The sequence below is a fragment of the Narcine bancroftii genome, chromosome 3 (genome assembly GCF_036971445.1).
Source record: "Narcine bancroftii isolate sNarBan1 chromosome 3, sNarBan1.hap1, whole genome shotgun sequence".
In the NCBI taxonomy this organism is placed as follows: Eukaryota; Metazoa; Chordata; class Chondrichthyes; order Torpediniformes; family Narcinidae; genus Narcine; species Narcine bancroftii.
The window spans coordinates 374,052,943-374,122,983 of record NC_091471.1 but is presented as its reverse complement, the minus strand read 5'-3'; positions in this window follow the sequence as shown (position 1 = coordinate 374,122,983).

The following is a 70,041-nucleotide window of genomic DNA, read 5'->3' as shown; positions in this document are numbered from 1 at the left end:
AGAGGCTGGGAATCTGAGGCAGGGAATCTGAGGCAGGGAATCAGAGGCGGGGAATCAGAGCCGGGGAATCTGAGGCGAGGAATCAGAGGCGGGGAATCAGAGGCAGGGAAACAGAGGCAGGGAATCAGATGTGGGGAATCAGAGGCGGGGAATCAGAGGCCGGGAACAAGCGGCGGGGTATCAGAGGCGGGGAATCAGAGGCGGGGAATCAGAGGCGGGGAATCAGAGGCATGGAATCAGAGGCGGGTTATCAGAGGGGGCAAATGCGATGTGGGAAACTAGATGCAGAGAATGAGGCACCGAAATAGAGGCAGGCAAAGAGAGGCAGGGTATCAGAGGCAGGGAATCAGAGGCGGGGAATCAGAGGCAGGGAATCAGAGGCGGGGAATCAGAGGCGGGGAATCAGAGGCGGGGAATAAGAGGCGGGGAATCAGAGGCGGGGAATCAGAGGCAGGGAATCTGAGGCAGGGAATCTGAGGCAGGGAATCAGAGGCGGGGAATCAGAGGCGGGGAATCAGAGGCGGGGAATCAGGGGCATGGAATCAGAGGCGGGTTATCAGAGGGGGCAAATGAGATGTGGGAAACTAGATGCAGAGAAAGAAGCACGGAAATAGAGGCAGGCAAAGAGAGGCAGTGTATCAGAGGCAGGGAATCAGAGGCGGGGAATCAGAGACACGGAAATAGAGGCGTGGAATCAGAGGTGCGGAATCAGAGGCAGGGAATCAGAGGCAGGGAATCTGAGGCGGAGAATCTGAGGCGGCGAATCTGAGGCGGGGAATCTGAGACGGGGAATCTGAGGCGGGGAATCTGAGGCGGGGAATCTTAGGCGGGGAATATGAGGCGGGGAATCTGAGGCAGGGAATCTGAGGCGGGGAATCTCAGGCAGGGAATCTCAGGTAGGGAATCAGAGCCAGGAAATATGAGGCGGGGAATCAGAGGCGGGGAATCAGAGGCGGGGAAACAGAGGCAGGGAATCAGAGGCGGGGAATCAGAGGCAGGAAATCTGAGGCAGGGAATCTGAGGCAGGGAATCAGAGGCGGGGAATCAGAGGCGGGGAATCAGAGGCGGGGAATCAGGGGCAGGGAATCTGAGGCAGGGAATCTGAGGCGGGGAATCAGAATTGGGGAATCAGAGGCGGGGAATCAGAGGCGGGGAATCAGAGGCGGAGAATCAGAGGCGGGGAATCAGAGGAGGGGAATCTGAGGCAGTGAATCAGAGGCGGGGAATCAGAGACACGGAAAGAGAGGCGTGGTATCAGATGCGCGGAATCAGAGGCAGGGAATCAGAGGCAGGGAATCAGAGGCAGGAATTTAGAGGCAGGGAATCAGAGGCAGGGAATCAGAGGCAGGCAATCAGAGGCAGGGAATCTGAGGCGGGGAATCTGAGGCAGGGAATCTGAGGCGGGGAATCTGAGGCGGGGAATCTGAGGCAGGGAATCTGAGGCGGGGAATCTGAGGCGGGGAATCTGAGGCGGGGAATCTGAGGCGGGGAATCTGAGGCAGGGAATCACAGGCAGGGAATCAGAGCCGGGGAATCTGAGGCGGGGACTCAGAGGCTGGGAATCTGAGGCAGGGAATCTCAGGCAGGGAATCTCAGGCAGGGAATCAGAGCCGGGGAATCTGATGCGGGGAATCAGAGGCGGGGAATCAGAGGCAGGGAAACAGAGGCAGGGAATCAGAGGCGGGGAATCAGAGGCGGGGAATCAGAGGCCGGGAACAAGCGGTGGGGAATCAGAGGCAGGGAATCAGAGGCAGGGAATCTGAGGCAGGGAATCTGAGGCAGGGAATCTGAGGCAGGGAATCAGAGGCGGGGAATCAGAGGCGGGGAATCAGAGGTGGGGAATCAGAGGCGGGGAATCAGAGGCATGGAATCAGAGGCGGGTTATCAGAGGGGGCAAATGCGATGTGGGAAACTAGATGCAGAGAAAGAGGCACCGAAATAGAGGCAGGCAAAGAGAGGCAGGGTATCGGAGGCAGGGAATCAGAGGCGGGGAATCAGAGGCCGGGAACAAGCGGCGGGGAATCAGAGGTGGGGAATCTGAGGCAGGGAATCTGAGGCAGGGAATCTGAGGCAGGGAATCTGAGGCAGGGAATCAGAGGCGGGAAATCAGAGGCGGGGAATCAGAGGCGGGGAATCAGAGGCAGGGAATCTGAGGCAGGGAATCTGAGGCAGGGAATCTGAGGCAGGGAATCAGAGGCGGGGAATCAGAGGTGGGGAATCAGAGGCGGGGAATCAGAGGCAGGGAATCAGAGGCATGGAATCAGAGGCGGGTTATCAGAGGGGGCAAATGCGATGTGGGAAACTAGATGCGGAGAAAGAGGCACCGAAATAGAGGCAGGCAAAGAGAGGCAGGGTATCAGAGGCAGGGAATCAGAGGCGGGGAATCAGAGGCGGGGAATCAGAGGCGGGGAATCAGAGGCGGGGAATCAGAGGCATGGAATCAGAGGCGGGTTATCAGAGGGGGCAAATGCGATGTGGGAAACTATATGCAGAGAAAGAGGCACCGAAATAGAGGCAGGCAAAGAGAGGCAGGGTATCAGAGGCAGGGAATCAGAGGCGGGGAATCAGAGATACGGAAAGAGAGGCGTGGAATCAGAGGCGCGGAATCAGAGGCAGGGAATCAGAGGCAGGGAATCAGAGGCAGGGAATCAGAGGCAGGGAATCAGAGTCAGGGAATCAGAGGCATGGATTCAGAGGCAGGGAATCTGAGGCAGGGAATCTGAGGCAGGGAATCTGAGGCAGGGAATCAGAGGCGGGGAATCAGAGGCGGGGAATCAGAGGCGGGGAATCAGAGGCATGGAATCAGAGGCGGGTTATCAGAGGGGAAAATGCGATGTGGGAAACTAGATGCAGAGAAAGAGGCACCGAAATAGAGGCAGGCAAAGAGAGGCAGGGTATCAGAGGCAGGGAATCAGAGGCGGGGAAACAGAGGCCGGGAACAAGCGGCGGGGAATCAGAGGCGGGGAATCAGAGGCAGGGAATCTGAGGCAGGGAATCTGAGGCAGGGAATCTGAGGCATGGAATCAGAGGCGGGTTATCAGAGGGGGAAAATGCGATGTGGGAAACTAGATGCAGAGAAAGAGGTACCGAAATAGAGGCAGGCAAAGAGAGGCAGGGTATCAGAGGCAGGGAATCAGAGGCGGGGAATCAGAGGCGGGGAATCAGAGGCGGGGAATCAGAGGCGGGGAATCAGAGGTGGGGAATCAGAGGCATGGAATCAGAGGCGGGTTATCAGAGGGGGCAAATGCGATGTGGGAAACTAGATGCAGAGAAAGAGGCACCGAAATAGAGGCAGGCAAAGAGAGGCAGGGTATCAGATTCAGGGAATCAGAGGCGGGGAATCAGAGATACGGAAAGAGAGGCGTGGAATCAGAGGCGGGGAATCAGAGGCAGGGAAACAGAGGCAGGGAATCAGAGGTGGGGAATCAGAGGCGGGGAATCAGAGGCCGGGAACAAGCGGCGGGGAATCAGAGGCGGGGAATCAGAGGCGGGGAATCAGAGGCGGGGAATCAGAGGCGGGGAATCAGAGGCCGGGAACAAGCGGCGGGGAATCAGAGGCGGGGAATCAGAGGCGGGGAATCAGAGGCGGGGAATCAGAGGCATGGAATCAGAGGCGGGTTATCAGAGGCGGGGAATCAGAGGCGGGGAATCAGAGGCGGGGAATCAGAGGCGGGGAATCTGAGGCGGGGACTCAGAGGCTGGGAATCTGAGGCAGGGAATCTGAGGCAGGGAATCTCAGGCAGGGAATCAGAGCCGGGGAATCTGAGGCGAGGAATCAGAGGCGGGGAATCAGAGGCAGGGAAACAGAGGCAGGGAATCAGAGGTGGGGAATCAGAGGCGGGGAATCAGAGGCCAGGAACAAGCGGCGGGGAATCAGAGGCGGGGAATCAGAGGCGGGGAATCAGAGGCGGGGAATCAGAGGCATGGAATCAGAGGCGGGTTATCAGAGGGGGCAAATGCGATGTGGGAAACTAGATGCAGAGAAAGAGGCACCGAAATAGAGGCAGGCAAAGAGAGGCAGGGTATCAGAGGCAGGGAATCAGAGGCGGGGAATCAGAGGCGGGGAATCAGAGGCGGGGAATCAGAGGCGGGGAATCAGAGGCATGGAATCAGAGGCGGGTTATCAGAGGGGGCAAATGCGATGTGGGAAACTATATGCAGAGAAAGAGGCACCGAAATAGAGGCAGGCAAAGAGAGGCAGGGTATCAGAGGCAGGGAATCAGAGGCGGGGAATCAGAGATACGGAAAGAGAGGCGTGGAATCAGAGGCGCGGAATCAGAGGCAGGGAATCAGAGGCAGGGAATCAGAGGCAGGGAATCAGAGGCAGGGAATCAGAGTCAGGGAATCAGAGGCAGGGATTCAGAGGCAGGGAATCTGAGGCAGGGAATCTGAGGCAGGGAATCTGAGGCAGGGAATCAGAGGCGGGGAATCAGAGGCGGGGAATCAGAGGCGGGGAATCAGAGGCATGGAATCAGAGGCGGGTTATCAGAGGGGAAAATGCGATGTGGGAAACTAGATGCAGAGAAAGAGGCACCGAAATAGAGGCAGGCAAAGAGAGGCAGGGTATCAGAGGCAGGGAATCAGAGGCGGGGAATCAGAGGCCGGGAACAAGCGGCGGGGAATCAGAGGCGGGGAATCAGAGGCAGGGAATCTGAGGCAGGGAATCTGAGGCAGGGAATCTGAGGCATGGAATCAGAGGCGGGTTATCAGAGGGGGCAAATGCGATGTGGGAAACTAGATGCAGAGAAAGAGGTACCGAAATAGAGGCAGGCAAAGAGAGGCAGGGTATCAGAGGCAGGGAATCAGAGGCGGGGAATCAGAGGCGGGGAATCAAAGGCGGGGAATCAGAGGCGGGGAATCAGAGGCATGGAATCAGAGGCGGGTTATCAGAGGGGGCAAATGCGATGTGGGAAACTAGATGCAGAGAAAGAGGCACCGAAATAGAGGCAGGCAAAGAGAGGCAGGGTATCAGAGGCAGGGAATCAGAGGCGGGGAATCAGAGATACGGAAAGAGAGGCGTGGAATCAGAGGCGGGGAATCAGAGGCAGGGAAACAGAGGCAGGGAATCAGAGGTGGGGAATCAGAGGCGGGGAATCAGAGGCCGGGAACAAGCGGCGGGGAATCAGAGGCGGGGAATCAGAGGCGGGGAATCAGAGGCGGGGAATCAGAGGCGGGGAATCAGAGGCCGGGAACAAGCGGCGGGGAATCAGAGGCGGGGAATCAGAGGCGGGGAATCAGAGGCGGGGAATCAGAGGCGGGGAATCAGAGGCGGGGAATCTGAGGCGGGGACTCAGAGGCTGGGAATCTGAGGCAGGGAATCTGAGGCAGGGAATCTCAGGCAGGGAATCAGAGCCGGGGAATCTGAGGCGAGGAATCAGAGGCGGGGAATCAGAGGCAGGGAAACAGAGGCAGGGAATCAGATGTGGGGAATCAGAGGCGGGGAATCAGAGGCCGGGAACAAGCGGCGGGGTATCAGAGGCGGGGAATCAGAGGCGGGGAATCAGAGGCGGGGAATCAGAGGCATGGAATCAGAGGCGGGTTATCAGAGGGGGCAAATGCGATGTGGGAAACTAGATGCAGAGAATGAGGCACCGAAATAGAGGCAGGCAAAGAGAGGCAGGGTATCAGAGGCAGGGAATCAGAGGCGGGGAATCAGAGGCAGGGAATCAGAGGCGGGGAATCAGAGGCGGGGAATCAGAGGCGGGGAATAAGAGGCGGGGAATCAGAGGCGGGGAATCAGAGGCAGGGAATCTGAGGCAGGGAATCTGAGGCAGGGAATCAGAGGCGGGGAATCAGAGGCGGGGAATCAGAGGCGGGGAATCAGGGGCATGGAATCAGAGGCGGGTTATCAGAGGGGGCAAATGAGATGTGGGAAACTAGATGCAGAGAAAGAAGCACGGAAATAGAGGCAGGCAAAGAGAGGCAGTGTATCAGAGGCAGGGAATCAGAGGCGGGGAATCAGAGACACGGAAATAGAGGCGTGGAATCAGAGGTGCGGAATCAGAGGCAGGGAATCAGAGGCAGGGAATCTGAGGCGGAGAATCTGAGGCGGCGAATCTGAGGCGGGGAATCTGAGACGGGGAATCTGAGGCGGGGAATCTGAGGCGGGGAATCTTAGGCGGGGAATATGAGGCGGGGAATCTGAGGCAGGGAATCTGAGGCGGGGTATCTCAGGCAGGGAATCTCAGGTAGGGAATCAGAGCCAGGAAATATGAGGCGGGGAATCAGAGGCGGGGAATCAGAGGCGGGGAAACAGAGGCAGGGAATCAGAGGCGGGGAATCAGAGGCAGGAAATCTGAGGCAGGGAATCTGAGGCAGGGAATCAGAGGCGGGGAATCAGAGGCGGGGAATCAGAGGCGGGGAATCAGGGGCAGGGAATCTGAGGCAGGGAATCTGAGGCGGGGAATCAGAATTGGGGAATCAGAGGCGGGGAATCAGAGGCGGGGAATCAGAGGCGGAGAATCAGAGGCGGGGAATCAGAGGCGGGGAATCTGAGGCAGTGAATCAGAGGCGGGGAATCAGAGACACGGAAAGAGAGGCGTGGTATCAGATGCGCGGAATCAGAGGCAGGGAATCAGAGGCAGGGAATCAGAGGCAGGAATTTAGAGGCAGGGAATCAGAGGCAGGGAATCTGAGGCAGGCAATCAGAGGCAGGGAATCTGAGGCGGGGAATCTGAGGCAGGGAATCTGAGGCGGGGAATCTGAGGCGGGGAATCTGAGGCAGGGAATCTGAGGCGGGGAATCTGAGGCGGGGAATCTGAGGCGGGGAATCTGAGGCGGGGAATCTGAGGCAGGGAATCACAGGCAGGGAATCAGAGCCGGGGAATCTGAGGCGGGGACTCAGAGGCTGGGAATCTGAGGCAGGGAATCTCAGGCAGGGAATCTCAGGCAGGGAATCAGAGCCGGGGAATCTGAGGCGGGGAATCAGAGGCGGGGAATCAGAGGCAGGGAAACAGAGGCAGGGAATCAGAGGCGGGGAATCAGAGGCGGGGAATCAGAGGCCGGGAACAAGCGGTGGGGAATCAGAGGCAGGGAATCAGAGGCAGGGAATCTGAGGCAGGGAATCTGAGGCAGGGAATCTGAGGCAGGGAATCAGAGGCGGGGAATCAGAGGCGGGGAATCAGAGGTGGGGAATCAGAGGTGGGGAATCAGAGGCATGGAATCAGAGGCGGGTTATCAGAGGGGGCAAATGCGATGTGGGAAACTAGATGCAGAGAAAGAGGCACCGAAATAGAGGCAGGCAAAGAGAGGCAGGGTATCGGAGGCAGGGAATCAGAGGCGGGGAATCAGAGGCCGGGAACAAGCGGCGGGGAATCAGAGGTGGGGAATCTGAGGCAGGGAATCTGAGGCAGGGAATCTGAGGCAGGGAATCTGAGGCAGGGAATCAGAGGCGGGAAATCAGAGGCGGGGAATCAGAGGCGGGGAATCAGAGGCAGGGAATCTGAGGCAGGGAATCTGAGGCAGGGAATCTGAGGCAGGGAATCAGAGGCGGGGAATCAGAGGTGGGGAATCAGAGGCGGGGAATCAGAGGCAGGGAATCAGAGGCATGGAATCAGAGGCGGGTTATCAGAGGGGGCAAATGCGATGTGGGAAACTAGATGCAGAGAAAGAGGCACCGAAATAGAGGCAGGCAAAGAGAGGCAGGGTATCAGAGGCAGGGAATCAGAGGCGGGGAATCAGAGGCGGGGAATCAGAGGCGGGGAATCAGAGGCGGGGAATCAGAGGCATGGAATCAGAGGCGGGTTATCAGAGGGGGCAAATGCGATGTGGGAAACTATATGCAGAGAAAGAGGCACCGAAATAGAGGCAGGCAAAGAGAGGCAGGGTATCAGAGGCAGGGAATCAGAGGCGGGGAATCAGAGATACGGAAAGAGAGGCGTGGAATCAGAGGCGCGGAATCAGAGGCAGGGAATCAGAGGCAGGGAATCAGAGGCAGGGAATCAGAGTCAGGGAATCAGAGGCATGGATTCAGAGGCAGGGAATCTGAGGCAGGGAATCTGAGGCAGGGAATCTGAGGCAGGGAATCAGAGGCGGGGAATCAGAGGCGGGGAATCAGAGGCGGGGAATCAGAGGCATGGAATCAGAGGCGGGTTATCAGAGGGGAAAATGCGATGTGGGAAACTAGATGCAGAGAAAGAGGCACCGAAATAGAGGCAGGCAAAGAGAGGCAGGGTATCAGAGGCAGGGAATCAGAGGCGGGGAAACAGAGGCCGGGAACAAGCGGCGGGGAATCAGAGGCGGGGAATCAGAGGCAGGGAATCTGAGGCAGGGAATCTGAGGCAGGGAATCTGAGGCATGGAATCAGAGGCGGGTTATCAGAGGGGGAAAATGCGATGTGGGAAACTAGATGCAGAGAAAGAGGTACCGAAATAGAGGCAGGCAAAGAGAGGCAGGGTATCAGAGGCAGGGAATCAGAGGCGGGGAATCAGAGGCGGGGAATCAGAGGCGGGGAATCAGAGGCGGGGAATCAGAGGCGGGGAATCAGAGGCATGGAATCAGAGGCGGGTTATCAGAGGGGGCAAATGCGATGTGGGAAACTAGATGCAGAGAAAGAGGCACCGAAATAGAGGCAGGCAAAGAGAGGCAGGGTATCAGATTCAGGGAATCAGAGGCGGGGAATCAGAGATACGGAAAGAGAGGCGTAGAATCAGAGGCGGGGAATCAGAGGCAGGGAAACAGAGGCAGGGAATCAGAGGTGGGGAATCAGAGGCGGGGAATCAGAGGCCGGGAACAAGCGGCGGGGAATCAGAGGCGGGGAATCAGAGGCGGGGAATCAGAGGCGGGGAATCAGAGGCGGGGAATCAGAGGCCGGGAACAAGCGGCGGGGAATCAGAGGCGGGGAATCAGAGGCGGGGAATCAGAGGCGGGGAATCAGAGGCATGGAATCAGAGGCGGGTTATCAGAGGCGGGGAATCAGAGGCGGGGAATCAGAGGCGGGGAATCAGAGGCGGGGAATCTGAGGCGGGGACTCAGAGGCTGGGAATCTGAGGCAGGGAATCTGAGGCAGGGAATCTCAGGCAGGGAATCAGAGCCGGGGAATCTGAGGCGAGGAATCAGAGGCGGGGAATCAGAGGCAGGGAAACAGAGGCAGGGAATCAGAGGTGGGGAATCAGAGGCGGGGAATCAGAGGCCGGGAACAAGCGGCGGGGAATCAGAGGCGGGGAATCAGAGGCGGGGAATCAGAGGCGGGGAATCAGAGGCATGGAATCAGAGGCGGGTTATCAGAGGGGGCAAATGCGATGTGGGAATCTAGATGCAGAGAATGAGGCACCGAAATAGAGGCAGGCAAAGAGAGGCAGGGTATCAGAGGCAGGGAATCAGAGGCGGGGAATCAGAGGCAGGGAATCAGAGGCGGGGAATCAGAGGCGGGGAATCAGAGGCGGGGAATAAGAGGCGGGGAATCAGAGGCGGGGAATCAGAGGCAGGGAATCTGAGGCAGGGAATCTGAGGCAGGGAATCAGAGGCGGGGAATCAGAGGCGGGGAATCAGAGGCGGGGAATCAGGGGCATGGAATCAGAGGCGGGTTATCAGAGGGGGCAAATGAGATGTGGGAAACTAGATGCAGAGAAAGAAGCACGGAAATAGAGGCAGGCAAAGAGAGGCAGTGTATCAGAGGCAGGGAATCAGAGGCGGGGAATCAGAGACACGGAAATAGAGGCGTGGAATCAGAGGTGCGGAATCAGAGGCAGGGAATCAGAGGCAGGGAATCTGAGGCGGGGAATCTGAGGCGGCGAATCTGAGGCGGGGAATCTGAGACGGGGAATCTGAGGCGGGGAATCTGAGGCGGGGAATCTGAGGCGGGGAATATGAGGCGGGGTATCTGAGGCAGGGAATCTGAGGCGGGGAATCTCAGGCAGGGAATCTCAGGTAGGGAATCAGAGCCAGGAAATATGAGGCGGGGAATCAGAGGCGGGGAATCAGAGGCGGGGAAACAGAGGCAGGGAATCAGAGGCGGGGAAACAGAGGCGAGAATAAGAGGCCGGGAATCAGAGGCGGGGAATCAGAGGCAGGGAATCTGAGGCAGGGAATCTGAGGCAGGGAATCAGAGGCGGGGAATCAGAGGCGGGGAATCAGAGGCGGGGAATCAGGGGCAGGGAATCTGAGGCAGGGAATCTGAGGCGGGGAATCAGAATTGGGGAATCAGAGGCGGGGAATCAGAGGCGGGGAATCAGAGGCGGAGAATCAGAGGCGGGGAATCAGAGGCGGGGAATCTGAGGCAGTGAATCAGAGGCGGGGAATCAGAGACACGGAAAGAGAGGCGTGGAATGAGATGCGCGGAATCAGAGGCAGGGAATCAGAGGCAGGGAATCAGAGGCAGGAATTTAGAGGCAGGGAATCAGAGGCAGGCAATCAGAGGCAGGCAATCAGAGGCAGGGAATCTGAGGCGGGGAATCTGAGGCAGGGAATCTGAGGCGGGGAATCTGAGGCGGGGAATCTGAGGCAGGGAATCTGAGGCGGGGAATCTGAGGCGGGGAATCTGAGGCGGGGAATCTGAGGCGGGGAATCTGAGGCAGGGAATCACAGGCAGGGAATCAGAGCCGGGGAATCTGAGGCGGGGACTCAGAGGCTGGGAATCTGAGGCAGGGAATCTCAGGCAGGGAATCGCAGGCAGGGAATCAGAGCCGGGGAATCTGAGGCGGGGAATCAGAGGCGGGGAATCAGAGGCAGGGAAACAGAGGCAGGGAATCAGAGGCGGGGAATCAGAGGCGGGGAATCAGAGGCTGGGAACAAGCGGTGGGGAATCAGAGGCAGGGAATCAGAGGCAGGGAATCTGAGGCAGGGAATCTGAGGCAGGGAATCTGAGGCAGGCAATCAGAGGCGGGGAATCAGAGGCGGGGAATCAGAGGTGGGGAATCAGAGGCGGGGAATCAGAGGCATGGAATCAGAGGCGGGTTATCAGAGGGGGCAAATGCGATGTGGGAAACTAGATGCAGAGAAAGAGGCACCGAAATAGAGGCAGGCAAAGAGAGGCAGGGTATCGGAGGCAGGGAATCAGAGGCGGGGAATCAGAGGCCGGGAACAAGCGGCGGGGAATCAGAGGTGGGGAATCTGAGGCAGGGAATCTGAGGCAGGGAATCTGAGGCAGGGAATCTGAGGCAGGGAATCAGAGGCGGGGAATCAGAGGCGGGGAATCAGAGGCGGGGAATCAGAGGCGGGGAATCAGAGGCATGGAATCAGAGGCGGGTTATCAGAGGGGGCAAATGCGATGTGGGAAACTAGATGCAGAGAAAGAGGCACCGAAATAGAGGCAGGCAAAGAGAGGCAGGGTATCAGAGGCAGGGAATCAGAGGCGGGGAATCAGAGGCCGGGAACAAGCGGCGGGGAATCAGAGGCGGGGAATCAGAGGCAGGGAATCTGAGGCAGGGAATCTGAGGCAGGGAATCTGAGGCAGGGAATCAGAGGCGGGGAATCAGAGGCGGGGAATCAGAGGCGGGGAATCAGAGGCAGGGAATCAGAGGCATGGAATCAGAGGCGGGTTATCAGAGGGGGCAAATGCGATGTGGGAAACTAGATGCAGAGAAAGAGGCACCGAAATAGAGGCAGGCAAAGAGAGGCAGGGTATCAGAGGCAGGGAATCAGAGGCGGGGAATCAGAGGCAGGGAATCAGAGGCGGGGAATCAGAGGCGGGGAATCAGAGGCATGGAATCAGAGGCGGGTTATCAGAGGGGGCAAATGCGATGTGGGAAACTATTTGCAGAGAAAGAGGCACCGAAATAGAGGCAGGCAAAGAGAGGCAGGGTATCAGAGGCAGGGAATCAGAGGCGGGGAATCAGAGATACGGAAAGAGAGGCGTGGAATCAGAGGCGCGGAATCAGAGGCAGGGAATCAGAGGCAGGGAATCAGAGGCAGGGAATCAGAGGCAGGGAATCAGAGTCAGGGAATCAGAGGCAGGGATTCAGAGGCAGGGAATCTGAGGCAGGGAATCTGAGGCAGGGAATCTGAGGCAGGGAATCAGAGGCGGGGAATCAGAGGCGGGGAATCAGAGGCGGGGAATCAGAGGCATGGAATCAGAGGCGGGTTATCAGAGGGGAAAATGCGATGTGGGAAACTAGATGCAGAGAAAGAGGCACCGAAATAGAGGCAGGCAAAGAGAGGCAGGGTATCAGAGGCAGGGAATCAGAGGCGGGGAATCAGAGGCCGGGAACAAGCGGTGGGGAATCAGAGGCGGGGAATCAGAGGCAGGAAATCTGAGGCAGGGAATCTGAGGCAGGGAATCTGAGACATGGAATCAGAGGCGGGTTATCAGAGGGGGCAAATGCGATGTGGGAAACTAGATGCAGAGAAAGAGATACCGAAATAGAGGCAGGCAAAGAGAGGCAGGGTATCAGAGGCAGGGAATCAGAGGCGGGGAATCAGAGGCGAGGAATCAGAGGCGGGGAATCAGAGGCGGGGAATCAGAGGCATGGAATCAGAGGCGGGTTATCAGAGGGGGCAAATGCGATGTGGGAAACTAGATGCAGAGAAAGAGGCACCGAAATAGAGGCAGGCAAAGAGAGGCAGGGTATCAGAGGCAGGGAATCAGAGGCGGGGAATCAGATATACGGAAAGAGAGGCGTGGAATCAGAGGCGCGGAATCAGAGGCAGGGAATCAGAGGCAGGGAATCAGAGGCAGGGAATCAGAGGCAGGGAATCAGAGGCAGGGATTCAGAGGCAGGCATTCAGAGGCAGGGAATCTGAGGCAGGGAATCTGAGGCAGGGAATCTGAGGCAGGGAATCAGAGGCGGGGAATCAGAGGCGGGGAATCAGAGGCGGGGAATCAGAGGCGGGGAATCAGAGGCATGGAATCAGAGGCGGGTTATCAGAGGGGGCAAATGCGATGTGGGAAACTAGATGCAGAGAAAGAGGCACCGAAATAGAGGCAGGCAAAGAGAGGCAGGGTATCAGAGGCAGGGAATCAGAGGCGGGAATCAGAGGCCGGGAACAAGCGGCGGGGAATCAGAGGCGGGGAATCAGAGGCAGGCAATCTGAGGCAGGGAATCTGAGGCAGGGAATCTGAGGCAGGGAATCAGAAGCGGGGAATCAGAGGCGGGGAATCAGAGGCGGGGAATCAGCGGCGGGGAATCAGAGGTATGGAATCAGAGGCGGGTTATCAGAGGGGGCAAATGCGATGTGGGAAACTAGATGCAGAGAAAGAGGCACCGAAATAGAGACAGGCAAAGAGAGGCAGGGTATCAGAGGCAGGGAATCAGAGGCGGGCAATCAGAGACACGGAAATAGAGGCGTGGAATCAGAGGTGCAGAATCAGAGGCAGGGAATCAGAGGCAGGGAATCAGAGGCAGGGAATCAGAGGCAGGGAATCTGAGGCGGGGAATCTGATGCGGCGAATCTGAGGCGGGGAATCTGAGACGGGGAATCTGAGGCGGGGAATCTGAGGCGGGGAATCTGAGGCGGGGAATCTGAGGCGGGGAATCTGAGGCGGGGAATCTGAGGCAGGGAATCTGAGGCGGAGAATCTCAGGCAGGGAATCTCAGGTAGGGAATCAGAGCCAGGAAATATGAGGTGGGGAATCAGAGGCGGGGAATCAGAGGCGGGGAATCTGAGGCAGGGAATCTGAGGCGGAGAATCTCAGGCAGGGAATCTCAGGTAGGGAATCAGAGCCAGGAAATATGAGGTGGGGAATCAGAGGCGGGGAATCAGAGGCGGGGAAACAGAGGCAGGGAATCAGAGGCGGGGAATCAGAGGCGGGGAATCAGAGGCGGGGAATAAGAGGCGGGGAATCAGAGGTAGGGAATCTGAGGCAGGGAATCTGAGGCAGGGAATCTGAGGCAGGGAATCTGAGGCGGGGAATCAGAGTTGGGGAATCAGAGGCGGGGAATCAGAGGCGGGGAATCAGAGGCGGAGAATCAGAGGCGGGGAATCAGAGGCGGCGAATGAGAGGCGGGGAATCAGAGGCGGGGTATCTGAGGCAGTGAATCAGAGGCGGGCAATCAGAGACACGGAAAGAGAGGCGTGGAATCAGATGCGCGGAATCAGAGGCAGGGAATCAGAGGCAGGGAATCAGAGGCAGGAATTTAGAGGCAGGGAATCAGAGGCAGGGAATCAGAGGCAGGCAATCAGAGGCAGGGAATCTGAGGCGGGGAATCTGAGGCGGGGAATCTGAGGCGGGGAATCTGAGGCGGGGAATCTGAGGCGGGAAATCTGAGGCGGGGAATCTGAGGCGGGGAATCTGAGGCGGGGAATCTGAGGCGGGGAATCTGAGGCAGGGAATCACAGGCAGGGAATCAGAGCCGGGGAATCTGAGGCGGGGACTCAGAGGCTGGGAATCTGAGGCAGGGAATCTCAGGCAGGGAATCTCAGGCAGGGAATCAGAGCCGGGGAATCTGAGGCGGGGAATCAGAGGCGGGGAATCAGAGGCAGGGAAACAGAGGCAGGGAATCAGAGGCGGGGAATCAGAGGCGGGGAATCAGAGATACGGAAAGAGAGGCGTGGAATCAGAGGCGCGGAATCAGAGGCATGGATTCAGAGGCAGGGAATCTGAGGCAGGGAATCTGAGGCAGGGAATCTGAGGCAGGGAATCAGAGGCGGGGAATCAGAGGCGGGGAATCAGAGGCGGGGAATCAGAGGCATGGAATCAGAGGCGGGTTATCAGAGGGGAAAATGCGATGTGGGAAACTAGATGCAGAGAAAGAGGCACCGAAATAGAGGCAGGCAAAGAGAGGCAGGGTATCAGAGGCAGGGAATCAGAGGCGGGGAATCAGAGGCCGGGAACAAGCGGCGGGGAATCAGAGGCGGGGAATCTGAGGCAGGGAATCTGAGGCAGGGAATCTGAGGCAGGGAATCTGAGGCATGGAATCAGAGGCGGGGAATCAGAGGTGGGGAATCAGAGGCGGGGAATCAGAGGCCGGGAACAAGCGGCGGGGAATCAGAGGCGGGGAATCAGAGGCGGGGAATCAGAGGCGGGGAATCAGAGGCGGGGAATCAGAGGCCGGGAACAAGCGGCGGGGAATCAGAGGCGGGGAATCAGAGGCGGGGAATCAGAGGTGGGGAATCAGAGGCATGGAATCAGAGGCGGGTTATCAGAGGCGGGGAATCAGAGGCGGGGAATCAGAGGCGGGGAATCAGAGGCGGGGAATCTGAGGCGGGGACTCAGAGGCTGGGAATCTGAGGCAGGGAATCTCAGGCAGGGAATCTCAGGCAGGGAATCAGAGCCGGGGAATCTGAGGCGAGGAATCAGAGGCGGGGAATCAGAGGCAGGGAAACAGAGGCAGGGAATCAGAGGTGGGGAATCAGAGGCGGGGAATCAGAGGCCGGGAACAAGTGGCGGGGAATCAGAGGCGGGGAATCAGAGGCGGGGAATCAGAGGCGGGGAATCAGAGGCATGGAATCAGAGGCGGGTTATCAGAGGGGGCAAATGCGATGTGGGAAACTAGATGCAGAGAATGAGGCACCGAAATAGAGGCAGGCAAAGAGAGGCAGGGTATCAGAGGCAGGGAATCAGAGGCGGGGAATCAGAGGCAGGGAATCAGAGGCGGGGAATCAGAGGCGGGGAATCAGAGGCGGGGAATAAGAGGCGGGGAATCAGAGGCGGGGAATCAGAGGCAGGGAATCTGAGGCATGGAATCTGAGGCAGGGAATCAGAGGCGGGGAATCAGAGGCGGGGAATCAGAGGCGGGGAATCAGGGGCATGGAATCAGAGGCGGGTTATCAGAGGGGGCAAATGAGATGTGGGAAACTAGATGCAGAGAAAGAAGCACGGAAATAGAGGCAGGCAAAGAGAGGCAGTGTATCAGAGGCAGGGAATCAGAGGCGGGGAATCAGAGACACGGAAATAGAGGCGTGGAATCAGAGGTGCGGAATCAGAGGCAGGGAATCAGAGGCAGCGAATCTGAGGCGGGGAATCTGAGGCGGCGAATCTGAGGCGGGGAATCTGAGACGGGGAATCTGAGGCGGGGAATCTGAGGCGGGGAATCTGAGGCGGGGAATATGAGGCGGGGAATCTGAGGCAGGGAATCTGAGGCGGGGAATCTCAGGCAGGGAATCTCAGGTAGGGAATCAGAGCCAGGAAATATGAGGCGGGGAATCAGAGGCGGGGAATCAGAGGCGGGGAAACAGAGGCAGGGAATCAGAGGCGGGGAAACAGAGGCGAGAATAAGAGGCCGGGAATCAGAGGCGGGGAATCAGAGGCAGGGAATCTGAGGCAGGGAATCTGAGGCAGGGAATCAGAGGCGGGGAATCAGAGGCGGGGAATCAGAGGCGGGGAATCAGGGGCAGGGAATCTGAGGCAGGGAATCTGAGGCGGGGAATCAGAATTGGGGAATCAGAGGCGGGGAATCAGAGGCGGGGAATCAGAGGCGGAGAATCAGAGGCGGGGAATCAGAGGCGGGGAATCTGAGGCAGTGAATCAGAGGCGGGGAATCAGAGACACGGAAAGAGAGGCGTGGAATCAGATGCGCGGAATCAGAGGCAGGGAATCAGAGGCAGGGAATCAGAGGCAGGAATTTAGAGGCAGGGAATCAGAGGCAGGGAATCAGAGGCAGGCAATCAGAGGCAGGGAATCTGAGGCGGGGATTCTGAGGCAGGGAATCTGAGGCGGGGAATCTGAGGCGGGGAATCTGAGGCAGGAATTTAGAGGCAGGGAATCAGAGGCAGGGAATCAGAGGCAGGCAATCAGAGGCAGGGAATCTGAGGCGGGGAATCTGAGGCAGGGAATCTGAGGCGGGGAATCTGAGGCGGGGAATCTGAGGCAGGGAATCTGAGGCGGGGAATCTGAGGCGGGGAATCTGAGGCGGGGAATCTGAGGCGGGGAATCTGAGGCAGGGAATCACAGGCAGGGAATCAGAGCCGGGGAATCTGAGGCGGGGACTCAGAGGCTGGGAATCTGAGGCAGGGAATCTCAGGCAGGGAATCGCAGGCAGGGAATCAGAGCCGGGGAATCTGAGGCGGGGAATCAGAGGCGGGGAATCAGAGGCAGGGAAACAGAGGCAGGGAATCAGAGGCGGGGAATCAGAGGCGGGGAATCAGAGGCCGGGAACAAGCGGTGGGGAATCAGAGGCAGGGAATCAGAGGCAGGGAATCTGAGGCAGGGAATCTGAGGCAGGGAATCTGAGGCAGGCAATCAGAGGCGGGGAATCAGAGGCGGGGAATCAGAGGTGGGGAATCAGAGGCGGGGAATCAGAGGCATGGAATCAGAGGCGGGTTATCAGAGGGGGCAAATGCGATGTGGGAAACTAGATGCAGAGAAAGAGGCACCGAAATAGAGGCAGGCAAAGAGAGGCAGGGTATCGGAGGCAGGGAATCAGAGGCGGGGAATCAGAGGCCGGGAACAAGCGGCGGGGAATCAGAGGTGGGGAATCTGAGGCAGGGAATCTGAGGCAGGGAATCTGAGGCAGGGAATCTGAGGCAGGGAATCAGAGGTGGGGAATCAGAGGCGGGGAATCAGAGGCGGGGAATCAGAGGCGGGGAATCAGAGGCATGGAATCAGAGGCGGGTTATCAGAGGGGGCAAATGCGATGTGGGAAACTAGATGCAGAGAAAGAGGCACCGAAATAGAGGCAGGCAAAGAGAGGCAGGGTATCAGAGGCAGGGAATCAGAGGCGGGGAATCAGAGGCCGGGAACAAGCGGCGGGGAATCAGAGGCGGGGAATCAGAGGCAGGGAATCTGAGGCAGGGAATCTGAGGCAGGGAATCTGAGGCAGGGAATCAGAGGCAGGGAATCAGAGGCGGGGAATCAGAGGCGGGGAATCAGAGGCAGGGAATCAGAGGCATGGAATCAGAGGCGGGTTATCAGAGGGGGCAAATGCGATGTGGGAAACTAGATGCAGAGAAAGAGGCACCGAAATAGAGGCAGGCAAAGAGAGGCAGGGTATCAGAGGCAGGGAATCAGAGGCGGGGAATCAGAGGCAGGGAATCAGAGGCGGGGAATCAGAGGCGGGGAATCAGAGGCATGGAATCAGAGGCGGGTTATCAGAGGGGGCAAATGCGATGTGGGAAACTATATGCAGAGAAAGAGGCACCGAAATAGAGGCAGGCAAAGAGAGGCAGGGTATCAGAGGCAGGGAATCAGAGGCGGGGAATCAGAGATACGGAAAGAGAGGCGTGGAATCAGAGGCGCGGAATCAGAGGCAGGGAATCAGAGGCAGGGAATCAGAGGCAGGGAATCAGAGGCAGGGAATCAGAGTCAGGGAATCAGAGGCAGGGATTCAGAGGCAGGGAATCTGAGGCAGGGAATCTGAGGCAGGGAATCTGAGGCAGGGAATCAGAGGCGGGGAATCAGAGGCGGGGAATCAGAGGCGGGGAATCAGAGGCATGGAATCAGAGGCGGGTTATCAGAGGGGAAAATGCGATGTGGGAAACTAGATGCAGAGAAAGAGGCACCGAAATAGAGGCAGGCAAAGAGAGGCAGGGTATCAGAGGCAGGGAATCAGAGGCGGGGAATCAGAGGCCGGGAACAAGCGGCGGGGAATCAGAGGCGGGGAATCAGAGGCAGGGAATCTGAGGCAGGGAATCTGAGGCAGGGAATCTGAGGCATGGAATCAGAGGCGCGTTATCAGAGGGGGCAAATGCGATGTGGGAAACTAGATGCAGAGAAAGAGGTACCGAAATAGAGGCAGGCAAAGAGAGGCAGGGTATCAGAGGCAGGGAATCAGAGGTGGGGAATCAGAGGCGAGGAATCAGAGGCGGGGAATCAGAGGCGGGGAATCAGAGGCATGGAATCAGAGGCTGGTTATCAGAGGGGGCAAATGCGATGTGGGAAACTAGATGCAGAGAAAGAGGCACCGAAATAGAGGCAGGCAAAGAGAGGCAGGGTATCAGAGGCAGGGAATCAGAGGCGGGGAATCAGAGATACGGAAAGAGAGGCGTGGAATCAGAGGCGCGGAATCAGAGGCAGGGAATCAGAGGCAGGGAATCAGAGGCAGGGAATCAGAGGCAGGGAATCAGAGGCAGGGATTCAGAGGCAGGCATTCAGAGGCAGGGAATCTGAGGCAGGGAATCTGAGGCAGGGAATCTGAGGCAGGGAATCAGAGGCGGGGAATCAGAGGCGGGGAATCAGAGGCGGGGAATCAGAGGCGGGGAATCAGAGGCATGGAATCAGAGGCGGGTTATCAGAGGGGGCAAATGCGATGTGGGAAACTAGATGCAGAGAAAGAGGCACCGAAATAGAGGCAGGCAAAGAGAGGCAGGGTATCAGAGGCAGGGAATCAGAGGCGGGGAATCAGAGGCCGGGAACAAGCGGCGGGGAATCAGAGGCGGGGAATCAGAGGCAGGGAATCTGAGGCAGGGAATCTGAGGCAGGGAATCTGAGGCAGGGAATCAGAGGCGGGGAATCAGAGGCGGGGAATCAGAGGCGGGGAATCAGCGGCGGGGAATCAGAGGCATGGAATCAGAGGCGGGTTATCAGAGGGGGCAAATGCGATGTGGGAAACTAGATGCAGAGAAAGAGGCACCGAAATAGAGACAGGCAAAGAGAGGCAGGGTATCAGAGGCAGGGAATCAGAGGCGGGCAATCAGAGACACGGAAATAGAGGCGTGGAATCAGAGGTGCAGAATCAGAGGCAGGGAATCAGAGGCAGGGAATCAGAGGCAGGGAATCAGAGGCAGGGAATCTGAGGCGGGGAATCTGATGCTGCGAATCTGAGGCGGGGAATCTGAGACGGGGAATCTGAGGCGGGGAATCTGAGGCGGGGAATCTGAGGCGGGGAATCTGAGGCGGGGAATCTGAGGCAGGGAATCTGAGGCGGAGAATCTCAGGCAGGGAATCTCAGGTAGGGAATCAGAGCCAGGAAATATGAGGTGGGGAATCAGAGGCGGGGAATCAGAGGCGGGGAAACAGAGGCAGGGAATCAGAGGCGGGGAATCAGAGGCGGGGAATCAGAGGCGGGGAATAAGAGGCGGGGAATCAGAGGCGGGGAATCAGAGGTAGGGAATCTGAGGCAGGGAATCTGAGGCAGGGAATCTGAGGCATGGAATCTGAGGCGGGGAATCAGAGTTGGGGAATCAGAGGCGGGGAATCAGAGGCGGGGAATCAGAGGCGGGGTATCTGAGGCAGTGAATCAGAGGCGGGCAATCAGAGACACGGAAAGAGAGGCGTGGAATCAGATGCGCGGAATCAGAGGCAGGGAATCAGAGGCAGGGAATCAGAGGCAGGAATTTAGAGGCAGGGAATCAGAGGCAGGGAATCAGAGGCAGGCAATCAGAGGCAGGGAATCTGAGGCGGGGAATCTGAGGCGGGGAATCTGAGGCGGGGAATCTGAGGCGGGGAATCTGAGGCGGGAAATCTGAGGCGGGGAATCTGAGGCGGGGAATCTGAGGCGGGGAATCTGAGGCGGGGAATCTGAGGCAGGGAATCACAGGCAGGGAATCAGAGCCGGGGAATCTGAGGCGGGGACTCAGAGGCTGGGAATCTGAGGCAGGGAATCTGAGGCAGGGAATCTCAGGCAGGGAATCAGAGCCGGGGAATCTGAGGCGGGGAATCAGAGGCGGGGAATCAGAGGCAGGGAAACAGAGGCAGGGAATCAGAGGCGGGGAATCAGAGGCGGGGAATCAGAGGCGGGGAATCAGAGGCGGGGAATCAGAGGCCGGGAACAAGCGGCGGGGAATCAGAGGCGGGGAATCAGAGGCGGGGAATCAGAGGTGGGGAATCAGAGGCATGGAATCAGAGGCGGGTTATCAGAGGCGGGGAATCAGAGGCGGGGAATCAGAGGCGGGGAATCAGAGGCGGGGAATCTGAGGCGGGGACTCAGAGGCTGGGAATCTGAGGCAGGGAATCTCAGGCAGGGAATCTCAGGCAGGGAATCAGAGCCGGGGAATCTGAGGCGAGGAATCAGAGGCGGGGAATCAGAGGCAGGGAAACAGAGGCAGGGAATCAGAGGTGGGGAATCAGAGGCGGGGAATCAGAGGCCGGGAACAAGTGGCGGGGAATCAGAGGCGGGGAATCAGAGGCGGGGAATCAGAGGCGGGGAATCAGAGGCATGGAATCAGAGGCGGGTTATCAGAGGGGGCAAATGCGATGTGGGAAACTAGATGCAGAGAATGAGGCACCGAAATAGAGGCAGGCAAAGAGAGGCAGGGTATCAGAGGCAGGGAATCAGAGGCGGGGAATCAGAGGCAGGGAATCAGAGGCGGGGAATCAGAGGCGGGGAATCAGAGGCGGGGAATAAGAGGCGGGGAATCAGAGGCGGGGAATCAGAGGCAGGGAATCTGAGGCAGGGAATCTGAGGCAGGGAATCAGAGGCGGGGAATCAGAGGCGGGGAATCAGAGGCGGGGAATCAGGGGCATGGAATCAGAGGCGGGTTATCAGAGGGGGCAAATGAGATGTGGGAAACTAGATGCAGAGAAAGAAGCACGGAAATAGAGGCAGGCAAAGAGAGGCAGTGTATCAGAGGCAGGGAATCAGAGGCGGGGAATCAGAGACACGGAAATAGAGGCGTGGAATCAGAGGTGCGGAATCAGAGGCAGGGAATCAGAGGCAGCGAATCTGAGGCGGGGAATCTGAGGCGGCGAATCTGAGGCGGGGAATCTGAGACGGGGAATCTGAGGCGGGGAATCTGAGGCGGGGAATCTGAGGCGGGGAATATGAGGCGGGGAATCTGAGGCAGGGAATCTGAGGCGGGGAATCTCAGGCAGGGAATCTCAGGTAGGGAATCAGAGCCAGGAAATATGAGGCGGGGAATCAGAGGCGGGGAATCAGAGGCGGGGAAACAGAGGCAGGGAATCAGAGGCGGGGAAACAGAGGCGAGAATAAGAGGCCGGGAATCAGAGGCGGGGAATCAGAGGCAGGGAATCTGAGGCAGGGAATCTGAGGCAGGGAATCAGAGGCGGGGAATCAGAGGCGGGGAATCAGAGGCGGGGAATCAGGGGCAGGGAATCTGAGGCAGGGAATCTGAGGCGGGGAATCAGAATTGGGGAATCAGAGGCGGGGAATCAGAGGCGGGGAATCAGAGGCGGAGAATCAGAGGCGGGGAATCAGAGGCGGGGAATCTGAGGCAGTGAATCAGAGGCGGGGAATCAGAGACACGGAAAGAGAGGCGTGGAATCAGATGCGCGGAATCAGAGGCAGGGAATCAGAGGCAGGGAATCAGAGGCAGGAATTTAGAGGCAGGGAATCAGAGGCAGGGAATCAGAGGCAGGCAATCAGAGGCAGGGAATCTGAGGCGGGGATTCTGAGGCAGGGAATCTGAGGCGGGGAATCTGAGGCGGGGAATCTGAGGCAGGAATTTAGAGGCAGGGAATCAGAGGCAGGGAATCAGAGGCAGGCAATCAGAGGCAGGGAATCTGAGGCGGGGAATCTGAGGCAGGGAATCTGAGGCGGGGAATCTGAGGCGGGGAATCTGAGGCAGGGAATCTGAGGCGGGGAATCTGAGGCGGGGAATCTGAGGCGGGGAATCTGAGGCGGGGAATCTGAGGCAGGGAATCACAGGCAGGGAATCAGAGCCGGGGAATCTGAGGCGGGGACTCAGAGGCTGGGAATCTGAGGCAGGGAATCTCAGGCAGGGAATCGCAGGCAGGGAATCAGAGCCGGGGAATCTGAGGCGGGGAATCAGAGGCGGGGAATCAGAGGCAGGGAAACAGAGGCAGGGAATCAGAGGCGGGGAATCAGAGGCGGGGAATCAGAGGCCGGGAACAAGCGGTGGGGAATCAGAGGCAGGGAATCAGAGGCAGGGAATCTGAGGCAGGGAATCTGAGGCAGGGAATCTGAGGCAGGCAATCAGAGGCGGGGAATCAGAGGCGGGGAATCAGAGGTGGGGAATCAGAGGCGGGGAATCAGAGGCATGGAATCAGAGGCGGGTTATCAGAGGGGGCAAATGCGATGTGGGAAACTAGATGCAGAGAAAGAGGCACCGAAATAGAGGCAGGCAAAGAGAGGCAGGGTATCGGAGGCAGGGAATCAGAGGCGGGGAATCAGAGGCCGGGAACAAGCGGCGGGGAATCAGAGGTGGGGAATCTGAGGCAGGGAATCTGAGGCAGGGAATCTGAGGCAGGGAATCTGAGGCAGGGAATCAGAGGCGGGGAATCAGAGGCGGGGAATCAGAGGCGGGGAATCAGAGGCGGGGAATCAGAGGCATGGAATCAGAGGCGGGTTATCAGAGGGGGCAAATGCGATGTGGGAAACTAGATGCAGAGAAAGAGGCACCGAAATAGAGGCAGGCAAAGAGAGGCAGGGTATCAGAGGCAGGGAATCAGAGGCGGGGAATCAGAGGCCGGGAACAAGCGGCGGGGAATCAGAGGCGGGGAATCAGAGGCAGGGAATCTGAGGCAGGGAATCTGAGGCAGGGAATCTGAGGCAGGGAATCAGAGGCAGGGAATCAGAGGCGGGGAATCAGAGGCGGGGAATCAGAGGCAGGGAATCAGAGGCATGGAATCAGAGGCGGGTTATCAGAGGGGGCAAATGCGATGTGGGAAACTAGATGCAGAGAAAGAGGCACCGAAATAGAGGCAGGCAAAGAGAGGCAGGGTATCAGAGGCAGGGAATCAGAGGCGGGGAATCAGAGGCAGGGAATCAGAGGCGGGGAATCAGAGGCGGGGAATCAGAGGCATGGAATCAGAGGCGGGTTATCAGAGGGGGCAAATGCGATGTGGGAAACTATATGCAGAGAAAGAGGCACCGAAATAGAGGCAGGCAAAGAGAGGCAGGGTATCAGAGGCAGGGAATCAGAGGCGGGGAATCAGAGATACGGAAAGAGAGGCGTGGAATCAGAGGCGCGGAATCAGAGGCAGGGAATCAGAGGCAGGGAATCAGAGGCAGGGAATCAGAGGCAGGGAATCAGAGTCAGGGAATCAGAGGCAGGGATTCAGAGGCAGGGAATCTGAGGCAGGGAATCTGAGGCAGGGAATCTGAGGCAGGGAATCAGAGGCGGGGAATCAGAGGCGGGGAATCAGAGGCGGGGAATCAGAGGCATGGAATCAGAGGCGGGTTATCAGAGGGGAAAATGCGATGTGGGAAACTAGATGCAGAGAAAGAGGCACCGAAATAGAGGCAGGCAAAGAGAGGCAGGGTATCAGAGGCAGGGAATCAGAGGCGGGGAATCAGAGGCCGGGAACAAGCGGCGGGGAATCAGAGGCGGGGAATCAGAGGCAGGGAATCTGAGGCAGGGAATCTGAGGCAGGGAATCTGAGGCATGGAATCAGAGGCGCGTTATCAGAGGGGGCAAATGCGATGTGGGAAACTAGATGCAGAGAAAGAGGTACCGAAATAGAGGCAGGCAAAGAGAGGCAGGGTATCAGAGGCAGGGAATCAGAGGTGGGGAATCAGAGGCGAGGAATCAGAGGCGGGGAATCAGAGGCGGGGAATCAGAGGCATGGAATCAGAGGCTGGTTATCAGAGGGGGCAAATGCGATGTGTTAAACTAGATGCAGAGAAAGAGGCACCGAAATAGAGGCAGGCAAAGAGAGGCAGGGTATCAGAGGCAGGGAATCAGAGGCGGGGAATCAGAGATACGGAAAGAGAGGCGTGGAATCAGAGGCGCGGAATCAGAGGCAGGGAATCAGAGGCAGGGAATCAGAGGCAGGGAATCAGAGGCAGGGAATCAGAGGCAGGGATTCAGAGGCAGCCATTCAGAGGAAGGGAATCTGAGGCAGGGAATCTGAGGCAGGGAATCTGAGGCAGGGAATCAGAGGCGGGGAATCAGAGGCGGGGAATCAGAGGCGGGGAATCAGAGGCGGGGAATCAGAGGCATGGAATCAGAGGCGGGTTATCAGAGGGGGCAAATGCGATGTGGGAAACTAGATGCAGAGAAAGAGGCACCGAAATAGAGGCAGGCAAAGAGAGGCAGGGTATCAGAGGCAGGGAATCAGAGGCGGGGAATCAGAGGCCGGGAACAAGCGGCGGGGAATCAGAGGCGGGGAATCAGAGGCAGGGAATCTGAGGCAGGGAATCTGAGGCAGGGAATCTGAGGCAGGGAATCAGAGGCGGGGAATCAGAGGCGGGGAATCAGAGGCGGGGAATCAGCGGCAGGGAATCAGAGGCATGGAATCAGAGGCGGGTTATCAGAGGGGGCAAATGCGATGTGGGAAACTAGATGCAGAGAAAGAGGCACCGAAATAGAGACAGGCAAAGAGAGGCAGGGTATCAGAGGCAGGGAATCAGAGGCGGGCAATCAGAGACACGGAAATAGAGGCGTGGAATCAGAGGTGCAGAATCAGAGGCAGGGAATCAGAGGCAGGGAATCAGAGGCAGGGAATCAGAGGCAGGGAATCTGAGGCGGGGAATCTGATGCTGCGAATCTGAGGCGGGGAATCTGAGACGGGGAATCTGAGGCGGGGAATCTGAGGCGGGGAATCTGAGGCGGGGAATCTGAGGCGGGGAATCTGAGGCAGGGAATCTGAGGCGGAGAATCTCAGGCAGGGAATCTCAGGTAGGGAATCAGAGCCAGGAAATATGAGGTGGGGAATCAGAGGCGGGGAATCAGAGGCGGGGAAACAGAGGCAGGGAATCAGAGGCGGGGAATCAGAGGCGGGGAATCAGAGGCGGGGAATAAGAGGCGGGGAATCAGAGGCGGGGAATCAGAGGTAGGGAATCTGAGGCAGGGAATCTGAGGCAGGGAATCTGAGGCATGGAATCTGAGGCGGGGAATCAGAGTTGGGGAATCAGAGGCGGGGAATCAGAGGCGGGGAATCAGAGGCGGAGAATCAGAGGCGGGGAATCAGAGGCGGCGAATGAGAGGCGGGGAATCAGAGGCGGGGTATCTGAGGCAGTGAATCAGAGGCGGGCAATCAGAGACACGGAAAGAGAGGCGTGGAATCAGATGCGCGGAATCAGAGGCAGGGAATCAGAGGCAGGGAATCAGAGGCAGGAATTTAGAGGCAGGGAATCAGAGGCAGGGAATCAGAGGCAGGCAATCAGAGGCAGGGAATCTGAGGCGGGGAATCTGAGGCGGGGAATCTGAGGCGGGGAATCTGAGGCGGGGAATCTGAGGCGGGAAATCTGAGGCGGGGAATCTGAGGCGGGGAATCTGAGGCGGGGAATCTGAGGCGGGGAATCTGAGGCAGGGAATCACAGGCAGGGAATCAGAGCCGGGGAATCTGAGGCGGGGACTCAGAGGCTGGGAATCTGAGGCAGGGAATCTGAGGCAGGGAATCTCAGGCAGGGAATCAGAGCCGGGGAATCTGAGGCGGGGAATCAGAGGCGGGGAATCAGAGGCAGGGAAACAGAGGCAGGGAATCAGAGGCGGGGAATCAGAGGCGGGGAATCAGAGGCCGGGAACAAGCGGCGGGGAATCAGAGGCGGGGAATCAGAGGCAGGGAATCTGAGGCAGGGAATCTGAGGCGGGGAATCAGAGGCGGGGAATCAGAGGCGGGGAATCAGAGGCGGGGAATCAGAGGCATGGAATCAGAGGCGGGTTATCAGAGGGGGCAAATGCGATGTGGGAAACTAGATGCAGAGAATGAGGCACCGAAATAGAGGCTGGCAAAGAGAGGCAGGGTATCAGAGGCAGGGAATCAGAGGCGGGGAATCAGAGGCCGGGAACAAGCGGCAGGGAATCAGAGGCGGGGAATCAGAGGCAGGGAATCTGAGGCAGGGAATCTGAGGCAGGGAATCTGAGGCAGGGAATCAGAGGCGGGGAATCAGAGGCGGGGAATCAGAGGCGGGGAATCAGAGGCGGGGAATCAGAGGCATGGAATCAGAGGCGGGTTATCAGAGGGGGCAAATGCGATGTGGGAATCTAGATGCAGAGAAAGAGGCACCGAAATAGAGGCAGGCAAAGAGAGGCAGGGTATCAGAGGCAGGGAATCAGAGGCGGGGAATCAGAGGCAGGGAATCAGAGGCGGGGAATCAGAGGCGGGGAATCAGAGGCGGGGAATAAGAGGCGGGGAATCAGAGGCGGGGAATCAGAGGCAGGGAATCTGAGGCAGGGAATCTGAGGCAGGGAATCAGAGGCGGGGAATCAGAGGCAGGGAATCAGAGGCGGGGAATCAGGGGCATGGAATCAGAGGCGGGTTATCAGAGGGGGCAAATGAGATGTGGGAAACTAGATGCAGAGAAAGAAGCACGGAAATAGAGGCAGGCAAAGAGAGGCAGGGTATCAGAGGCAGGGAATCAGAGGCGGGGAATCAGAGCCACGGAAATAGAGGCGTGGAATCAGAGGTGCGGAATCAGAGGCAGGGAATCAGAGGCAGGGAATCAGAGGCAGGGAATCAGAGGCAGGGAATCTGAGGCGGGGAATCTGAGGCGGCGAATCTGAGGCGGGGAATCTGAGACGGGGAATCTGAGGCGGGGAATCTGAGGCGGGGAATCTGAGGCGGGGAATCTGAGGCGGGGAATCAGAGGCGGGGAATCAGAGGCAGGGAATCAGAGGCGGGGAATCAGAGGCGGGGAATCAGAGGCATGGAATCAGAGGCGGGTTATCAGAGGGGGCAAATGCGATGTGGGAAACTATATGCAGAGAAAGAGGCACCGAAATAGAGGCAGGCAAAGAGAGGCAGGGTATCAGAGGCAGGGAATCAGAGGCGGGGAATCAGAGATACGGAAAGAGAGGCGTGGAATCAGAGGCGCGGAATCAGAGGCAGGGAATCAGAGGCAGGGAATCAGAGGCAGGGAATCAGAGGCAGGGAATCAGAGTCAGGGAATCAGAGGCAGGGATTCAGAGGCAGAGAATCTGAGGCAGGGAATCTGAGGCAGGGAATCTGAGGCAGGGAATCAGAGGCGGGGAATCAGAGGCGGGGAATCAGAGGCGGGGAATCAGAGGCATGGAATCAGAGGCGGGTTATCAGAGGGGAAAATGCGATGTGGGAAACTAGATGCAGAGAAAGAGGCACCGAAATAGAGGCAGGCAAAGAGAGGCAGGGTATCAGAGGCAGGGAATCAGAGGCGGGGAATCAGAGGCCGGGAACAAGCGGCGGGGAATCAGAGGCGGGGAATCAGAGGCAGGGAATCTGAGGCAGGGAATCTGAGGCAGGGAATCTGAGGCATGGAATCAGAGGCGGGTTATCAGAGGGGGCAAATGCGATGTGGGAAACTAGATGCAGAGAAAGAGGTACCGAAATAGAGGCAGGCAAAGAGAGGCAGGGTATCAGAGGCAGGGAATCAGAGGCGGGGAATCAGAGGCGAGGAATCAGAGGCGGGGAATCAGAGGTGGGGAATCAGAGGCATGGAATCAGAGGCGGGTTATCAGAGGGGGCAAATGTGATGTGGGAAACTAGATGCAGAGAAAGAGGCACCGAAATAGAGGCAGGCAAAGAGAGGCAGGGTATCAGAGGCAGGGAATCAGAGGCGGGGAATCAGAGATACGGAAAGAGAGGCGTGGAATCAGAGGCGCGGAATCAGAGGCAGGGAATCAGAGGCAGGGAATCAGAGGCAGGGAATCAGAGGCAGGGAATCAGAGGCAGGGATTCAGAGGCAGGCATTCAGAGGCAGGGAATCTGAGGCAGGGAATCTGAGGCAGGGAATCTGAGGCAGGGAATCAGAGGCGGGGAATCAGAGGCGGGGAATCAGAGGCGGGGAATCAGAGGCGGGGAATCAGAGGCATGGAATCAGAGGCGGGTTATCAGAGGGGGCAAATGCGATGTGGGAAACTAGATGCAGAGAAAGAGGCACCGAAATAGAGGCAGGCAAAGAGAGGCAGGGTATCAGAGGCAGGGAATCAGAGGCGGGGAATCAGAGGCCGGGAACAAGCGGCGGGGAATCAGAGGCGGGGAATCAGAGGCAGGGAATCTGAGGCAGGGAATCTGAGGCAGGGAATCTGAGGCAGGGAATCAGAGGCGGGGAATCAGAGGCGGGGAATCAGAGGCGGGGAATCAGCGGCGGGGAATCAGAGGCATGGAATCAGAGGCGGGTTATCAGAGGGGGCAAATGCGATGTGGGAAACTAGATGCAGAGAAAGAGGCACCGAAATAGAGACAGGCAAAGAGAGGCAGGGTATCAGAGGCAGGGAATCAGAGGCGGGCAATCAGAGACACGGAAATAGAGGCGTGGAATCAGAGGTGCAGAATCAGAGGCAGGGAATCAGAGGCAGGGAATCAGAGGCAGGGAATCAGAGGCAGGGAATCTGAGGCGGGGAATCTGATGCGGCGAATCTGAGGCGGGGAATCTGAGACGGGGAATCTGAGGCGGGGAATCTGAGGCGGGGAATCTGAGGCGGGGAATCTGAGGCAGGGAATCTGAGGCGGAGAATCTCAGGCAGGGAATCTCAGGTAGGGAATCAGAGCCAGGAAATATGAGGTGGGGAATCAGAGGCGGGGAATCAGAGGCGGGGAAACAGAGGCAGGGAATCAGAGGCGGGGAATCAGAGGTGGGGAATCAGAGGCGGGGAATAAGAGGCGGGGAATCAGAGGCGGGGAATCAGAGGTAGGGAATCTGAGGCAGGGAATCTGAGGCAGGGAATCTGAGGCAGGGAATCTGAGGCGGGGAATCAGAGTTGGGGAATCAGAGGCGGGGAATCAGAGGCGGGGAATCAGAGGCGGAGAATCAGAGGCGGGGAATCAGAGGCGGCGAATGAGAGGCGGGGAATCAGAGGCGGGGTATCTGAGGCAGTGAATCAGAGGCGGGCAATCAGAGACACGGAAAGAGAGGCGTGGAATCAGATGCGCGGAATCAGAGGCAGGGAATCAGAGGCAGGGAATCAGAGGCAGGAATTTAGAGGCAGGGAATCAGAGGCAGGGAATCAGAGGCAGGCAATCAGAGGCAGGGAATCTGAGGCGGGGAATCTGAGGCGGGGAATCTGAGGCGGGGAATCTGAGGCGGGGAATCTGAGGCGGGAAATCTGAGGCGGGGAATCTGAGGCGGGGAATCTGAGGCGGGGAATCTGAGGCGGGGAATCTGAGGCAGGGAATCACAGGCAGGGAATCAGAGCCGGGGAATCTGAGGCGGGGACTCAGAGGCTGGGAATCTGAGGCAGGGAATCTGAGGCAGGGAATCTCAGGCAGGGAATCAGAGCCGGGGAATCTGAGGCGGGGAATCAGAGGCGGGGAATCAGAGGCAGGGAAACAGAGGCAGGGAATCAGAGGCGGGGAATCAGAGGCGGGGAATCAGAGGCCGGGAACAAGCGGCGGGGAATCAGAGGCGGGGAATCAGAGGCAGGGAATCTGAGGCAGGGAATCTGAGGCGGGGAATCAGAGGCGGGGAATCAGAGGCGGGGAATCAGAGGCGGGGAATCAGAGGCATGGAATCAGAGGCGGGTTATCAGAGGGGGCAAATGCGATGTGGGAAACTAGATGCAGAGAATGAGGCACCGAAATAGAGGCTGGCAAAGAGAGGCATGGTATCAGAGGCAGGGAATCAGAGGCGGGGAATCAGAGGCCGGGAACAAGCGGCAGTGAATCAGAGGCGGGGAATCAGAGGCAGGGAATCTGAGGCAGGGAATCTGAGGCAGGGAATCTGAGGCAGGGAATCAGAGGCGGGGAATCAGAGGCGGGGAATCAGAGGCGGGGAATCAGAGGCGGGGAATCAGAGGCATGGAATCAGAGGCGGGTTATCAGAGGGGGCAAATGCGATGTGGGAATCTAGATGCAGAGAAAGAGGCACCGAAATAGAGGCAGGCAAAGAGAGGCAGGGTATCAGAGGCAGGGAATCAGAGGCGGAGAATCAGAGGCAGGGAATCAGAGGCGGGGAATCAGAGGCGGGGAATCAGAGGCGGGGAATAAGAGGCGGGGAATCAGAGGCGGGGAATCAGAGGCAGGGAATCTGAGGCAGGGAATCTGAGGCAGGGAATCAGAGGCGGGGAATCAGAGGCGGGAATCAGAGGCTGGGAATCAGGGGCATGGAATCAGAGGCGGGTTATCAGAGGGGGCAAATGAGATGTGGGAAACTAGATGCAGAGAAAGAAGCACGGAAATAGAGGCAGGCAAAGAGAGGCAGGGTATCAGAGACAGGGAATCAGAGGCGGGGAATCAGAGACACGGAAATAGAGGCGTGGAATCAGAGGTGCGGAATCAGAGGCAGGGAATCAGAGGCAGGGAATCAGAGGCAGGGAATCAGAGGCAGGGAATCTGAGGCGGGGAATCTGAGGCGGCGAATCTGAGGCGGGGAATCTGAGACGGGGAATCTGAGGCGGGGAATCTGAGGCGGGGAATCTGAGGCGGGGAATCTGAGGCGGGGAATCAGAGGCAGGGAATCAGAGGCAGGGAATCAGAGGCGGGGAATCAGAGGCGGGGAATCAGAGGCATGGAATCAGAGGCGGGTTATCAGAGGGGTCAAATGCGATGTGGGAAACTATATGCAGAGAAAGAGGCACCGAAATAGAGGCAGGCAAAGAGAGGCAGGGTATCAGAGGCAGGGAATCAGAGGCGGGGAATCAGAGATACGGAAAGAGAGGCGTGGAATCAGAGGCGCGGAATCAGAGGCAGGGAATCAGAGGCAGGGAATCAGAGGCAGGGAATCAGAGGCAGGGAATCAGAGTCAGGGAATCAGAGGCAGGGATTCAGAGGCAGGGAATCTGAGGCAGGGAATCTGAGGCAGGGAATCTGAGGCAGGGAATCAGAGGCGGGGAATCAGAGGCGGGGAATCAGAGGCGGGGAATCAGAGGCATGGAATCAGAGGCGGGTTATCAGAGGGGAAAATGCGATGTGGGAAACTAGATGCAGAGAAAGAGGCACCGAAATAGAGGCAGGCAAAGAGAGGCAGGGTATCAGAGGCAGGGAATCAGAGGCGGGGAATCAGAGGCCGGGAACAATCGGCGGGGAATCAGAGGCGGGGAATCAGAGGCAGGGAATCTGAGGCAGGGAATCTGAGGCAGGGAATCTGAGGCATGGAATCAGAGGCGGGTTATCAGAGGGGGCAAATGCGATGTGGGAAACTAGATGCAGAGAAAGAGGTACCGAAATAGAGGCAGGCAAAGAGAGGCAGGGTATCAGAGGCAGGGAATCAGAGGCGGGGAATCAGAGGCGAGGAATCAGAGGCGGGGAATCAGAGGCGGGGAATCAGAGGCATGGAATCAGAGGCGGGTTATCAGAGGGGGCAAATGCGATGTGGGAAACTAGATGCAGAGAAAGAGGCACCGAAATAGAGGCAGGCAAAGAGAGGCAGGGTATCAGAGGCAGGGAATCAGAGGCGGGGAATCAGAGATACGGAAAGAGAGGCGTGGAATCAGAGGCGCGGAATCAGAGGCAGGGAATCAGAGGCAGGGAATCAGAGGCAGGCAATCAGAGGCAGGGAATCAGAGGCAGGGATTCAGAGGCAGGCATTCAGAGGCAGGGAATCTGAGGCAGGGAATCTGAGGCAGGGAATCTGAGGCAGGGAATCAGAGGCGGGGAATCAGAGGCGGGGAATCAGAGGCGGGGAATCAGAGGCGGGGAATCAGAGGCATGGAATCAGAGGCGGGTTATCAGAGGGGGCAAATGCGATGTGGGAAACTAGATGCAGAGAAAGAGGCACCGAAATAGAGGCAGGCAAAGAGAGGCAGGGTATCAGAGGCAGGGAATCAGAGGCGGGGAATCAGAGGCCGGGAACAAGCGGCGGGGAATCAGAGGCGGGGAATCAGAGGCAGGGAATCTGAGGCAGGGAATCTGAGGCAGGGAATCTGAGGCAGGGAATCAGAGGCGGGGAATCAGAGGCGGGGAATCAGAGGCGGGGAATCAGCGGCGGGGAATCAGAGGCATGGAATCAGAGGCGGGTTATCAGAGGGGGCAAATGCGATGTGGGAAACTAGATGCAGAGAAAGAGGCACCGAAATAGAGACAGGCAAAGAGAGGCAGGGTATCAGAGGCAGGGAATCAGAGGCGGGCAATCAGAGACACCGAAATAGAGGCGTGGAATCAGAGGTGCAGAATCAGAGGCAGGGAATCAGAGGCAGGGAATCAGAGGCAGGGAATCAGAGGCAGGGAATCTGAGGCGGGGAATCTGATGCGGCGAATCTGAGGCGGGGAATCTGAGACGGGGAATCTGAGGCGGGGAATCTGAGGCGGGGAATCTGAGGCGGGGAATCTGAGGCGGGGAATCTGAGGCAGGGAATCTGAGGCGGGGAATCAGAGTTGGGGAATCAGAGGCGGGGAATCAGAGGCGGGGAATCAGAGGCGGAGAATCAGAGGCGGGGAATCAGAGGCGGCGAATGAGAGGCGGGGAATCAGAGGCGGGGTATCTGAGGCAGTGAATCAGAGGCGGGCAATCAGAGACACGGAAAGAGAGGCGTGGAATCAGATGCGCGGAATCAGAGGCAGGGAATCAGAGGCAGGGAATCAGAGGCAGGAATTTAGAGGCAGGGAATCAGAGGCAGGGAATCAGAGGCAGGCAATCAGAGGCAGGGAATCTGAGGCGGGGAATCTGAGGCGGGGAATCTGAGGCGGGGAATCTGATGCGGGGAATCTGAGGCGGGAAATCTGAGGCGGGGAATCTGAGGCGGGGAATCTGAGGCGGGGAATCTGAGGCAGGGAATCACAGGCAGGGAATCAGAGCCGGGGAATCTGAGGCGGGGACTCAGAGGCTGGGAATCTGAGGCAGGGAATCTGAGGCAGGGAATCTCAGGCAGGGAATCAGAGCCGGGGAATCTGAGGCGGGGAATCAGAGGCGGGGAATCAGAGGCAGGGAAACAGAGGCAGGGAATCAGAGGCGGGGAATCAGAGGCGGGGAATCAGAGGCCGGGAACAAGCGGCGGGGAATCAGAGGCGGGGAATCAGAGGCAGGGAATCTGAGGCAGGGAATCTGAGGCGGGGAATCAGAGGCGGGGAATCAGAGGCGGGGAATCAGAGGCGGGGAATCAGAGGCATGGAATCAGAGGCGGGTTATCAGAGGGGGCAAATGCGATGTGGGAAACTAGATGCAGAGAATGAGGCACCGAAATAGAGGCTGGCAAAGAGAGGCAGGGTATCAGAGGCAGGGAATCAGAGGCGGGGAATCAGAGGCCGGGAACAAGCGGCAGGGAATCAGAGGCGGGGAATCAGAGGCAGGGAATCTGAGGCAGGGAATCTGAGGCAGGGAATCTGAGGCAGGGAATCAGAGGCGGGGAATCAGAGGCGGGGAATCAGAGGCGGGGAATCAGAGGCGGGGAATCAGAGGCATGGAATCAGAGGCGGGTTATCAGAGGGGGCAAATGCGATGTGGGAATCTAGATGCAGAGAAAGAGGCACCGAAATAGAGGCAGGCAAAGAGAGGCAGGGTATCAGAGGCAGGGAATCAGAGGCGGGGAATCAGAGGCAGGGAATCAGAGGCGGGGAATCAGAGGCGGGGAATCAGAGGCGGGGAATAAGAGGTGGGGAATCAGAGGCGGGGAATCAGAGGCAGGGAATCTGAGGCAGGGAATCTGAGGCAGGGAATCAGAGGCGGGGAATCAGAGGCGGGGAATCAGAGGCGGGGAATCAGGGGCATGGAATCAGAGGCGGGTTATCAGAGGGGGCAAATGAGATGTGGGAAACTAGATGCAGAGAAAGAAGCACGGAAATAGAGGCAGGCAAAGAGAGGCAGGGTATCAGAGGCAGGGAATCAGAGGCGGGGAATCAGAGACACGGAAATAGAGGCGTGGAATCAGAGGTGCGGAATCAGAGGCAGGGAATCAGAGGCAGGGAATCAGAGGCAGGGAATCAGAGGCAGGGAATCTGAGGCGGGGAATCTGAGGCGGCGAATCTGAGGCGGGGAATCTGAGACGGGGAATCTGAGGCGGGGAATCTGAGGCGGGGAATCTGAGGCGGGGAATCTGAGGCGGGGAATCAGAGGCGGGGAATCAGAGGCAGGGAATCAGAGGCGGGGAATCAGAGGCGGGGAATCAGAGGCATGGAATCAGAGGCGGGTTATCAGAGGGGGCAAATGCGATGTGGGAAACTATATGCAGAGAAAGAGGCACCGAAATAGAGGCAGGCAAAGAGAGGCAGGGTATCAGAGGCAGGGAATCAGAGGCGGGGAATCAGAGATACGGAAAGAGAGGCGTGGAATCAGAGGCGCGGAATCAGAGGCAGGGAATCAGAGGCAGGGAATCAGAGGCAGGGAATCAGAGGCAGGGAATCAGAGTCAGGGAATCAGAGGCAGGGATTCAGAGGCAGGGAATCTGAGCAGGGAATCTGAGGCAGGGAATCTGAGGCAGGGAATTAGAGGCGGGGAATCAGAGGCGGGGAATCAGAGGCGGGGAATCAGAGGCATGGAATCAGAGGCGGGTTATCAGAGGGGAAAATGCGATGTGGGAAACTAGATGCAGAGAAAGAGGCACCGAAATAGAGGCAGGCAAAGAGAGGCAGGGTATCAGAGGCAGGGAATCAGAGGCGGGGAATCAGAGGCCGGGAACAAGCGGCAGGGAATCAGAGGCGGGGAATCAGAGGCAGGGAATCTGAGGCAGGGAATCTGAGGCAGGGAATCTGAGGCAGGGAATCAGAGGCGGGGAATCAGAGGCGGGGAATCAGAGGCGGGGAATCAGAGGCGGGGAATCAGAGGCATGGAATCAGAGGCGGGTTATCAGAGGGGGCAAATGCGATGTGGGAATCTAGATGCAGAGAAAGAGGCACCGAAATAGAGGCAGGCAAAGAGAGGCAGGGTATCAGAGGCAGGGAATCAGAGGCGGGGAATCAGAGGCAGGGAATCAGAGGCGGGGAATCAGAGGCGGGGAATCAGAGGCGGGGAATAAGAGGTGGGGAATCAGAGGCGGGGAATCAGAGGCAGGGAATCTGAGGCAGGGAATCTGAGGCAGGGAATCAGAGGCGGGGAATCAGAGGCGGGGAATCAGAGGCGGGGAATCAGGGGCATGGAATCAGAGGCGGGTTATCAGAGGGGGCAAATGAGATGTGGGAAACTAGATGCAGAGAAAGAAGCACGGAAATAGAGGCAGGCAAAGAGAGGCAGGGTATCAGAGGCAGGGAATCAGAGGCGGGGAATCAGAGACACGGAAATAGAGGCGTGGAATCAGAGGTGCGGAATCAGAGGCAGGGAATCAGAGGCAGGGAATCAGAGGCAGGGAATCAGAGGCAGGGAATCTGAGGCGGGGAATCTGAGGCGGCGAATCTGAGGCGGGGAATCTGAGACGGGGAATCTGAGGCGGGGAATCTGAGGCGGGGAATCTGAGGCGGGGAATCTGAGGCGGGGAATCAGAGGCGGGGAATCAGAGGCAGGGAATCAGAGGCGGGGAATCAGAGGCGGGGAATCAGAGGCATGGAATCAGAGGCGGGTTATCAGAGGGGGCAAATGCGATGTGGGAAACTATATGCAGAGAAAGAGGCACCGAAATAGAGGCAGGCAAAGAGAGGCAGGGTATCAGAGGCAGGGAATCAGAGGCGGGGAATCAGAGATACGGAAAGAGAGGCGTGGAATCAGAGGCGCGGAATCAGAGGCAGGGAATCAGAGGCAGGGAATCAGAGGCAGGGAATCAGAGGCAGGGAATCAGAGTCAGGGAATCAGAGGCAGGGATTCAGAGGCAGGGAATCTGAGCAGGGAATCTGAGGCAGGGAATCTGAGGCAGGGAATCAGAGGCGGGGAATCAGAGGCGGGGAATCAGAGGCGGGGAATCAGAGGCATGGAATCAGAGGCGGGTTATCAGAGGGGAAAATGCGATGTGGGAAACTAGATGCAGAGAAAGAGGCACCGAAATAGAGGCAGGCAAAGAGAGGCAGGGTATCAGAGGCAGGGAATCAGAGGCGGGGAATCAGAGGCCGGGAACAAGCGGCGGGGAATCAGAGGCGGGGAATCAGAGGCAGGGAATCTGAGGCAGGGAATCTGAGGCAGGGAATCTGAGGCATGGAATCAGAGGCGGGTTATCAGAGGGGGCAAATGCGATGTGGGAAACTAGATGCAGAGAAAGAGGTACCGAAATAGAGGCAGGCAAAGAGAGGCAGGGTATCAGAGGCAGGGAATCAGAGGCGGGGAATCAGAGGCGAAGAATCAGAGGCGGGGAATCAGAGGCGGGGAATCAGAGGCATGGAATCAGAGGCGGGTTATCAGAGGGGGCAAATGCGATGTGGGAAACTAGATGCAGAGAAAGAGGCACCGAAGTAGAGGCAGGCAAAGAGAGGCAGGGTATCAGAGGCAGGGAATCAGAGGCGGGGAATCAGAGATACGGAAAGAGAGGCGTGGAATCAGAAGCGCGGAATCAGAGGCAGGGAATCAGAGGCAGGGAATCAGAGGCAGGGAATCAGAGGCAGGGAATCAGAGGCAGGGATTCAGAGGCAGGCATTCAGAGGCAGGGAATCTGAGGCAGGGAATCTGAGGCAGGGAATCTGAGGCAGGGAATCAGAGGCGGGGAATCAGAGGCGGGGAATCAGAGGCGGGGAATCAGAGGCGGGGAATCAGAGGCATGGAATCAGAGGCGGGTTATCAGAGGGGGCAAATGCGATGTGGGAAACTAGATGCAGAGAAAGAGGCACCGAAATAGAGGCAGGCAAAGAGAGGCAGGGTATCAGAGGCAGGGAATCAGAGGCGGGGAATCAGAGGCCGGGAACAAGCGGCGGGGAATCAGAGGCGGGGAATCAGAGGCAGGGAATCTGAGGCAGGGAATCTGAGGCAGGGAATCTGAGGCAGGGAATCAGAGGCGGGGAATCAGAGGCGGGGAATCAGAGGCGGGGAATCAGCGGCGGGGAATCAGAGGCATGGAATCAGAGGCGGGTTATCAGAGGGGGCAAATGCGATGTGGGAAACTAGATGCAGAGAAAGAGGCACCGAAATAGAGACAGGCAAAGAGAGGCAGGGTATCAGAGGCAGGGAATCAGAGGCGGGCAATCAGAGACACGGAAATAGAGGCGTGGAATCAGAGGTGCAGAATCAGAGGCAGGGAATCAGAGGCAGGGAATCAGAGGCAGGGAATCAGAGGCAGGGAATCTGAGGCGGGAATCTGATGCGGCGAATCTGAGGCGGGGAATCTGAGACGGGGAATCTGAGGCGGGGAATCTGAGGCGGGGAATCTGAGGCGGGGAATCTGAGGCGGGGAATCTGAGGCAGGGAATCTGAGGCGGAGAATCTCAGGCAGGGAATCTCAGGTAGGGAATCAGAGCCAGGAAATATGAGGTGGGGAATCAGAGGCGGGGAATCAGAGGTGGGGAAACAGAGGCAGGGAATCAGAGGCGGGGAATCAGAGGCGGGGAATCAGAGGCGGGGAATAAGAGGCGGGGAATCAGAGGCGGGGAATCAGAGGTAGGGAATCTGAGGCAGGGAATCTGAGGCAGGGAATCTGAGGCAGGGAATCTGAGGCGGGGAATCAGAGTTGGGGAATCAGAGGCGGGGAATCAGAGGCGGGGAATCAGAGGCGGAGAATCAGAGGCAGGGAATCAGAGGCGGCGAATGAGAGGCGGGGAATCAGAGGCGGGGTATCTGAGGCAGTGAATCAGAGGCGGGCAATCAGAGACACGGAAAGAGAGGCGTGGAATCAGATGCGCGGAATCAGAGGCAGGGAATCAGAGGCAGGGAATCAGAGGCAGGAATTTAGAGGCAGGGAATCAGAGGCAGGGAATCAGAGGCAGGCAATCAGAGGCAGGGAATCTGAGGCGGGGAATCTGAGGCGGGGAATCTGAGGCGGGGAATCTGAGGCGGGGAATCTGAGGCGGGAAATCTGAGGTGGGGAATCTGAGGCGGGGAATCTGAGGCGGGGAATCTGAGGCGGGGAATCTGAGGCAGGGAATCCCAGGCAGGGAATCAGAGCCGGGGAATCTGAGGCGGGGACTCAGAGGCTGGGAATCTGAGGCAGGGAATCTGAGGCAGGGAATCTCAGGCAGGGAATCAGAGCCGGGGAATCTGAGGCGGGGAATCAGAGGCGGGGAATCAGAGGCAGGGAAACAGAGGCAGGGAATCAGAGGCGGGGAATCAGAGGCGGGGAATCAGAGGCCGGGAACAAGCGGCGGGGAATCAGAGGCGGGGAATCAGAGGCAGGGAATCTGAGGCAGGGAATCTGAGGCGGGGAATCAGAGGCGGGGAATCAGAGGCGGGGAATCAGAGGCGGGGAATCAGAGGCATGGAATCAGAGGCGGGTTATCAGAGGGGGCAAATGCGATGTGGGAAACTAGATGCAGAGAATGAGGCACCGAAATAGAGGCTGGCAAAGAGAGGCAGGGTATCAGAGGCAGGGAATCAGAGGCGGGGAATCAGAGGCCGGGAACAAGCGGCAGGGAATCAGAGGCGGGGAATCAGAGGCAGGGAATCTGAGGCAGGGAATCTGAGGCAGGGAATCTGAGGCAGGGAATCAGAGGCGGGGTATCAGAGGCGGGGAATCAGAGGCGGGGAATCAGAGGCGGGGAATCAGAGGCATGGAATCAGAGGCGGGTTATCAGAGGGGGCAAATGCGATGTGGGAATCTAGATGCAGAGAAAGAGGCACCGAAATAGAGGCAGGCAAAGAGAGGCAGGGTATCAGAGGCAGGGAATCAGAGGCGGGGAATCAGAGGCAGGGAATCAGAGGCGGGGAATCAGAGGCGGGGAATCAGAGGCGGGGAATAAGAGGCGGGGAATCAGAGGCGGGGAATCAGAGGCAGGGAATCTGAGGCAGGGAATCTGAGGCAGGGAATCAGAGGCGGGGAATCAGAGGCGGGGAATCAGAGGCGGGGAATCAGGGGCATGGAATCAGAGGCGGGTTATCAGAGGGGGCAAATGAGATGTGGGAAACTAGATGCAGAGAAAGAAGCACGGAAATAGAGGCAGGCAAAGAGAGGCAGGGTATCAGAGGCAGGGAATCAGAGGCGGGGAATCAGAGACACGGAAATAGAGGCGTGGAATCAGAGGTGCGGAATCAGAGGCAGGGAATCAGAGGCAGGGAATCAGAGGCAGGGAATCAGAGGCAGGGAATCTGAGGCGGGGAATCTGAGGCGGCGAATCTGAGGCGGGGAATCTGAGACGGGGAATCTGAGGCGGGGAATCTGAGGCGGGGAATCTGAGGCGGGGAATCTGAGGCGGGGAATCTGAGGCAGGGAATCTGAGGCGGGGAATCTCAGGCAGGGAATCTCAGGTAGGGAATCAGAGCCAGGAAATATGAGGCGGGGAATCAGAGGCGGGGAATCAGAGGCGGGGAAACAGAGGCAGGGAATCAGAGGCGGGAAATCAGAGGCGGGGAATCAGAGGCGGGGAATAAGAGGCGGGGAATCAGAGGCGGGGAATCAGAGGCAGGGAATCTGAGGCAGGGAATCTGAGGCAGGGAATCTGAGGCAGGGAATCTGAGGCGGGGAATCAGAGTTGGGGAATCAGAGGCGGGGAATCAGAGGCGGGGAATCAGAGGCGGAGAATCAGAGGCGGGGAATCAGAGGCGGCGAATGAGAGGCGGGGAATCAGAGGCGGGGAAGCTGAGGCAGTGAATCAGAGGCGGGGAATCAGAGACACGGAAAGAGAGGCGTGGAATCAGATGCGCGGAATCAGAGGCAGGGAATCAGAGGTGGGGAAACTGAGGCGGGGAATCTGAGGCGGGGAATCTGAGGCGGGGAATCTGAGGCAGGGAATCTGAGGCGGGGAATCTGAGGCAGGGAATCTCAGGCAGGGAATCAGAGCCGGGTAATCTGAGGCGGGGAATCAAAGGTGGGGAATCAGAGGTGGGGAAACAGAGGCAGGGAATCAGAGGCGGGGAATCAGAGGCGGGGAATCAGAGGCAGGGAATCTGAGGCAGGGAATCTGAGGCAGAGAATCTGAGGCAGGGAATCAGAGGCGGGGAATCAGAGGCAGGGAATCAGAGGCGGGGAATCAGAGGCAGGGAATCTGAGGCAGGGAAGCTGATGAAGTGAATCTGAGCCGGGGAATCTGAGGCAGGGAATCAGAGGCGGGGAATCAGAGGCGGGGAATAAGAGGCGGGGAATAAGAGGCGGGGAATCAGAGGCGGGGAATCAGAGGCAGGGAATCTGAGGCAGGGAATCTGAGGCAGGGAATCTGAGGCAGGGAATCAGAGGCGGGGAATCAGAGGCAGGGAATCAGAGGCGGGGAATCAGAGGCGGGGAATCAGCGGGAGGAAAAGAGATGTGAGGAAAGAGAGGCAGTGAAAGAGGCGCGAAAATAGAGGCAGGGAAAGAGAGGCGGGGAATGAAAGGTGGGGAATCAGAGGCGGGGAAACAGGCGGGTAAACAGAGGCAGGTAAACATAGGTGGATAAATAGAGGCGGGAAAAGAGGCGGGCAAAACATAGTGGTTGGAACTTGTGTGTTTAAAATGAGGTATACAAAACAGATCAAACAGTGTTGTTGAAATTGAGGGAGGGAAAGACAGGCACGGAAAGAGTGGATGGGAAAGAGTGGAGGCGAAAGAGTGTCATAGAGACAGAGGTGGGGAATCAGAGGCGGGGAATCAGAGTCGGTGAAAGAGGTGGGTAAACAGAGGTGGGTAAACATAGGCGGAGAAATAGAGGCGGGGAAAGTGATGGGTGAAACATAGTGGTTGGAACTTGTGTGTTGAAAATGAGGTACACAGAACAGATCAAACAGAGTTGTTGAAATTGAGGGAGGGAAAGAGAGGCGCGGAAAGTGTGTAGGGGAAAAAGCGGAGGCGAAAGAGAGGCATACAGACAGAGGTGGGGAATCAGAGGCGGGGAATCAGAGGCGGAGAATCAGAGGCGGGCAATCAGTGGCAGGCAATCAGAGGTGGGGAATCAGAGGCGGGGAATAAGAGGCCTGGAATCAGAGGCGTGGAATCAGAGGCGTGGAATCAGAGGCGGGGATTCAGAGGCGGGGAATCAGAGGCGGGGAAACAGAGGCGGGGAATCAGAGGCGGGGATTCAGAGGTGGGGATTCAGAGGCTGGGAATCGGAGGCGGGGAATCATAGGCGGGGAATCAGAGGCGGGGAATCGGAGGCAGGGAATCTGAGGCAGGGAATCTGAGGCAGGGAATCAGAGCCGGGGAATCTGAGGCAGGGAATCAGAGGCGAGGAATCAGAGGCGGGGATTCAGAGGCGGGAATCAGAGGCAGGTAATCAGAGGCGGGTATCAGAGGCGGGGAATCAGAGGCGGGGAATCAGATGCGGGGAATCAGAGGCAGGGAATCAGAGGCGGGGAATCAGAGGCGGGGAATCAGAGGCGGGGAATAAGAGGCGGGGAATCAGAGGCGGGGAATCAGAGGCAGGGAATCTGAGGCAGGGAATCTGAGGCAGGGAATCAGAGGCGGGGAATCAGAGGCGGGGAATCAGAGGCGGGGAATCAGGGGCATGGAATCAGAGGCGGGTTATCAGAGGGGGCAAATGAGATGTGGGAAACTAGATGCAGAGAAAGAAGCACGGAAATAGAGGCAGGCAAAGAGAGGCAGGGTATCAGAGGCAGGGAATCAGAGGCGGGGAATCAGAGACACGGAAATAGAGGCGTGGAATCAGAGGTGCGGAATCAGAGGCAGGGAATCAGAGGCGGGGAATCAGAGGCAGGGAATCTGAGGCAGGGAAGCTGATGAAGTGAATCTGAGCCGGGGAATCTGAGGCAGGGAATCAGAGGCGGGGAATCAGAGGCGGGGAATCAGAGGCGGGGAATAAGAGGCGGGGAATCAGAGGCGGGGAATCAGAGGCAGGGAATCTGAGGCAGGGAATCTGAGGCAGGGAATCTGAGGCAGGGAATCAGAGGCGGGGAATCAGAGGCAGGGAATCAGAGGCGGGGAATCAGAGGCGGGGAATCAGCGGGAGGAAAAGAGATGTGAGGAAAGAGAGGCAGTGAAAGAGGCGCGAAAATAGAGGCAGGGAAAGAGAGGCGGGGAATGAAAGGTGGGGAATCAGAGGCGGGGAAACAGGCGGGTAAACAGAGGCAGGTAAACATAGGTGGATAAATAGAGGCGGGAAAAGAGGCGGGCAAAACATAGTGGTTGGAACTTGTGTGTTTAAAATGAGGTATACAAAACAGATCAAACAGTGTTGTTGAAATTGAGGGAGGGAAAGACAGGCACGGAAAGAGTGGATGGGAAAGAGTGGAGGCGAAAGAGTGTCATAGAGACAGAGGTGGGGAATCAGAGGCGGGGAATCAGAGTCGGTGAAAGAGGTGGGTAAACAGAGGTGGGTAAACATAGGCGGAGAAATAGAGGCGGGGAAAGTGATGGGTGAAACATAGTGGTTGGAACTTGTGTGTTGAAAATGAGGTACACAGAACAGATCAAACAGAGTTGTTGAAATTGAGGGAGGGAAAGAGAGGCGCGGAAAGTGTGTAGGGGAAAAAGCGGAGGCGAAAGAGAGGCATACAGACAGAGGTGGGGAATCAGAGGCGGGGAATCAGAGGCGGAGAATCAGAGGCGGGCAATCAGTGGCAGGCAATCAGAGGTGGGGAATCAGAGGCGGGGAATAAGAGGCCTGGAATCAGAGGCGTGGAATCAGAGGCGTGGAATCAGAGGCGGGGATTCAGAGGCGGGGAATCAGAGGCGGGGAAACAGAGGCGGGGAATCAGAGGCGGGGATTCAGAGGTGGGGATTCAGAGGCTGGGAATCGGAGGCGGGGAATCATAGGCGGGGAATCAGAGGCGGGGAATCGGAGGCAGGGAATCTGAGGCAGGGAATCTGAGGCAGGGAATCAGAGCCGGGGAATCAGAGGCAGGGAATCAGAGGCGAGGAATCAGAGGCGGGGATTCAGAGGCGGGAATCAGAGGCAGGTAATCAGAGGCGGGTATCAGAGGCGGGGAATCAGAGGCGGGGAATCAGATGCGGGGAATCAGAGGCAGGGAATCAGAGGCGGGGAATCAGAGGCGGGGAATCAGAGGCGGGGAATAAGAGGCGGGGAATCAGAGGCGGGGAATCAGAGGCAGGGAATCTGAGGCAGGGAATCTGAGGCAGGGAATCAGAGGCGGGGAATCAGAGGCGGGGAATCAGAGGCGGGGAATCAGGGGCATGGAATCAGAGGCGGGTTATCAGAGGGGGCAAATGAGATGTGGGAAACTAGATGCAGAGAAAGAAGCACGGAAATAGAGGCAGGCAAAGAGAGGCAGGGTATCAGAGGCAGGGAATCAGAGGCGGGGAATCAGAGACACGGAAATAGAGGCGTGGAATCAGAGGTGCGGAATCAGAGGCAGGGAATCAGAGGCAGGGAATCAGAGGCAGGGAATCAGAGGCAGGGAATCTGAGGCGGGGAATCTGAGGCGGCGAATCTGAGGCGGGGAATCTGAGACGGGGAATCTGAGGCGAGGAATCTGAGGCGGGGAATCTGAGGCGGGGAATCTGAGGCGGGGAATCTGAGGCAGGGAATCTGAGGCGGGGAATCTCAGGCAGGGAATCTCAGGTAGGGAATCAGAGCCAGGAAATATGAGGCGGGGAATCAGAGGCGGGGAATCAGAGGCGGGGAAACAGAGGCAGGGAATCAGAGGCGGGGAATCAGAGGCGGGGAATCAGAGGCGGGGAATAAGAGGCGGGAAATCAGAGGCGGGGAATCAGAGGCAGGGAATCTGAGGCAGGGAATCTGAGGCAGGGAATCTGAGGCAGGGAATCTGAGGCGGGGAATCAGAGTTGGGGAATCAGAGGCGGGGAATCAGAGGCGGGGAATCAGAGGCGGAGAATCAGAGGCGGGGAATCAGAGGCGGCGTATGAGAGGCGGGGAATCAGAGGCGGGGAAGCTGAGGCAGTGAATCAGAGGCGGGGAATCAGAGACACGGAAAGAGAGGCGTGGAATCAGATGCGCGGAATCAGAGGCAGGGAATCAGAGGCGGGGAAACTGAGGCGGGGAATCTGAGGCGGGGAATCTGAGGCGGGGAATCTGAGGCAGGGAATCTGAGGCGGGGAATCTGAGGCAGGGAATCTCAGGCAGGGAATCAGAGCCGGGTAATCTGAGGCGGGGAATCAAAGGTGGGGAATCAGAGGTGGGGAAACAGAGGAAGGGAATCAGAGGCGGGGAATCAGAGGCGGGGAATCAGAGGCAGGGAATCTGAGGCAGGGAATCTGAGGCAGAGAATCTGAGGCAGGGAATCAGAGGCGGGGAATCAGAGGCAGGGAATCAGAGGCGGGGAATCAGAGGCAGGGAATCTGAGGCAGGGAAGCTGTTGAAGTGAATCTGAGCCGGGGAATCTGAGGCAGGGAATCAGAGGCGGGGAATCAGAGGCGGGGAATCAGAGGCGGGGAATAAGAGGCGGGGAATCAGAGGCGGGGAATCAGAGGCAGGGAATCTGAGGCAGGGAATCTGAGGCAGGGAATCTGAGGCAGGGAATCAGAGGCGGGGAATCAGAGGCAGGGAATCAGAGGCGGGGTATCAGAGGCGGGGAATCAGCGGGAGGAAAAGAGATGTGAGGAAAGAGAGGCAGTGAAAGAGGCGCGAAAATAGAGGCAGGGAAAGAGAGGCGGGGAATGAAAGGTGGGGAATCAGAGGCGGGGAAACAGGCGGGTAAACAGAGGCAGGTAAACATAGGTGGATAAATAGAGGCGGGAAAAGAGGCCGGCAAAACATAGTGGTTGGAACTTGTGTGTTTAAAATGAGGTATACAAAACAGATCAAACAGTGTTGTTGAAATTGAGGGAGGGAAAGACAGGCACGGAAAGAGTGGATGGGAAAGAGTGGAGGCGAAAGAGTGTCATAGAGACAGAGGTGGGGAATCAGAGGCGGGGAATCAGAGTCGGTGAAAGAGGTGGGTAAACAGAGGTGGGTAAACATAGGCGGAGAAATAGAGGCGGGGAAAGTGATGGGTGAAACATAGTGGTTGGAACTTGTGTGTTGAAAATGAGGTACACAGAACAGATCAAACAGAGTTGTTGAAATTGAGGGAGGGAAAGAGAGGCGCGGAAAGAGTGTAGGGGAAAATGCGGAGGCGAAAGAGAGGCATACAGACAGAGGTGGGGAATCAGAGGCGGGGAATCAGAGGCGGAGAATCAGAGGCGGGCAATCAGTGGCAGGCAATCAGAGGTGGGGAATCAGAGGCGGGGAATAAGAGGCCTGGAATCAGAGGCGGGGAATCAGAGGCGTGGAATCAGAGGCGGGGATTCAGAGGCGGGGAATCAGAGGCGGGGAAACAGAGGCGGGGAATCAGAGGCGGGGATTCAGAGGTGGGGATTCAGAGGCTGGGAATCAGAGGCGGGGAATCATAGGCGGGGAATCAGAGGCGGGGAATCGGAGGCAGGGAATCTGAGGCAGGGAATCTGAGGCAGGGAATCAGAGCCGGGGAATCTGAGGCAGGGAATCAGAGGCGAGGAATCAGAGGCGGGGATTCAGAGGCGGGAATCAGAGGCAGGTAATCAGAGGCGGGAATCAGAGGCGGGGAATCAGAGGCGGGGAATCAGATGCGGGGAATCAGAGGCAGGGAATCTGAGGCAGGGAATCTGAAGCAGGGAATCTGAGCCAGGGAATCTGAGGCAGGGAATCAGAGGCGGGGAATCAGAGGCGGGGAATCAGAGGCGGGGAATCAGATGCAGGGAATCAAATGAAGGGAATCAGATGAAGGGAATCTGAGGCAGGGAATCTGAGGCAGGGAATCTGAGGCAGGGAATCTGAGGCAGGGAATCTGAGGCGGGAAATCTGAGGCGGGGAATCTGAGTCGGGGAATCTGAGGTGGGGAATCTGAGGCAGGGAATCACAGGCATGGAATCAGAGGCGGGTTATCAGAGGGGGGAAATGAGATGTGGGAAACAAGATGCAGAGAAAGATGCACGGAAATAGAGGCAGGGAATGAGAGGCAGGGTATCAGATGCAGGGAATCAGAGACACGGAAAGAGAGGCGTGGAATCAGAGGCCCGGGATCAGAGGCAGGGAATCAGAGGCAGGGAATCAGAGGCAGGGAATCAGAGGCGGGGAATCAGAGGCAGGGAATCAGAGGCAGGGAATCGAGGCAGGGAATCAGAGGAGGGGAATCAGAGGCGGGGAATCAGAGGCGGGGAATCAGAGGCGGGGAATCAGAGGCGTTGAATCAGAGGAGGGGAATCAGAGGCGGGGAATCAGTGGGAGGAAAAGAGATGTGGGGAAAGAGAGGCAGAGAAAGAGGCGCGGAAATAGGGGCAGGGAAAGAGAGGCGGGGATGAAAGGTGGGGAATCAGAGGCGAGGAATCAGAGGCGTGGAATCTGAGGCGGGGAAAGAGAAGTGGGGAAACGGAGGCCGGGAAAGTTGCGCGGAAAGGGAGGCGGGTAATCAGAGGCAGGGAATCAGAGGCGGGGAATCAGAGGCGGGGAATCCGAGGCGGGGAAACAGAGGCGGGGAATCAGAGGCGGGGATTCAGAGGCTGGGATTCAGAGGCGGGGAATCAGAGGCGGGGAATCAGAGGCGAGGAATCAGAGGCGGGAAATCGGACGCAGGGAATCTCAGGCAGGGAATCAGAGCCGGGTAATATGAGGCGGGGAATCAGAGGCGGGGAATCAGAGGTGGGGAAACAGAGGCAGGGAATCAGAGGCGGGGAATCAGAGGCAGGGAATCAGAGGCAGGGAATCTGAGGCAGGGAATCTGAGGCAGGGAATCTGAGGCAGGGAATCAGAGGCGGGGAATCAGAGGCTGGGAATCAGAGGCGGGGATTCAGAGGCAGGGAATCTGAGGCAGGGAAGCTGATGCAGTGAATCAGAGCCGGGGAATCTGAGGCAGGGAATCAGAGGCGGGGAATCAGAGGCGGGGAATCAGAGGCGGGGAATAAGAGGCGGGGAATCAGAGGCGGGGAATCAGAGGCAGGGAATCTGAGGCAGGGAATCTGAGGCAGGGAATCTGAGGCAGGGAATCAGAGGCGGGGAATCAGAGGCAGGGAATCTGAGGCGGGGAATCAGAGGCGGGGAATCAGCGGGAGGAAAAGAGATGTGAGGAAAGAGAGGCAGTGAAAGAGGCGCGAAAATAGAGGCATGGAAAGAGAGGCGGGGAATGAAAGGTGGGGAATCAGAGGCGGGGAAACAGGCGGGTAAACAGAGGCAGGTAAACATAGGTGGATAAATAGAGGCGGGAAAAGAGGCGGGCAAAACATAGTGGTTGGAACTTGTGTGTTTAAAATGAGGTACACAAAACAGATCAAACAGTGTTGTTGAAATTGAGGGAGGGAAAGACAGGCACGGAAAGAGTGGAGGGGAAAGAGTTGAGGCGAAAGAGAGTCATCGAGACAGAGGTGGGGATTCAGAGGCGGGGAATCAGAGTCGGTGAAAGAGGTGGGTAAACAGAGGCGGGTAAACATAGGCGGAGAAATAGAGGCGGGGAAAGTGATGGGTGAAACATAGTGGTTGGAACTTGTGTGTTGAAAATGAGGTACACAGAACAGATCAAACAGAGTTGTTGAAATTGAGGGAGGGAAAGAGAGGCGCGGAAAGAGTGTAGGGGAAAAAGCGGAGGCGAAAGAGAGGCATACAGACAGAGGTGGGGAATCAGAGGCGGGGAATCAGAGGTGGGGAATCAGAGGCGGGCAATCAGTGGCAGGCAATCAGAGGTGGGGAATCAGAGGCGGGGAATAAGAGGCCTGGAATCAGAGGCAGGGAATCAGAGGCGTGGAATCAGAGGCGGGGATTCAGAGGCGGGGAATCAGAGGCGGGGAAACAGAGGCGGGGAATCAGAGGCGGGGATTCAGAGGTGGGGATTCAGAGGCTGGGAATCAGAGGCGTGGAATCTTAGGCGGGGAATCAGAGGCGGGGAATCGGAGGCAGGGAATCTGAGGCAGGGAATCTGAGGCAGGGAATCAGAGCCGGGGAATGTGAGGCATGGAATCAGAGGCGAGGAATCAGAGGCGGGGATTCAGAGGCGGGAATCAGAGGCAGGGAATCAGAGGCGGGAATCAGAGGCGGGGAATCAGAGGCGGTGAATCAGATGCGGGGAATCAGAGGCAGGGAATCTGAGGCAGGGAATCTGAAGCAGGGAATCTGAGCCAGGGAATCTGAGGCAAGGAATCAGAGGTGGGGAATCAGAGGCAGGGAATCAGAGGCGGGGTATCAGAGGCGGGGAATCAGATGCAGGGAATCAAATGAAGGGAATCAGATGAAGGGAATCTGAGGCAGGGAATCTGAGGCAGGGAATCTGAGGCAGGGAATCTGAGGCAGGGAATCTGAGGCGGGGAATCTGAGTCGGGGAATCTGAGTCAGGGAATCTGAGGCGGGGAATCTGAGGCAGGGAATTACAGGCATGGAATCAGACGCGGGTTATCAGAGGGGGGAAATGAGATGTGGGAAACAAGATGCAGAGAAAGATGCACGGAAATAGAGGCAGGGAATGAGAGGCAGGGTATCAGAGGCAGGGAATCAGAGACACGGAAAGAGATGCGTGGAATCAGAGGCCCGGGATCAGAGGCAGGGAATCAGAGGCAGGGAATCAGAGGCAGGGAATCAGAGGCGGGGAATCAGAGGCAGGGAATCAGAGGCAGGGAATCAGAGGCAGGGATTCAGAGGAGTGGAATCAGAGGCGGGGAATCAGAGGCGGGGAATCAGAGGCGGGGAATCAGAGGCGGGGAATCAGAGGAGGGGAATCAGAGGCGGGGAATCAGTGGGAGGAAAAGAGATGTGGGGAAAGAGAGGCAGAGAAAGAGGCGCGGAAATTGGGGCAGGGAAAGAGAGGCGGGGAATGAAAGGTGGGGAATCATAGGCGAGGAATCAGAGGCGTGGAATCTGAGGCGGGGAAAGAGAAGTGGGGAAATGGAGGCCGGGAAAGTTGCGCGGAAAGGAAGGCGGGTAATCAGAGGCAGGGAATCAGAGGCGGGGAATCAGAGGCGGGGAATCCGAGACGGGGAAACAGAGGCGGGGAATCAGAGGCGGGGATTCAGAGGCTGGGATTCAGAGGCGGGGAATCAGAGGCGGGGAATCAGAGGCGAGGAATCAGAGGCGGGGAATCGGACGCAGGGAATCTGAGGCAGGGAATCTGAGGCAGGGAATCAGAGCTGGGGAATCTGAGGCGGGGAATCAGAGGCGGGGAATCAGAGGCGTGGAATCAGAGGTGGGGAATCAGAGGCGGGGAATCAGATGCGAGGAATCAGAGGCGGGGAATCAGAGGCGGGGAATCAGATGCGGGGAATCAGAGGCAGGGAATTTGAGGCAGGGAATCTGAGGCAGGGAATCAGAGCCGGGGAATCTGAGGCGGGGAATATGAGGTGGGGAATAAGAGGCGGGGAATCAGAGGCAGGGAATCTGAGGCAGGGAATCAGAGGCAGGGAATCAGAGGCGGGGAATCAGAGGCAGGGAATCTGAGGCAGGGAATCTGAGGCAGGGAATCTGAGGCAGGGAATCTGAGGCAGGGAATCAGAGGCGGGGAATCAGAGGCAGGGAATCAGAGGCGGGGAATCAGAGGCAGGGAATATGAGGCAGGGAAGCTGATGCAGGGAATCAGAGCCGGGGAATCTGAGGCAGGGCATCAGAGGCGGGGAATCAGAGGCGGGGAATCAGAGGCGGGGAATAAGAGGCGGGGAATCAGAGGCGGGGAATCAGAGGCAGGGAATCTGAGGTAGGGAATCTGAGGCAGGGAATCTGAGGCAGGAAATCTGAGGCGGGGAATCAGAGGCAGGGAATCAGAGGCGGGGAATCAGAGGCGGGGAATCAGCGGGAGGAAAAGAGATGTGGGGAAAGAGAGGCAGTGAAAGAGGCGCGGAAATAGAGGCAGGGAAAGCGAGGCGGGGAATGAAAGGTGGGGAATCAGAGGCGGGGAAACAGGCGGGTAAACAGAGGCAGGTAAACATAGGTGGATAAATAGAGGCGGGGAAAGTGATGGGTGAAACATAGTGGTTGGAAATTGTGTGTTGAAAATGAGGTACACAGAACAGATCAAACAGAGTTGTTGAAATTGAGGGAGGGAAAGAGAGGCGCGGAAAAAGTGTAGGGGAAAAAGCGGAGGCGAAAGAGAGGCATACAGACAGAGGTGGGGAATCAGAGGCGGGGAATCAGAGGCGGGGAATCAGAGGCGGGCAATCAGTGGCAGGCAATCAGAGGTGGGGAATCAGAGGCGGGGAATAAGAGGCCTGGCATCAGAGGCGGGGAATCAGAGGCGTGGAATCAGAGGCGGGGAATCAGAGGCGGGGAATCAGAGGCGGGGATTCAGAGGTGGGATTCAGAGGCTGGGAATCAGAGGCGGGGAATCATAGGCGGGGAATCAGAGGCGGGGAATCGGAGGCAGGGAATCTGAGGCAGGGAATCTGAGGCATGGAATCAGAGCCGGGGAATCTGAGGCAGGGAATCAGAGGCGAGGAATCAGAGGCGGGGATTCAGAGGCGGGGAATCAGATGCAGGGAATCAGAGGCGGGAATCAGAAGCGGGGAATCAGAGGCGGGGAATCAGATGCGGGGAATCAGTGGCAGGGAATCTGAGGCAGGGAATCTGAAGCAGGGAATCTGAGCCAGGGAATCTGAGGCAGGGAATCAGAGGTGGGGAATCAGAGGCGGGGAATCAGAGGCGGGGAATCAGAGGCCGGGAATCAGACGCAGGGAATCAAATGAAGGGAATCAGATGAAGGGAATCTGAGGCTGGGAATCTGAGGCAGGGAATCTGAGGCAGGGAATCTGAGGCTGGGAATCTGAGGCGGGAAATCTGAGGCGGGGAATCTGAGTAGGGGAATCTGAAGCGGGGAATCTGAGGCAGGGAATCACAGGCATGGAATCAGAGGCGGGTTATCAGAGGGGGGAAATGAGATGTGGGAAACAAGATGCAGAGAATGATGCACGGAAATAGAGGTAGGGCATGAGAGGCAGGGTATCAGAGGCAGGGAATCAGAGGCGGGGAATCAGAGGCACGGAAAGAGAGGCTTGGAATTAGAGGACCGGAATCAGAGGACCGGAATCAGAGGCAGGGAATCAGAGGCAGGGAATCAGAGGCAGGGAATCAGAGGCGGGGAATCAGAGGCAGGGAATAAGAGGCAGGGAATCAGAGGCAGGGAATCAGAGGAGGGGAATCAGAGGCGGGGAATCAGAGGCGGGGAATCAGAGTCAGGGAATCAGAGGCAGGGAATCAGAGGAGGGGAATCAGAGGCGGGGAATCAGAGGGAAGAAAAGAGATGTGGGGAAAGAGAGGCAGAGAAAGAGGCGCGGAAATAGAGGCAGGGAAAGAGAGGCGGGGAATGAAAGGTGGGGAATCAGAGGCGGGGAATCAGAGGCGTGGAATCCGAGGCGGGGAAAGAGATGTGGGGAAACGGAGGCCGGGAAAGCTGCGCGGAAAGGGAGGCGGGTAATCAGAGGCGGGGAATCCGAGGCGGGGAAACAGAGGCGGGGAATCAGAGGCGGGTTTTCAGAGGCTGGGATTCAGATGCGGGGAATCAGAGGCGGGGTATCAGAGGCGGGGAATCAGAGGCGGGGAATCGGAGGCAGGGAATCAGTGGCGGGGAATCAGAAGCGGGGAATCAGATGCGGGTTATCAGTGGGGGGAAATGAGATGTGGTAAACGAGATGCAGAGAAAGAGGCACGGATATAGAGGCATGCAAAGAGAGGCAGGGTATCAGAGGCAGGGAATCAGAGGTGCGGAATCAGAGACACGGAAAGAGAGGCGTGGAATCAGAAGCGCGGAATCAGAGGCAGGGAATCAGGGGCAGGGAATCAGAGGCAGGGAATCAGAGTCAGGGAATCAGAGGCAGGGAATCAGAGGCAGGGAATCATACGCAAGGAATCTGAGGCGGGGAATCAGAGGCGGGGAATCAGAAGCGGGGAATCAGAGGCTGGGAATCAGAGGCAGGGAATCTGATGCAGGGAGTCAGAGGCAGGGAATCTGAGGCAGGGAATCTGATGCAGGGAATCAGAGCCGGGGAATCTGAGGCGGGGAATCAGAGGCGTGGAATCAGAGGCGGGCTATCAGAGACACGGAAAGAGAAGCGTGGAATCAGAGGTGCGGAATCAGAGGCAGGGAATCAGAGGCAGGGAATCATAGGCAGGGAATCTGAGGCGGGGAATCAGAGGCGGGGAATCAGAAGCGGGGAATCAGAGGTGGGGAATCAGAGGCAGGGAATCTGATGCGGGGAATCAGAGGCAGGGAATCTGAGGCAGGGAATCTGATGCAGGGAATCAGAGCCGGGGAATCTGAGGTGGGGAATCAGAGGCGGGCTATCAGAGACACGGAACGAGAAGCGTGGAATCAGAGGCTCGGAATCAGAGCCGGCGAATCTGAGCCGGGAAATAAGAGGCAGTTAAACAGAGGCGGTGAAACATTGGTGTGGAATCGGAGGCGGGATATCAGTGGCAGGGAATCAGAGGCAGAGAATCAGCGGCAGGGAATCAGAGGCAGGGAATCTGAGGCGGGAATCAGAGGCGGGGAATCAGAGGCGGGGAATCAGATGCGGGGAATCAGAGGCAGGGAATCTGAGGCAGGGAATCTGAAGCAGGGAATATGAGCCAGGGAATTTGAGGCAGGGAATCAGAGGTGGGGAATCAGAGGCGGGGAATCAGAGGCGGGGAATCTGAGGCGGGGAATCAGACGCAGGGAATCAAATGAAGGGAATCAGATGAAGGGAATCTGAGGCAGGGAATCTGAGGCAGGGAATCTGAGGCAGGGAATCTGAGGCAGGGAATCTGAGGCGGGGAATCTGAGAGGGGGAATCTGAGTCGGGGAATCTGAGGCGGGGAATCTGAGGCAGGGAATCACAGGCATGGAATCAGAGGCGGTTTATCAGAGGGGGGAAATGAGATGTGGGAAACAAGATGCAGAGAAAGATGCACGGAAATAGAGGCAGGGAATGAGAGGCAGGGTATCAGAGGCAGGGAATCAGAGGCGGGGAATCAGAGACACGGAAAGAGAGGCGTGGAATCAGAGGCGCGGAATCAGAGGCAGGGAATCAGAGGCAGGGAATCAGAGGCAGGGAATCAGAGGCGGGGAATCAGAGGCAGGGAATCAGAGGCAGAGAATCAGAGGCAGGGAATCAGAGGAGGGGAATCAGAGGCGGGGAATCAGAGGCGGGAAATCAGAGGCAGGGAATTTGAAGCAGGGAATCAGAGGAGGGGAATCAGAGGTGGGGAATCAGAGGGAGGAAAAGAGATGTGGGGAAAGAGAGGCAGAGAAAGAGGCGCGGAAATAGAGGCAGGGAAAGAGAGGCGTGGAATGAAATGTGGGGAATCAGAGGCGGGGAATCAGAGGCGTGGAATCTGAGGCGGGGAAAGAGATGTGGGGAAACGGAGGCCGGGAAAGTTGCGCGGAAAGGGAGGCGGGTAATCAGAGGCAGGGAATCAGAGACGGGGAATCAGAGACGGGGAAACAGAGGCGGGGAAACAGAGGCGGGGAATCAGAGGCGGGGATTCAGAGGCTGGGATTCAGAGGCGGGGAATCATAGGCGGGGAATCAGAGGCGGGGAATCAGAGGCGGGGAATGGGAGGCAGGGAATCTGAGGCAGGGAATCTGAGGCAGGGAATCAGAGCTGGAGAATCTGATGCGGGGAATCAGAGGCGGGGAATCAGAGGCGTGGAATCAGAGGCGGGGAATCAGAGGTGGGGAATCAGATGCGAGGAATCAGAGGCGGGGAATCAGAGGCGGGGAATCAGATGCGGGGAATCAGAGGCAGGGAATTTGAGGCAGGGAATCTGAGGCAGGGAATCAGAGCCGGGGAATCAGAGGCAGGGAATCAGAGGCGGGGAATCTGAGGTGGGGAATGAGAGGCGGTGAAACAGGCGGGTAAACAGAGGCAGGTAAACATAGTTGGATAAATAGAGGCGGGGAAAGAGGCGGGCAAAACATAGTGGTTGGAACTTGTGTGTTTAAAATCAGGTACACAAAACAGATCAAACAGTGTTGTTGAAATTGAGGGAGGGAAAGACAGGCACGGAAAGAGTGGAGGGGAAAGAGTGGAGGCGAAAGAGAGGCGTAGAGACAGAGGTGGGGAATCATACGCGGGGAATCAGAGGCGGTGAAACAGGTGGGTAAACAGAGGTGTGTAAACATAGGCGGAGAAATAGAGGCGGGGAAAGTGATGGGTGAAACATAGTGGTTGGAAATTGTGTGTTGATAATGAGGTACACAGAACAGATCAAACAGAGTTGTTGAAATTGAGGGAGGGAAAGAGAGGCGCGGAAAAAGTGTAGGGGAAAAAGCGGCGAAAGAGAGGCATACAGACAGAGGTGGGGAATCAGAGGCGGGGAATCAGAGGCGGGGAATCAGAGGCGGGCAATCAGTGGCAGGCAATCAGAGGTGGGGAATCAGAGGCGGGGAATAAGAGGCCTGGAATCAGAGGCGGGGAATCAGTGGCGTGGAATCAGAGGCGGGGAATCAGAGGCGAGGAATCAGAGGCGGGGATTCAGAGGTGGGGATTCAGAGGCTGGGAATCAGAGGCGGGGAATCATAGGCGCGGAATCAGAGGCGGGGAATCGGAGGCAGGGAATCTGAGGCAGGGAATCTGAGGCATGGAATCAGAGCCGGGGAATCTGAGGCAGGGAATCAGAGGCGAGGAATCAGAGGCAGGGATTCAGAGGCGGGGAATCAGAGGCAGGGAATCAGAGGCGGGAATCAGAAGCGGGGAATCAGAGGCGGGGAATCAGATGCGGGGAATCAGTGGCAGGGAATCTGAGGCAGCGAATCTGAAGCAGGGAATCTGAGCCAGGGAATCTGAGGCAGGGAATCAAATGAAGGGAATCAGATGAAGGGAATCTGAGGCAGGGAATCATAGGCAGGGAATCTGAGGCAGGGAATCTGAGGCAGGGAATCTGAGGCGGGGAATCTGAGGCGGGGAATCTGAGTCGGGGAATCTGAGGTGGGGAATCTGAGGCAGGGAATCAGAGGCATGGAATCAGAGGCGGGTTATCAGAGGGGGGAAATGAGATGTGGGAAACAAGATGCAGAGAAAGATGCACGGAAATAGAGGCAGGGAATGAGAGGCAGGGTATCAGAGGCAGGGAATCAGAGACACAGAAAGAGAGGCGTGGAATCAGAGGCCCGGGATCAGAGGCAGGGAATCAGAGGCAGGGAATCAGAGGCAGGGAATCAGAGGCGGGGAATCAGAGGCAGGGAATCAGAGGCAGGGAATCAGAGGCAGGGAATCAGAGGAGGGGAATCAAAGGCGGGGAATCAGAGGCGGGGAATCAGAGGCGGGGAATCAGAGGCGGGGAATCAGAGGAGGGGAATCAGAGGCGGGGAATCAGTGGGAGGAAAAGAGATGTGGGGAAAGAGAGGCAGAGAAAGAGGCGTGGAAATAGGGGCAGGGAAAGAGAGGCGGGGAATGAAAGGTGGGGAATCAGAGGCGAGGAATCAGAGGCGTGGAATCTGAGGCGGGGAAAGAGAAGTGGGGAAACGGAGGCCGGGAAAGTTGCGCGGAAAGGGAGGCGGGTAATCAGAGGCAGGGAATCAGAGGCGGGGAATCAGAGGCGGGGAATCAGAGGCGGGGATTCAGATGCGGGGAATCAGAGGCGGGGTATCGGAGGCGGGGAATCAGAGGCGGGGAATCGGAGGCAGGGAATCTGAGGCAGCGAATCTGAGGCAGGGAATCAGAGCTGGGGAATCTGAGGCGGGGAATCAGAGGTGGGGAATCAGAGGCGTGGAATCAGAGGCAGGGAATCAGAGGCTGGGAATCAGATGCGAGGAATCAGAGGCGGGGAATCACAGGCGGGGAATCAGATGCGGGGAATCAGAGGCAGGGAATTTGAGGCAGGGAATCTGAGGCAGCGAATCAGAGCCGGGGAATCTGAGGCGGGGAATAAGAGGTGGGGAATAAGAGGCGGGGAATCTGAGGCAGGGAATCAGAGGCAGGGAATCAGAGGCGGGGAATCAGAGGCAGGGAATCTGAGGCAGGGAATCTGAGGCAGGGAATCTGAGGCAGGGAATCAGAGGCGGGGAATCAGAGGCAGGGAATCAGAGGCGGGGTATCAGAGGCAGGGAATATGAGGCAGGGAAGCTGATGCAGGGAATCAGAGCCGGGAAATCTGAGGCAGGGCATCAGAGGCGGGGAATCAGAGGCGGGGAATCAGAGGCGGGGAATAAGAGGCGGGGAATCAGAGGCGGGGAATCAGAGGCAGGGAATCTGAGGCAGGGAATCTGAGGCAGGGAATCTGAGGCAGGGAATCAGAGGCGGGGAATCAGAGGCAGGGAATCAGAGTCGGGGAATCAGAGGCGGGGAATCAGCGGGAGGAAAAGAGATGTGGGGAAAGAGAGGCAGTGAAAGAGGCGCGGAAATAGAGGCAGGGAAAGCGAGGCGGGGAATGAAAGGTGGGGAATCAGAGGCGGGGAAACAGGCGGGTAAACAGAGGCAGGTAAACATAGGTGGATAAATAGAGGCGGTGAAAGAGGCGGGCAAAACATAGTGGTTGGAACTTGTGTGTTTAAAATCAGGTACACAAAACAGATCAAACAGTGTTGTTGAAATTGAGGGAGGGAAAGACAGGCACGGAAAGAGTGGAGGGGAAAGAGTGGAGGCGAAAGAGAGGCGTAGAGACAGAGGTGGGGAATCATAGGCGGGGAATCAGAGGCGGTGAAACAGGTGGGTAAACAGAGGTGGGTAAACATAGGCGGAGAAATAGAGGCGGGGAAAGTGATGGGTGAAACATAGTGGTTGGAAATTGTGTGTTGAAAATGAGTTACACAGAACAGATCAAACAGAGTTGTTGAAATTGAGGGAGGGAAAGAGAGGCGCGGAAAAAGTGTAGGGGAAAAAGCGGAGGCGAAAGAGAGGCATACAGACAGAGGTGGGGAATCAAAGGCGGGGAATCAGAGGCGGGGAATCAGAGGCGGGCAATCAGAGACAGGGAATCAGAGGCGGGGAATCAGAGGCAGGGAATAAGAGGCAGGGAATCAGAGGCAGGGAATCAGAGGAGGGGAATCAGAGGCGGGGAATCAGAGGCGGGGAATCAGAGGCAGGGAATCAGAGGCAGGGAATCAGAGGAGGGGAATCAGAGGCGGGGAATCAGAGGGAAGAAAAGAGATGTGGGGAAAGAGAGGCAGAGAAAGGGGCGCGGAAATAGTGGCAGGGAAAGAGAGGCGGGGAATGAAAGGTGGGGAATCAGAGGCGGGGAATCAGAGGCGTGGAATCTGAGGAGGGGAAAGAGATGTGTGGAAACGGAGGCCGGGAAAGTTGCGCGGAAAGGGAGGCGGGTAATCAGAGGCGGGGAATCCGAGGCGGGGAAACAGAGGCGGGGAATCAGAGGCGGGGATTCAGAGGCTGGGATTCAGATGCGGGGAATCAGAGGCGGGGTAACGGAGGCGGGGAATCAGAGGCGGGGAATCGGAGGCAGGGAATCTGAGGCAGGGAATCTGAGGCAGGGAATCAGAGCTGGGGAATCTGAGGCGGGGAATCAGAGGTGGGGAATCAGAGGCGTGGAATCAGAGGCGGGGAATCAGAGGCTGGGAATCAGATGCGAGGAATCAGAGGCGGGGAATCACAGGCGGGGAATCAGATGCGGGGAATCAGAGGCAGGGAATTTGAGGCAGGGAATCTGAGGCAGCGAATCAGAGCCGGGGAATCTGAGGCGGGGAATAAGAGGTGGGGAATAAGAGGCGGGGAATCAGAGGCAGGGAATCTGAGGCAGGGAATCTGTCGCAGGGAATCTGAGGCAGGGAATCAGAACCGGGAAATCTGAGGTGGGGAATCAGAGGCGGGGAATCAGAGGCGGGGAATCAGAGGTGGGGAATCAGAGGTGGGGAATCAGAGGCGGGGAATTAGAGGCAGGGAATCAGAGGCGGGGAATCAGAGGCGGGGAATCAGAGGCGGGTTATCTGTGTGGGGAAATGAGATGTGGTAAACGAGATGCAGAGAAAGAGGCACGGATATAGAGGCAGGCAAAGAGAGGCAGGGTATCAGAGGCAGGGAATCAGAGGCCGGAATCAGAGACACGGAAAGAGAGGCGTGGAATCAGAAGCGCGGAATCAGAGGCAGTGAATCAGGGGCAGGGAATCAGAGGCAGGGAATCAGAGTCAGGGAATCAGAGGCAGGGAATCAGAGGCAGGGAATCATAGGCAAGGAATCTGAGGCGCGGAATCAGAGGCGGGGAATCAGAAGCGGGGAATCAGAGGCGGGGAATCAGAGGCAGGGAATCTGATGCAGGGAGTCAGAGGCAGGGAATCTGAGGCAGGGAATCTGATGCAGGGAATCAGAGGCGTGGAATCTGAGGCGGGGAAAGAGAAGTGGGGAAACGGAGGCCGGGAAAGTTGCGCGGAAAGGGAGGCGGGTAATCAGAGGCAAGGAATCAGAGGCGGGGAATCAGAGGCGGGGAATCCGAGGCGGGGAAACAGAGGCGGGGAATCAGAGGTGGGGATTCAGAGGCTGGGATTCAGAGGCGGGGAATCGGACGCAGGGAATCTGAGGCAGGGAATCTGAGGCAGGGAATCAGAGCTGGGGAATCTGAGGCGGGGAATCAGAGGCGGGGAATCAGAGGCGTGGAATCAGAGGTGGGGAATCAGAGGCGGGGAATCAGAGGCAGGGAATCAGAGGCAGGGAATCAGAGGCGGGGAATCAGAGGCAGGGAATCAGAGGCAGGGAATCAGAGGCAGGGAATCAGAGGAGGGGAATCAAAGGCGGGGAATCAGAGGCGGGGAATCAGAGGCGGGGAATCAGAGGCGGGGAATCAGAGGAGGGGAATCAGAGGCGGGGAATCAGTGGGAGGAAAAGAGATGTGGGGAAAGAGAGGCAGAGAAAGAGGCGTGGAAATAGGGGCAGGGAAAGAGAGGCGGGGAATGAAAGGTGGGGAATCAGAGGCGAGGAATCAGAGGCGTGGAATCTGAGGCGGGGAAAGAGAAGTGGGGAAACGGAGGCCGGGAAAGTTGCGCGGAAAGGGAGGCGGGTAATCAGAGGCAGGGAATCAGAGGCGGGGAATCAGAGGCGGGGAATCAGAGGCGGGGATTCAGATGCGGGGAATCAGAGGCGGGGTATCGGAGGCGGGGAATCAGAGGCGGGGAATCGGAGGCAGGGAATCTGAGGCAGCGAATCTGAGGCAGGGAATCAGAGCTGGGGAATCTGAGGCGGGGAATCAGAGGTGGGGAATCAGAGGCGTGGAATCAGAGGCGGGGAATCAGAGGCTGGGAATCAGATGCGAGGAATCAGAGGCGGGGAATCACAGGCGGGGAATCAGATGCGGGGAATCAGAGGCAGGGAATTTGAGGCAGGGAATCTGAGGCAGCGAATCAGAGCCGGGGAATCTGAGGCGGGGAATAAGAGGTGGGGAATAAGAGGCGGGGAATCTGAGGCAGGGAATCAGAGGCAGGGAATCAGAGGCGGGGAATCAGAGGCAGGGAATCTGAGGCAGGGAATCTGAGGCAGGGAATCTGAGGCAGGGAATCAGAGGCGGGGAATCAGAGGCAGGGAATCAGAGGCGGGGTATCAGAGGCAGGGAATATGAGGCAGGGAAGCTGATGCAGGGAATCAGAGCCGGGAAATCTGAGGCAGGGCATCAGAGGCGGGGAATCAGAGGCGGGGAATCAGAGGCGGGGAATAAGAGGCGGGGAATCAGAGGCGGGGAATCAGAGGCAGGGAATCTGAGGCAGGGAATCTGAGGCAGGGAATCTGAGGCAGGGAATCAGAGGCGGGGAATCAGAGGCAGGGAATCAGAGTCGGGGAATCAGAGGCGGGGAATCAGCGGGAGGAAAAGAGATGTGGGGAAAGAGAGGCAGTGAAAGAGGCGCGGAAATAGAGGCAGGGAAAGCGAGGCGGGGAATGAAAGGTGGGGAATCAGAGGCGGGGAAACAGGCGGGTAAACAGAGGCAGGTAAACATAGGTGGATAAATAGAGGCGGTGAAAGAGGCGGGCAAAACATAGTGGTTGGAACTTGTGTGTTTAAAATCAGGTACACAAAACAGATCAAACAGTGTTGTTGAAATTGAGGGAGGGAAAGACAGGCACGGAAAGAGTGGAGGGGAAAGAGTGGAGGCGAAAGAGAGGCGTAGAGACAGAGGTGGGGAATCATAGGCGGGGAATCAGAGGCGGTGAAACAGGTGGGTAAACAGAGGTGGGTAAACATAGGCGGAGAAATAGAGGCGGGGAAAGTGATGGGTGAAACATAGTGGTTGGAAATTGTGTGTTGAAAATGAGTTACACAGAACAGATCAAACAGAGTTGTTGAAATTGAGGGAGGGAAAGAGAGGCGCGGAAAAAGTGTAGGGGAAAAAGCGGAGGCGAAAGAGAGGCATACAGACAGAGGTGGGGAATCAAAGGCGGGGAAACAGAGGCGGGGAATCAGAGGCGGGGATTCAGAGGCTGGGATTCAGATGCGGGGAATCAGAGGCGGGGTAACGGAGGCGGGGAATCAGAGGCGGGGAATCGGAGGCAGGGAATCTGAGGCAGGGAATCTGAGGCAGGGAATCAGAGCTGGGGAATCTGAGGCGGGGAATCAGAGGTGGGGAATCAGAGGCGTGGAATCAGAGGCGGGGAATCAGAGGCTGGGAATCAGATGCGAGGAATCAGAGGCGGGGAATCACAGGCGGGGAATCAGATGCGGGGAATCAGAGGCAGGGAATTTGAGGCAGGGAATCTGAGGCAGCGAATCAGAGCCGGGGAATCTGAGGCGGGGAATAAGAGGTGGGGAATAAGAGGCGGGGAATCAGAGGCAGGGAATCTGAGGCAGGGAATCTGTCGCAGGGAATCTGAGGCAGGGAATCAGAACCGGGAAATCTGAGGTGGGGAATCAGAGGCGGGGAATCAGAGGCGGGGAATCAGAGGTGGGGAATCAGAGGTGGGGAATCAGAGGCGGGGAATTAGAGGCAGGGAATCAGAGGCGGGGAATCAGAGGCGGGGAATCAGAGGCGGGTTATCTGTGTGGGGAAATGAGATGTGGTAAACGAGATGCAGAGAAAGAGGCACGGATATAGAGGCAGGCAAAGAGAGGCAGGGTATCAGAGGCAGGGAATCAGAGGCCGGAATCAGAGACACGGAAAGAGAGGCGTGGAATCAGAAGCGCGGAATCAGAGGCAGTGAATCAGGGGCAGGGAATCAGAGGCAGGGAATCAGAGTCAGGGAATCAGAGGCAGGGAATCAGAGGCAGGGAATCATAGGCAAGGAATCTGAGGCGCGGAATCAGAGGCGGGGAATCAGAAGCGGGGAATCAGAGGCGGGGAATCAGAGGCAGGGAATCTGATGCAGGGAGTCAGAGGCAGGGAATCTGAGGCAGGGAATCTGATGCAGGGAATCAGAGGCGTGGAATCTGAGGCGGGGAAAGAGAAGTGGGGAAACGGAGGCCGGGAAAGTTGCGCGGAAAGGGAGGCGGGTAATCAGAGGCAAGGAATCAGAGGCGGGGAATCAGAGGCGGGGAATCCGAGGCGGGGAAACAGAGGCGGGGAATCAGAGGTGGGGATTCAGAGGCTGGGATTCAGAGGCGGGGAATCGGACGCAGGGAATCTGAGGCAGGGAATCTGAGGCAGGGAATCAGAGCTGGGGAATCTGAGGCGGGGAATCAGAGGCGGGGAATCAGAGGCGTGGAATCAGAGGTGGGGAATCAGAGGCGGGGAATCAGAGGCAGGGAATCAGAGGCAGGGAATCAGAGGCGGGGAATCAGAGGCAGGGAATCAGAGGCAGGGAATCAGAGGCAGGGAATCAGAGGAGGGGAATCAAAGGCGGGGAATCAGAGGCGGGGAATCAGAGGCGGGGAATCAGCGGGAGGAAAAGAGATGTGAGGAAAGAGAGGCAGTGAAAGAGGCGCGAAAATAGAGGCAGGGAAAGAGAGGCGGGGAATGAAAGGTGGGGAATCAGAGGCGGGGAAACAGGCGTGTAAACAGAGGCAGGTAAACATAGGTGGATAAATAGAGGCGGGAAAAGAGGCGGGCAAAACATAGTGGTTGGAACTTGTGTGTTTAAAATGAGGTACACAAAACAGATCAAACAGTGTTGTTGAAATTGAGGGAGGGAAAGACAGGCACGGAAAGAGTGGAGGGGAAAGAGTGGAGGCGAAAGAGAGGCGTAGAGACAGAGGTGGGGAATCATAGGCGGGGAATCAGAGGCGGTGAAACAGGTGGGTAAACAGAGGTGGGTAAACATAGGCGGAGAAATAGAGGCGGGGAAAGTGATGGGTGAAACATAGTGGTTGGAAATTGTGTGTTGAAAATGAGTTACACAGAACAGATCAAACAGAGTTGTTGAAATTGAGGGAGGGAAAGAGAGGCGCGGAAAAAGTGTAGGGGAAAAAGCGGAGGCGAAAGAGAGGCGTACAGACAGAGGTGGGGAATCAAAGGCGGGAAATCAGAGGCGGGGAATCAGAGGCGGGCAATCAGTGGCAGGCAATCAGAGGTGGGGAATCAGAGGCGGGGAATAAGAGGCCTGGAATCAGAGGCGGGGAATCAGAGGCGTGGAATCAGAGGCGGGGAATCAGAGTCGGGGATTCAGAGGTGGGGATTCAGAGGCTGGGAATCCGAGGCGGGGAATCATAGGCGGGGAATCAGAGGCAGGGAATCGGAGGCAGGGAATCTGAGGAAGGGAATCTGAGGCATGGAATCAGAGCCGGGGAATCTGAGGCAGGGAATCAGAGGCGAGGAATCAGAGGCGGGGATTCTGAGGCGGGGAATCAGAGGCAGGGAATCAGAGGCGGGAATCAGAAGTGGGGAATCAGAGGCGGGGAATCAGATGCGGGGAATCAGTGGCAGGGAATCTGAGGCAGGGAATCTGAAGCAGGGAATCTGAGCCAGGGAATCTGAGGCAGGGAATCAGAGGCGGGGAATCAGAGGCGGGGAATCAGAGGCGGAGAATCAGAGGCGGGGAATCAGAGGCGGCGTATGAGAGGCGGGGAATCAGAGGCGGGGAAGCTGAGGCAGTGAATCAGAGGCGGGGAATCAGAGACACGGAAAGAGAGGCGTGGAATCAGATGCGCGGAATCAGAGGCAGGGAATCAGAGGCGGGGAAACTGAGGCGGGGAATCTGAGGCGGGGAATCTGAGGCGGGGAATCTGAGGCAGGGAATCTGAGGCGGGGAATCTGAGGCAGGGAATCTCAGGCAGGGAATCAGAGCCGGGTAATCTGAGGCGGGGAATCAAAGGTGGGGAATCAGAGGTGGGGAAACAGAGGAAGGGAATCAGAGGCGGGGAATCAGAGGCGGGGAATCAGAGGCAGGGAATCTGAGGCAGGGAATCTGAGGCAGAGAATCTGAGGCAGGGAATCAGAGGCGGGGAATCAGAGGCAGGGAATCAGAGGCGGGGAATCAGAGGCAGGGAATCTGAGGCAGGGAAGCTGTTGAAGTGAATCTGAGCCGGGGAATCTGAGGCAGGGAATCAGAGGCGGGGAATCAGAGGCGGGGAATCAGAGGCGGGGAATAAGAGGCGGGGAATCAGAGGCGGGGAATCAGAGGCAGGGAATCTGAGGCAGGGAATCTGAGGCAGGGAATCTGAGGCAGGGAATCAGAGGCGGGGAATCAGAGGCAGGGAATCAGCGGGAGGAAAAGAGATGTGAGGAAAGAGAGGCAGTGAAAGAGGCGCGAAAATAGAGGCAGGGAAAGAGAGGCGGGGAATGAAAGGTGGGGAATCAGAGGCGGGGAAACAGGCGGGTAAACAGAGGCAGGTAAACATAGGTGGATAAATAGAGGCGGGAAAAGAGGCCGGCAAAACATAGTGGTTGGAACTTGTGTGTTTAAAATGAGGTATACAAAACAGATCAAACAGTGTTGTTGAAATTGAGGGAGGGAAAGACAGGCACGGAAAGAGTGGATGGGAAAGAGTGGAGGCGAAAGAGTGTCATAGAGACAGAGGTGGGGAATCAGAGGCGGGGAATCAGAGTCGGTGAAAGAGGTGGGTAAACAGAGGTGGGTAAACATAGGCGGAGAAATAGAGGCGGGGAAAGTGATGGGTGAAACATAGTGGTTGGAACTTGTGTGTTGAAAATGAGGTACACAGAACAGATCAAACAGAGTTGTTGAAATTGAGGGAGGGAAAGAGAGGCGCGGAAAGAGTGTAGGGGAAAATGCGGAGGCGAAAGAGAGGCATACAGACAGAGGTGGGGAATCAGAGGCGGGGAATCAGAGGCGGAGAATCAGAGGCGGGCAATCAGTGGCAGGCAATCAGAGGTGGGGAATCAGAGGCGGGGAATAAGAGGCCTGGAATCAGAGGCGGGGAATCAGAGGCGTGGAATCAGAGGCGGGGATTCAGAGGCGGGGAATCAGAGGCGGGGAAACAGAGGCGGGGAATCAGAGGCGGGGATTCAGAGGTGGGGATTCAGAGGCTGGGAATCAGAGGCGGGGAATCATAGGCGGGGAATCAGAGGCGGGGAATCGGAGGCAGGGAATCTGAGGCAGGGAATCTGAGGCAGGGAATCAGAGCCGGGGAATCTGAGGCAGGGAATCAGAGGCGAGGAATCAGAGGCGGGGTTTCAGAGGCGGGAATCAGAGGCAGGTAATCAGAGGCGGGAATCAGAGGCGGGGAATCAGAGGCGGGGAATCAGATGCGGGGAATCAGAGGCAGGGAATCTGAGGCAGGGAATCTGAAGCAGGGAATCTGAGCCAGGGAATCTGAGGCAGGGAATCAGAGGCGGGGAATCAGAGGCGGGGAATCAGAGGCGGGGAATCAGATGCAGGGAATCAAATGAAGGGAATCAGATGAAGGGAATCTGAGGCAGGGAATCTGAGGCAGGGAATCTGAGGCAGGGAATCTGAGGCAGGGAATCTGAGGCGGGAAATCTGAGGCGGGGAATCTGAGTCGGGGAATCTGAGGTGGGGAATCTGAGGCAGGGAATCACAGGCATGGAATCAGAGGCGGGTTATCAGAGGGGGGAAATGAGATGTGGGAAACAAGATGCAGAGAAAGATGCACGGAAATAGAGGCAGGGAATGAGAGGCAGGGTATCAGATGCAGGGAATCAGAGACACGGAAAGAGAGGCGTGGAATCAGAGGCCCGGGATCAGAGGCAGGGAATCAGAGGCAGGGAATCAGAGGCAGGGAATCAGAGGCGGGGAATCAGAGGCAGGGAATCAGAGGCAGGGAATCGAGGCAGGGAATCAGAGGAGGGGAATCAGAGGCGGGGAATCAGAGGCGGGGAATCAGAGGCGGGGAATCAGAGGCGTTGAATCAGAGGAGGGGAATCAGAGGCGGGGAATCAGTGGGAGGAAAAGAGATGTGGGGAAAGAGAGGCAGAGAAAGAGGCGCGGAAATAGGGGCAGGGAAAGAGAGGCGGGGATGAAAGGTGGGGAATCAGAGGCGAGGAATCAGAGGCGTGGAATCTGAGGCGGGGAAAGAGAAGTGGGGAAACGGAGGCCGGGAAAGTTGCGCGGAAAGGGAGGCGGGTAATCAGAGGCAGGGAATCAGAGGCGGGGAATCAGAGGCGGGGAATCCGAGGCGGGGAAACAGAGGCGGGGAATCAGAGGCGGGGATTCAGAGGCTGGGATTCAGAGGCGGGGAATCAGAGGCGGGGAATCAGAGGCGAGGAATCAGAGGCGGGGAATCGGACGCAGGGAATCTCAGGCAGGGAATCAGAGCCGGGTAATATGAGGCGGGGAATCAGAGGCGGGGAATCAGAGGTGGGGAAACAGAGGCAGGGAATCAGAGGCGGGGAATCAGAGGCAGGGAATCAGAGGCAGGGAATCTGAGGCAGGGAATCTGAGGCAGGGAATCTGAGGCAGGGAATCAGAGGCGGGGAATCAGAGGCTGGGAATCAGAGGCGGGGATTCAGAGGCAGGGAATCTGAGGCAGGGAAGCTGATGCAGTGAATCAGAGCCGGGGAATCTGAGGCAGGGAATCAGAGGCGGGGAATCAGAGGCGGGGAATCAGAGGCGGGGAATAAGAGGCGGGGAATCAGAGGCGGGGAATCAGAGGCAGGGAATCTGAGGCAGGGAATCTGAGGCAGGGAATCTGAGGCAGGGAATCAGAGGCGGGGAATCAGAGGCAGGGAATCTGAGGCGGGGAATCAGAGGCGGGGAATCAGCGGGAGGAAAAGAGATGTGAGGAAAGAGAGGCAGTGAAAGAGGCGCGAAAATAGAGGCATGGAAAGAGAGGCGGGGAATGAAAGGTGGGGAATCAGAGGCGGGGAAACAGGCGGGTAAACAGAGGCAGGTAAACATAGGTGGATAAATAGAGGCGGGAAAAGAGGCGGGCAAAACATAGTGGTTGGAACTTGTGTGTTTAAAATGAGGTACACAAAACAGATCAAACAGTGTTGTTGAAATTGAGGGAGGGAAAGACAGGCACGGAAAGAGTGGAGGGGAAAGAGTTGAGGCGAAAGAGAGTCATCGAGACAGAGGTGGGGATTCAGAGGCGGGGAATCAGAGTCGGTGAAAGAGGTGGGTAAACAGAGGCGGGTAAACATAGGCGGAGAAATAGAGGCGGGGAAAGTGATGGGTGAAACATAGTGGTTGGAACTTGTGTGTTGAAAATGAGGTACACAGAACAGATCAAACAGAGTTGTTGAAATTGAGGGAGGGAAAGAGAGGCGCGGAAAGAGTGTAGGGGAAAAAGCGGAGGCGAAAGAGAGGCATACAGACAGAGGTGGGGAATCAGAGGCGGGGAATCAGAGGTGGGGAATCAGAGGCGGGCAATCAGTGGCAGGCAATCAGAGGTGGGGAATCAGAGGCGGGGAATAAGAGGCCTGGAATCAGAGGCAGGGAATCAGAGGCGTGGAATCAGAGGCGGGGATTCAGAGGCGGGGAATCAGAGGCGGGGAAACAGAGGCGGGGAATCAGAGGCGGGGATTCAGAGGTGGGGATTCAGAGGCTGGGAATCAGAGGCGTGGAATCTTAGGCGGGGAATCAGAGGCGGGGAATCGGAGGCAGGGAATCTGAGGCAGGGAATCTGAGGCAGGGAATCAGAGCCGGGGAATGTGAGGCATGGAATCAGAGGCGAGGAATCAGAGGCGGGGATTCAGAGGCGGGAATCAGAGGCAGGGAATCAGAGGCGGGAATCAGAGGCGGGGAATCAGAGGCGGTGAATCAGATGCGGGGAATCAGAGGCAGGGAATCTGAGGCAGGGAATCTGAAGCAGGGAATCTGAGCCAGGGAATCTGAGGCAAGGAATCAGAGGTGGGGAATCAGAGGCAGGGAATCAGAGGCGGGGTATCAGAGGCGGGGAATCAGATGCAGGGAATCAAATGAAGGGAATCAGATGAAGGGAATCTGAGGCAGGGAATCTGAGGCAGGGAATCTGAGGCAGGGAATCTGAGGCAGGGAATCTGAGGCGGGGAATCTGAGTCGGGGAATCTGAGTCAGGGAATCTGAGGCGGGGAATCTGAGGCAGGGAATTACAGGCATGGAATCAGACGCGGGTTATCAGAGGGGGGAAATGAGATGTGGGAAACAAGATGCAGAGAAAGATGCACGGAAATAGAGGCAGGGAATGAGAGGCAGGGTATCAGAGGCAGGGAATCAGAGACACGGAAAGAGATGCGTGGAATCAGAGGCCCGGGATCAGAGGCAGGGAATCAGAGGCAGGGAATCAGAGGCAGGGAATCAGAGGCGGGGAATCAGAGGCAGGGAATCAGAGGCAGGGAATCAGAGGCAGGGATTCAGAGGAGTGGAATCAGAGGCGGGGAATCAGAGGCGGGGAATCAGAGGCGGGGAATCAGAGGCGGGGAATCAGAGGAGGGGAATCAGAGGCGGGGAATCAGTGGGAGGAAAAGAGATGTGGGGAAAGAGAGGCAGAGAAAGAGGCGCGGAAATTGGGGCAGGGAAAGAGAGGCGGGGAATGAAAGGTGGGGAATCATAGGCGAGGAATCAGAGGCGTGGAATCTGAGGCGGGGAAAGAGAAGTGGGGAAATGGAGGCCGGGAAAGTTGCGCGGAAAGGAAGGCGGGTAATCAGAGGCAGGGAATCAGAGGCGGGGAATCAGAGGCGGGGAATCCGAGACGGGGAAACAGAGGCGGGGAATCAGAGGCGGGGATTCAGAGGCTGGGATTCAGAGGCGGGGAATCAGAGGCGGGGAATCAGAGGCGAGGAATCAGAGGCGGGGAATCGGACGCAGGGAATCTGAGGCAGGGAATCTGAGGCAGGGAATCAGAGCTGGGGAATCTGAGGCGGGGAATCAGAGGCGGGGAATCAGAGGCGTGGAATCAGAGGTGGGGAATCAGAGGCGGGGAATCAGATGCGAGGAATCAGAGGCGGGGAATCAGAGGCGGGGAATCAGATGCGGGGAATCAGAGGCAGGGAATTTGAGGCAGGGAATCTGAGGCAGGGAATCAGAGCCGGGGAATCTGAGGCGGGGAATATGAGGTGGGGAATAAGAGGCGGGGAATCAGAGGCAGGGAATCTGAGGCAGGGAATCAGAGGCAGGGAATCAGAGGCGGGGAATCAGAGGCAGGGAATCTGAGGCAGGGAATCTGAGGCAGGGAATCTGAGGCAGGGAATCTGAGGCAGGGAATCAGAGGCGGGGAATCAGAGGCAGGGAATCAGAGGCGGGGAATCAGAGGCAGGGAATATGAGGCAGGGAAGCTGATGCAGGGAATCAGAGCCGGGGAATCTGAGGCAGGGCATCAGAGGCGGGGAATCAGAGGCGGGGAATCAGAGGCGGGGAATAAGAGGCGGGGAATCAGAGGCGGGGAATCAGAGGCAGGGAATCTGAGGTAGGGAATCTGAGGCAGGGAATCTGAGGCAGGAAATCTGAGGCGGGGAATCAGAGGCAGGGAATCAGAGGCGGGGAATCAGAGGCGGGGAATCAGCGGGAGGAAAAGAGATGTGGGGAAAGAGAGGCAGTGAAAGAGGCGCGGAAATAGAGGCAGGGAAAGCGAGGCGGGGAATGAAAGGTGGGGAATCAGAGGCGGGGAAACAGGCGGGTAAACAGAGGCAGGTAAACATAGGTGGATAAATAGAGGCGGGGAAAGTGATGGGTGAAACATAGTGGTTGGAAATTGTGTGTTGAAAATGAGGTACACAGAACAGATCAAACAGAGTTGTTGAAATTGAGGGAGGGAAAGAGAGGCGCGGAAAAAGTGTAGGGGAAAAAGCGGAGGCGAAAGAGAGGCATACAGACAGAGGTGGGGAATCAGAGGCGGGGAATCAGAGGCGGGGAATCAGAGGCGGGCAATCAGTGGCAGGCAATCAGAGGTGGGGAATCAGAGGCGGGGAATAAGAGGCCTGGCATCAGAGGCGGGGAATCAGAGGCGTGGAATCAGAGGCGGGGAATCAGAGGCGGGGAATCAGAGGCGGGGATTCAGAGGTGGGATTCAGAGGCTGGGAATCAGAGGCGGGGAATCATAGGCGGGGAATCAGAGGCGGGGAATCGGAGGCAGGGAATCTGAGGCAGGGAATCTGAGGCATGGAATCAGAGCCGGGGAATCTGAGGCAGGGAATCAGAGGCGAGGAATCAGAGGCGGGGATTCAGAGGCGGGGAATCAGATGCAGGGAATCAGAGGCGGGAATCAGAAGCGGGGAATCAGAGGCGGGGAATCAGATGCGGGGAATCAGTGGCAGGGAATCTGAGGCAGGGAATCTGAAGCAGGGAATCTGAGCCAGGGAATCTGAGGCAGGGAATCAGAGGTGGGGAATCAGAGGCGGGGAATCAGAGGCGGGGAATCAGAGGCCGGGAATCAGACGCAGGGAATCAAATGAAGGGAATCAGATGAAGGGAATCTGAGGCTGGGAATCTGAGGCAGGGAATCTGAGGCAGGGAATCTGAGGCTGGGAATCTGAGGCGGGAAATCTGAGGCGGGGAATCTGAGTAGGGGAATCTGAAGCGGGGAATCTGAGGCAGGGAATCACAGGCATGGAATCAGAGGCGGGTTATCAG